This window comes from Nicotiana sylvestris, chromosome 6 (genome assembly GCF_000393655.2).
Source record: "Nicotiana sylvestris chromosome 6, ASM39365v2, whole genome shotgun sequence".
NCBI lineage: Eukaryota > Viridiplantae > Streptophyta > Magnoliopsida > Solanales > Solanaceae > Nicotiana > Nicotiana sylvestris.
This window is the reverse complement of record NC_091062.1, coordinates 13522458-13594546: the sequence shown is the minus strand read 5'-3', so window position 1 is coordinate 13594546 and position 72089 is coordinate 13522458. Positions and strand designations below refer to the sequence as shown.

Sequence of the window (72089 nt, the reverse complement as noted above, 5' to 3'; positions counted from 1 at the left end):
TAATAAATTTTTTTTAAAAAAAATGTCCATTCAAATTGGAGAGTAATTTCAAGTATGAGTCTTTAAATTATCTTAAAATAAAATTACAAAAAATAAAAAACTACCAATTTTAAATTATTTTTTAAAAAATATTTTTTGTTTTTACAAATAAAAAGTTTACCTATTCAGAAATTATTATTGAGAATGATAGAATAAAAAAATAAAAAAATATCTTCTATTAAATTGTAAAAAGAAAGTAACATACAAAATTTTTAATAAAGTAATATGCTAATAAAAGTTTCCATTAATAATGCAATATACTAATATTGGATAATATAATTAAAAAAAAACAGAACTTGAAAATTTATTCGATGCCTATATAAGTCTCACTAATTTAATAGAGATTTTATTCATTAAATTTCAAATAATATTATTGAGAACAATAGAATATCTATATATCTTATATATTATTAAAGGGGATTTTTATATACTTATACACTATTTGAAACTTTATTACCAAAAATATTCATGTTTTGTTGTTTACCCGATCTAAATAAATTTTGTTTACAAAATATATACATTCCACTTTAAAAGGCTCTCAATTCATTATTAGTGTCTTCAATCAAGGGATTTAGTTACACCATTTTCCTTTTTTTCTCCTCTTCTCTTTCCTTATTTTTCTGCAATCATCGGCAATTTCTCGTGCTAGAGACCTCAATTTTGTAACTTTGGTCTCCTACTTCTAATGCTGGTCATCTCTTTCCTTCCGACATGTGTTTGGCATGAATTGTCAACTCTTGGTAGAAATTACATTAATTGTTAAAAGGTCTTAGATCTCTCTGTGGGTCATCACTTGTTTTGAAAATGAATTTTGCGTTCCGAGACCTTAAAAGTCTCTTTCGATATTCTCTCGATTTGCGTGCGCAATTCGAGCGCGTAGCCGGAAAGCTATTATGTGAAAATCTGTGAAAATATTAAAATTTTGATTTAAAATGCATTTAAGTTGACTTCGGTCAATATTTTAGGTAAACAGACCCGGACCCGTGACTTGACGGTCTCGGAGGGTTCGTGAAAAAATATGGGACTTGGGTGTATGCCCAGAATCGAATTCCGTGGTCTCAAGCCCGAGAAATGAATTTTTAAAGAAAATTATTTTCTGAAAAATTCTATTAGTTTTGGAAATGAAATACATTTAGAATTTGATGGTATCGGGCCCATATTCTGGTTTCGGCTCGGTACAAGTCTTATATGTGAAATAAGATGAGTATGTGAAATTTGGTAAGAAACAGAAGTCGTTTGAGGTGATTCGGACCCGTAGTTGTGAAAATTTCCTACTTTAAAAGTTTTGAGATTTTTCATAGATTTCTATGCTAAATTCGTTGTTTAAGAGGTTATTTTGGTGATTTGATCGCACGGATAAGTTCATATGATGTTTTTGAGTTAGTACATATGTTTGGTTTGGAGCCCCGAGGGCTCAGGTGAGTTTCGGATGGGTTTCGAAAAGTTTTGAACTCATAAAAGTTGCAGGTTTTCGGCTGTTCAGTGCCCAGGGATTTTGTTCTTCGCGTTCGCGTGGTCCCACTCGCGAACGCGTAAGGCAAATCTCCTAGGTGCCACATTTCTTCTTCGCGAACGCGAAGCCTGAGACGCAAACGCGAGGCTGAGGGGAGAATACCCTTCGCGAACGCGTCTAAGCACTCGCGAACGCGTAAGGTTAAAGGCCTGAGGGAGGGGTTCACATTTTGTTCTACGGGAACGTGGCCACTGGCCTGTGAACGCGAAGGCTCGAGGGGTCAAAGCTCTGCGAACGTGAGCCCAATATCGCGAACGCGAAAGTTCACTTAGGCCTAATTCACCGCGAACGCGACAGGCCTATTGCGAACGCGATGAAGGCCTGCCCAGTGGTTTTAAAACAGAAGCCAAATCGGGATTTAATCAAAATTTCATAACTTCGTCTTCCAAACTCTAAATTGGGCGATTTGTGAAAGGGGATTTCACCACCAATTCATAGGTATGTAATATTAGACTCATTTTCTTCAATTTTCATTAACACCCATTAGGTTTCTAGGCTTAACTCATGTTCTTAAGGGTAGAAAATTAGGGATTTAGGTAGAGTTAGGGCTTTTTGTATAATTGTAATTTAGACCTCGTTTTGGGGTAGAATTTTGGAACTAATTATATATTCGGACTCGTGGGTGAATGGGTGATCGGGTTTTGGTCCGAACCTCGAGTTTTGACCAAGCGGGTCCGGGGTCAATTTTTGAATTTGGGGAAGAATGATGGGAAAGCTATAATGAAGCATTAGAATTGGATTGTTTAGCATTTATTGATGTTATTAAGTCGATTATGTCTAGATACAATTGATTTGGAGCCAAATTCAAAAGGAAAAGCGGTATTTGAGGCTTGAGTTGACCGTAGAAGTTCGAGGTAAGTGTTTGGTCTAACCTTAGCTTAAGGGATTAGGAGTTGTGTCCTATTTGCTACTTGTTTCTTGTTGAGTACAACGTAAAGGCATGGTGACGAATATCTATACGTTGGTGTCGAGCATGATTATGAGTCTTAAATTGCAATTTATTGTGTTCTTAAATAATACTACGAATGCTTAAGTAGATGATTCTCTGTATTGAGCAAGGATTATGAATATTCTTGTGGAAATTACTTAAGACTGAGTATTGGTGTTAGCTGAGGTAGTTAGATGTTGGAGCAAGTTTGGTTATAGTTGTTTCTCCCTTGCCGGGACGTAGTTACTTATACTGTCGATTCCCTTGCCGGGATAGTGTAGTTCTGTATTGATCCCTTGCTAGGCCTCTTGTTATGATTGTTGTTGACTGTATATGTGGATCGGGTTCCACGCCGAAATAATAATACATTTGGATCGGATTGCACGCCGCAACAATATTATATGTGGATTGGATTGTACGCCGCAACAATGATATAATTAGATCGGGTTGCACGCCGCAACAGTGATAAATGATATGGATCGGGTTGCACGTTGCAACAGTGTTATTATGTGTTGGGATCGGGTTGCGAGCCGCAACAATTGATGATATAAAGTGTTTATAGATTGGTTACAAGTCCCTCATTGTTTTGTTGTAAATTCTAAGTTGTCCTTATGTTTTTTTCTTGATTTACTTTTGATATTGATATACCCCCGCAGCATGTACCCCCTCCCATCTTTACTTGTTTATTCCTGTTTTATTTTCCGTTGTATATTATATAACTACACAGGTTTATTTAGTAGTCCTGTCCTAGCCTCGTCACTAATTTGCCGAGGTTAGGCTAGGCTTTTACCAGCACATGAGGTCGGTTGTGTTGATGCTACGCTCTGCACTATGTGCAGATTCCGGAGCAGCTCTTGGACCATAGCATTTGAGTGGCTGCGTTCAATCCAGCTAGAGATCCCGAGGTAGTCCTGCAGGCGTCCGCATGCCCGACGTTCTCTTCTATCTTATTATGTGTTCTGTTTTCACTTGTTTCTGAGACAGATTGTATTTTTTTTTCAAACACTTGTATGTAGTACTCGTAGACAGTCCGTGATATTGTGACACCAGATTCCGGGTAGAGGCGTATGTTGGAATTGTAGTATTGGCTTTGGTTATTTTATTAATTTAAGTCTTCCGCTTGTTCTATTAATCGTTAACATTCAATATTGATTGCCTGTTAGTTCAAATTGTTAAAAGGGGCTAAAATGAAAGAGTTAGTGATTCTTTATTTCGCGGCTTGCCTAGCTTCCACGAGTAGGCGCTATCACGACTCCCGAGGGTGGGAAATCCAGGTCGTGACAAATTGGTATCAGAGCTCTAGGTTACATAGGTCTCATAATTCATGGACAAACTTAGTAGAGTTTGAGGGATCAGTACAGAGACGTCTGTATTTATCCCCAGAGGCTACAGAGTTAGGAAAAACTTCACATTTACTCTTTCTTGTTGTGCGGTTTGATTTCTCAATGCTAATTGAATTTCTACTTTGTTCTTTCACAGATGGTGAGAACACGCGCTTCCTCATCCACCGATCAGCAGCCCGATCCCCCAGCAGTAGCTCCCACGATGGGCAGAGGGAGAGGGCGAGGCCGTGCTAGAGGCCGAGGTAGGGGCAGAGCTTAGCCTAGAGTAGCAGCACTAGTGGCGGAGCCTCAGGTTGACTTTGATGATGAGGTTCCGTCCCAAACAGTTCTGGTAGGCCTAGCTCAGGTCCTAGAGGGGTTTATTGCTACCCCAGTACTCCAGGACGCTCTGGTCCATCTAGTGGGCCTTATAGAGAGTGTCACCCGGGCAGGCTTGCTTCCTGTAGCATCAGTCGTCTCTCAGGCTGGAGGAGGAATCCAGACTCCTACTGCTCGCACTCCGGAGCAGATGGCTCCCTACTTTCAGACTCCAGCAGCTCAGCCAATTGGAGCAATTCAGCCGGGTGTGGTAGCTCAGAGCGGTGATGGAGCAGCTATGTCTGCCAATGCTTTGTGAAGATTGGACGGGTTCACCAAGCTCTTCACTACTACCTTCAGCGGTGCATCTTCTGAGGATCCCCAGGATTATCTAGACAGCTATCATTAGGTTCTAAAGAACATGGGGATAGTAGAAATCAATGGGGTCGATTATGCTACTTTTCTCTTGTCGGGATCCGCCAAGACTTGGTGGAGAGACTATTGTTTGGCTAGACCAGCCGGATCGCCAGCTTTGACTTAGGAGCAGTTTACTCAGCTATTTCTGGAGAAGTTTCTCCCCATCACTCAGAAAGAGGCCTATCAGAGGCAGTTTGAGCATCTCCAGTAGGGTTCTATGACTGTTACCCAGTATAAGACCAGATTCATCGACTTAGCTTGTCATGCTCTTATCATACTTTCCACCGAGAGAGAGAGAGAGAGGGTGAGGAGGTTCATTGATGGACTTATTCAGCCGATTCGTCTTCAGATGGCTAGGGAGATAGGAAGTGATATTTCTTTCCAGGAGGCGGCCAATGTGGCCAGGAGAGTGGAGATAGTTTTATCGTAGGGAGGTGGTCATTGGTCGGATAAGAGGCCTCATCATTGAGGCCGATTTAGTAGTGTCTCATCTGGAGGCAGGGATTCGTATGGTAGAGGCCATCCTCCTAGGCCCTTTTAGTCAGCACTTTAGGTCTCTTACGGTGCTTCAGGTGGCCGTGGTTCTTATATGCAGTCTTCTGATCAGCAGCCCTACAGTGTACTGCCAGCTCCTATCAGTGCACCGCCGCTCCAGAGTTTTCGGGGTGGTCATTCAAGTCACCAGGGTCAATCTCAGTTTCCTCAGCTGCAACACTCATGTGGATGTTTTGAGTGTGGTGAGTATGGTCATATTAGGAGGGCTTGTCCGAGATTGGTAGGTACTCATCGCAGCAGCAGGGTTCCCGTGCTATGGTCCAGGCACCAGGTGTTCCACAGCCCGTCCAGCAAGCTAGAGGTAGGGGTAGAGGTGCTAGAGGTGGAGGTAGAGGTGCTAAAGGTGGAGCTCAGACCGCTAGAGGTGGAAGCCAGCCAACTGTAGGCCGTCCCAGAGATGTAGTCCAGGGTGGTAGGGCCCAACCCCGATGTTATGCTCTTCCAGCCAGGCCTGAGGTTGAGGCTTCCGATGCAGTTATCACAGGTACTGTTCTGGTTTGTGGCCGAGATACTTCGATTTTATTTGATCCAGGGTCTATACTCCTATGCGCCATCTTAGTTTGCACAGTATCTGGTCATGCCTAGTGATTCCTTGAGTACCCCTATATATGTGTCTACACCGGTGGGTGATTCTATTGTGGTAGATCGAGTCTATCGTTCTTGTATAGTCGTGATTGGGGGTCTTGAGACTCGTGTAGATTTGTTGCTTCTGGACATGGTTGATTTCGATGTCATATTAGGGATGGACTGGTTATCACCTTACCACACTATCTTGGACTATCATGCCAAGACTGTGACCTTAATCTTGCTGGGTTTACCTCGTTTAGAGTGGAGAAGGACTCCTAGTCATTCTATCTGTAGTATTATCTCTTATGTGAAGGCTCGGCGTATGGTCGAGAAGGGGTGTTTGGCCTATTTGACATATGTTCGTGATTCTAGTGCCAAGGTTCCTTCTATTGATTTTGTGCTTGTTGTTCGTGAGTTCCCTAAGGTATTTCCTTCAAACCTGCGGGGTATGCCACCCAATAGGGATATTGATTTCTGCATTGATTTGGCTCCGGGCACTCAGCCCATTTATATTCTGTCGTATCGTATGACCATGCCCGAGTTGAAAGAGTTGAAGGAGCAGTTGCAAGACTGGCTTGAGAAGGGTTTCATTAGACCTAGTGTTTCGCCTTAGGGTGCGCCGGTGTTGTTTGTTAATAAGAAGGATGGATCGATGAGAATGTGTATTGATTACCGGTAGTTAAACAAGGTTACAATCAAGAATAAGTATCCATTGCAGAGGATTGCTGATTTGTTTTATCAGCTTTAGGGTGCCAAGGTATTTTCGAAGATTGACTTGAGATCTGGCTACCATCAGTTGAGGATTAGGGCATCTGATGTCCCTAAGACAGCTTTCTGCACTCGGTACTAGCATTATGAGTTCTTGGTAATGTCATTCGGGTTGACAAATGCCCTAGTAGCTTTTATGGATTTAATGAACCGAGTGTTCAGGCCTCACTTGGATTCATTCGTGATAGTTTTCATTGATGATATTTTGATATATTCCCGCAACCGGGAGGAGCACGAGCAACATCTTAGAGTGGTTCTTCAAACTTTAAGGGATAGTCAGTTGTATGCTAAGTTTTCGAAGTGTGAGTTCTGGTTGAGTTCAGTTGCATTCCTGGGTCATGTTGTGTCAGCAAGGAGTATTCAGGTTGATCCGAAGAAGATTGAGGCTGTTAAGAACTAGCCTAGACCAGCATCTGCTATATAGATCCGTAGTTTCTTGGGATTGGTAGGCTACTATCATCGGTTTGTGGAGGGGTTTTCATCTATCGCAACCCCGGTGACCAGGTTGACCTAGAAGGGTGCCCAGTTCAGATGGTCGGATGAGTGTGAGGCGAGCTTTTAGAAGCTCAAGATAGCCTTGACTACGGCACCGATGTTGGTTTTGCCCACAAGTTCAGGTTCATATAAAGTTTATTATGATGCATCTTGTGTCGGGCTTGGTGCGGTGTTGATGTAGGATGGCAAGATCATTGCTTATGCTTTGCGGTAGTTGAAGATTCATGAGAAGAATTATCCAGTTCATGATTTGAAGTTAGCAGTCATTGTTCACGCGTTAAAGATTTGGAGGTATTATCTGTATGGCGTGGCATGTGAGGTGTTCACAGATCACAAGAGTCTGTAGTACTTGTTCAAGCAAAAGGAGTTGAATTTGAGGCAGAGAAGGTGGTTGGAGTTGTTAAAGGACTATGATATCACCATCTTATATCATCCAGAAAAAGCCAATGTGGTGGCCAATGCTTTGAGTAGGAAGTCAGCCAGTATGGGCAGTCTTGCTTATATTCCGATCGGTGAGAGACCGCTTGCTTTGGATGTTCAGGCTTTGGCCAATCAGTTCGTGAGGTTGGATGTTTCTGAGCCCAATCGTGGGTTAGCTTGCACGGTCGCTCGTTCTTCTTTATTGGAGCGTATCTGTGATCGACAGTATGATGATCCCCATTTGTATGTCCTTAGAGACAAGGTGCAGCACAGAGGTGCCAAGCAGGTTACCTTAGGTGATGATGGAGTTTTGAGATTGCAAGGTCGAGTTTGTGTGCCTAATGTGGATGGACTCCGAGAGTTGATTTTAGAGGAGGCCTATAGCTCCCGGTACTCTATTCATCCGGGTGTCACGAAGATGTATCAGGATTTGCGGCAGCATTATTGGTGGCGGAGAATGAAGAAGGATATCGTTGCATATGTGTCTCGGTATTTGAATTGTCAGCAGGTTAAGTATGAGCATCAGAGGCCTGGTGGTTTGTTCCAGAAGATTGAGATTCCTGAGTGGAAGTGGGAGCGGATCACTATGGACTTCGTTGTTGGACTCCCACAGACTTAGAGGAAGTTCGATGCAGTGTGGGTTATTGTTGATAGGCTGACCAAGTCAGCGCATTTCATTCATGTGGCAGTCTCCTATTCTTCCGAGAGGTTAGTTGAGATCTATATCCGGGAGATTGTTCGTCTTCATGGTGTGCCCGAGTCTATCATTTCGGATCGAGGTACGCAATTTACCTCACATTTCTGGAGAGCGGTTCAACAAGAGTTGGGCACACGGGTTGAGTTAAGCACAACATTTCTTCCTCAGACAGACGGGCAGTCCGAGCGGACTATTCAGATTTTGGAGGATATGCTTCGAGCTTGTGTCATTGACTTTGGAGGCTCGTGGGATTAGTTTTTGCCTTTAGCAGAGTTTTCCTACAACAACAGCTACCAGTCGAGTATTCAGATGGCTCCTTATGAGGCTTTATATGGTAGGCGGTGTCGGTCTCCGGTTGGATGGTTTGAGCCAGGGGAGGCTCAGTTGTTGGGTACGGATCTGGTTCAGGATACCTTGGACAAGGTTAGGATTATTCAGGATAGGCTTAGTACAGCTCAGTCCAGGCAAAAGAGCTATGCCGACCGCAAGGTTCGAGATTTGACTTTCATGGTCGGTGAGCGGGTATTGCTTCGAGTGTCGCCTATGAAGGGCGTGATGAGATTTGGGAAGAAGGGCAATCTTAGCCCGGTTCATTGGCCCGTTTGAAATTCTTGATCGAGTGGGAGAGGTAGCTTATAGACTTGCATTGCCGCCGAGCTTATCAGTTGTGCATCCAGTATTTTATATGTCCATGCTTCAAAAGTATCACGGCAATCCATCCCACATGTTAGATTTTAGCACTTTCCAGTTGGACAAGGACTTGTCTTATGAGGAAGAGCCGGTAGCTATTCGAGACCGACAGGTTTGTCAGTTGATATCGAAGAGTTTTCCTTCTGTTCGTGTTCAGTGGAGAGGTCAGCCTGCTGAGGCATCGACCTGAGAGTTCGAGTCCGATATGCGGAGCCGTTATCCCTATCTTTTCCCCGACTCAGGTACTTTCTTCTTATGTCCGTTCGAGGACGAACGGTTGTTTTAGAGGTGGAAAATGTGATGACCCAAAAGGTTATCACTTGTTTTTAAAATGAATTCTACGTTTCGCGGCCTTAAAACCTCTTTCGACATCACCTTGATTTGCATGCACAGTTTGGGTGCATAGCCGAAAAGTTATTATGTGAAAATCTGTGAAAATGTTAAAATTTTGACTAAAAATGCATTTAAGTTGACTTCGGTCAACATTTTGGGTAAACGGATCCGGACCCGTGACTTGATGGTCTTGGAAGGTCTGTGAAAAAATATGGGACTTGGGCGTATGCCCGGAATCGAATTCCGAGGTCCCAAGCCCGAGAAATGAATTTTTAAAGAAAATTATTTTCTGGAAATTTCTATGAGTTTTGGAAATGAAATGTATTTAGAATTTGATGCTACTGGGCCCATATTCTGGTTTCGGAGTCCGGTACAAGTCTTATATGTGAAATAAGATGAGTCTCTGAAATTTGGTAAGAAACGGAAGTCGTTTGAGGTGATTCGGACCCGTAGTTGTGAAAATTTCCTACTTTGAAAGTTTTGAGATTTTTCTTAGATTTCTATGCTAAATTTATTGTTTAAGAGGTTATTTTGGAGATTTGATCACACGGATAAGTTCATATGATATTTTTGAGTTGGTACGTATGTTTGGTTTGGAGCCCCGAGGGCTCAGGTGAGTTTCGGATGGGTTTCAAAAGTTTTGAACTCATAAAAAGTTGCAGGTTTTCGGCTGTTGAGTGCCCAGGGATTTTGTTCTTCGCGTTCGCGTGGTCCCACTCGTGAACGCATAAGGCAAATCTCCCAGGTGCCAGATTTCTTCTTCGCGAACGCGAAGCCTAAGACGCAAACGCGAGGCTGAGGGGGGAATACCCTTCGCGAACGCGTAAGGTTAAAGGCCTAGGGGAGGGGTTCACATTTTGTTCTATGCGAACGCGGCCACTAGCCCGTGAATGCAAAGGTTCGAGGGGTCAAAGATCTGCGAACGTAAGTCAATATTGCGAACGCAAAGGTCACTTAGGCCTAATTCATCGCGAACGCGACAGGCCTATCGCGAACGTGATGAAGGCCTGTCTAGTGGTTTTAAAAGAGAAGCCAAATCGGGATTTAATCAAATTTTCATAATTTCTTCTTTCAAACTCCAAATTGGGTGATTTTTGAAAGGGGATTTCACTACCAATTTATAGGTATGTAATATTAGACTCATTTTCTTCAATTTCCATTAACACCCATTAGGTTTCTAGGCTTAAATCATGTTCTTAAGGGTAGAAAATTAGGGATTTGAGTAGAGTTAGAGCTTTTTGTATAATTGTGATTTAGACTTCGTTTTGGGATCGAATTTTGGAACTAATTATATATTTGGGATCGTGGGTTAATGGGTGATCGGGTTTTGATCCAAACCTCGAGTTTTGACCAAGCGGGTCCGGGGTCAATTTTTGACTTTTTGGGAAGAATGATGTGAAAGCTATAATCAAGCATTAAAATTGGATTGTTTAGCGTTTATTGATGTTATTAAGTCGATTATGTCTAGATACAATTGATTTGGAGCCAAATTCAAAAGGAAAAGCGATGTTTGAGGCTTGAGTTGACCGTAGAAGTACGAGGTAAGTGTTTGGTCTAACCTTAGCTTGAGGAATTAGGAGTTGTGTCCTATTTGCTACTTGTTTCTTGTTGAGTACGACGTATAGGCATGGTGACCAGTATCTATACGTTGGTGTCGAGCATGACCATGAGTCTTAAATTGCAATTTATTGTGTTCTTAAATAATACTACGGATGCTTAAGTAGATGATTCTCTATATTGAGCAAGGATTATGAATATTCTTGTGGAAATTACTTAAGACTGAATATTGGTGTTAGCTGAAGTAGTTAGATGTTGGAACAAGTTTGGTTATAGCTATTTCTCCCTTGCCGGGACGTAGTTACTTATACTGTCGATTCCCTTGCCGGGATAGTGTAGTTCATTATTGATCCCTTGCTGGGACTCTTGTTATGATTGTTGTTGACTATATATGTGGATCGGGTTGCGCGCCGCAACAATAATACATTTGGATTGGGTTGCACGCCGCAACAATGATATAATTAGATCGGGTTGCACGCCGCAATAGTGATAAATGATATGGATCGGGTTGCACGTCGCAACAGTGTTGTTATGTGTTGGGATCGGGTTGCGCGCTGCAACAATTGATGATATAAAGTGTTTATAGATTGGTTACAAGTCCTTTATTGTTTTGTTGTAAATTCTAAGTTGTCCTTATGTTTTTTTCTTGATTTACTTTTGATATTGATATACCCCGCAGCATGTACCCCCTCCCATTTGTACTTGTTTATTCCTATTTTATTTTCCGTTGTATATTATATAACTGCACAGGTTTATTTGGTAGTCTGGTCCTAACCTTGTCACTACTTCGCCGAGGTTAGGCTAGGCACTTATTAGCACATGGGGTCGATTGTGTTGAGTTGCTCCGGGTAAAAGTGGAGTCTAATGTATTATTTTGTATATAAATAGTAAATTATATTTTAACTTGTAATCAAGTTAAAACTTCAATATTGAAGTAAATAAGCTTAAAAGATATATAAGTAAAAATAAAATTTTAGTCACATTTAGGGGTGACAAATGGGCGGGTTGAGCTGAATTTGAGTGGGTCAAGATGGATTAGGTCAATAAATGAGTCATCACCCAATCCAACTTGGCTTAAGATGGGTTGGTTAAGATGGGCTAAATAATGGGTCATAGTCTAACCTAGTCAACTTGACCCATGTTTTAAAACCATGTTCATCTTGCATAAACAAAGTCTTTTATCTTTTATACACATATGTATAAAAGGTAAATAAATACTACTCATTTTGAGAATCAAAATATATTTTCTTAAATAACAAATTAGTATTTAAAATTTATAAGTTGAAAAATATCTTTTATGATATTTCTAAACAAGTAAATTTCACCAAAACTCAATTACAAAATTATTCATATTTACATTAAAACTTAAATACCTTGATTCTCATTTTTATACTTAGATACAAAAATTAATGATGGGCAACTAAGTAAATTTCTAGATAAGTTGAATTGAGATCCTTTTATTTTGGGCGAGACTCATAGGTTGTATTTGGGCTACTTCATGGGTCAGAATGAGCTATAAAATGATGAGTTAACTTGGGCTCTCCCAAATAGACCCATGAACTAAAATATTTATAGCCTAACTCATTAATCTCTGAACGAATTGCACGAGTTGGATGAGTTTGGGCTCAAATTGTCACCCCTGGACTCACATTATTCTTCTTCTTTTTTTTGAGCGAAAACAGAAAACTTATATTATAGCTAGATAGGGTTCAAAATGTTACAACCATAGTTAGTGTCACATAGGACACATTTGTTACCGTAGCGTACTAGACTATTACAAGCATCATTACTTAAGTTTTTAACAAAAACTACTTCTTCCACTTGGTTCCTCTTCAAGGTTGATTCCACAAAAAGAGGCGGTTGAACAAAAAGCTTTCTTTTAGTTGGCTGAGCCTCATTTTGTTTTGCCATCTAGTGTGCTATTTCATTCCCCTGCCTGAAGTTGTGCCTGAGGATCACGTCCTTCTTCTGGTGCATTAACGATCTGCATGCAGTTACAATATCGTTAAATATGTAGTTTCCTTCATTAATGTATTGGATTACCTGTATACAGTCTGTTTCTACTTCGAGGGAAAATAGATTCCATTCTTGAGCAGTTGTGAGTCCTTCAAGTAGAGTAAGTAGTTCTGATTCCAGTGCTCCATTTGCATGAATGGCTTTTGTGAAGCCTATTATCCAACTACCATTTGTGTTTCTGAATACTCCTCCCAAGCCACTTGGTTGGTTTTTGTTATAGCTGGCTTCAATGTTAAGCTTGTACCAACCCTTAGGGAGTTTATGTCATCTTACATGTATAGGCCTCTTTTTTAAAGGGTTGTTTGTATTGTCAGTTAGGAGCTTGTATTCAAGGGTTCTTTGTAATATAAGATTTATATTAATGATGTTGGAGGTATTATTTTGGTTATTGTTGTTTCTATTAATCCAGGTATTCCAAAGAATAAAGAGGAAGAGGGTGTTCCAGTCTAGTAAAGCATTATGAATGTTAACGTTTAAATGTCTCACTTGGAGTAGCCAGTGAACATCATTTATTTTGTAACTAAGATGTCATCCCACTTTGTCCCAGAAAAAACTACTTGCCTTACATTTGAAAAAAATATGGAATAGTGATTCCTCTTTCGTTTTACAAATGGGGCACACAGGATCAATGTTTATGGTGATGTGAGCTAGATAGGCTCTACAAGGAAGTCTATTGTGAAGGCATTGCCACATAAAAAAATTTATTTTGTTTGGACAATTTTATTTCCAAATTCAGTCAAAGTCTATGGGGCTAGGTTTTGACGGCTCTATTAAACTATAGCAAGATTTAGTGGTGAAGATGCCTTTATTAGCTATTGACCAGATGGGGATATCCCATTTTGGCCCAGGTTTTCGAATCCTAACCTTAGAAATCTGGTGCTTTACAGTTTCGGGAGGTCTATTGAGAGAGTATTAAAGTTCCAATTTGTACCATCATGAATATCTCTGAGTCTTATGTTTAAGTCATTAATTGCAAGAGGTCCCTCAATTAGGCATCGCAAGTTTTTAGCCTCAGGAATCCAGTTTGTGTTCCAAACATCCATATTGGTTCTTAAATGAGGTGACCAGGTAATTCCTTTATTACACACACTCCATCCCTTTAAAATGCTTTGCCAAATAAAAGAGTGATTTTTGATGGCTTTTCTGTAACCATACGTTGTGGTAATTAGGTTAACCCAAGGAGTCGTAGTATTTGAGAGAAGTCTCCATGCTAGACTTAATAACACGCTATTATTTTTTGTTTTTGCATCTTTTATACCTAGTCCTCCACTTGATTTAGGTTGACAAATAGTAGACCATTTTACTAAGTGAAGTCTTTTCTTTTCAGATGTAGTGCCCCAAATAAAGTCCCTTTGAATTTTGTTAATATTTTTTTAGGATTTTTGTGGGGAGGAGTGTGTATTGCATATAGTGTTTTGGGATTGTATTGAGACAGACATTTGCTAGGGTCATTCTGCCAGCTATGTTTACAAACCTAGTTTTCCAATTAGCCAACCTGGCTATCATTTTATCAAGGATAAAAATGTAGTCCCTAGGCCGTGGGTTTTTGGTTAGGATTGAAAAACCCAGATAGGTGCAAAAATTATTGCTTTTTTTAAGCCAAAGGTAGAGACAATGTCCTTAGTGGTGTTTGGATGGCAATTGTTGGAGAAGATAATTTTTGACTTAGTGGTATTTATATTTTGTCCTGAAAGGTTGTAGAATAATCCTAAACCTATTTTAATTGCCTGGCAGGATGAATTGTTTGCTTTAGCCATCAGAGTTAAGTCATCTGCAAAAAAAAAGGTGGGAGAATAGAGGACTTTTCCTGCCTATTTGAATTGGATTTCAATTTTTGACATCCAATTGATGGTTAATATACCTAGAGAACATTTCCATACAAAGTATAAAAATGTAGGGAGATATGGGATCGCCTTGTCTAATGCCCCTACTGGGTTCAAAGAAATTTGTGATTGACCCATTTACTAGAACCCCTATTGAGCTGGTGGTAATGCAGCTCATTAACAGCTTAGTAAATTTTGGTGGGAATTTGAAATATCTAAGGGTTCGGTATATAAAGGACCATTCTAGGCGATCGAATGCTTTTTCAAGATCAATTTTTAAAATCATCTGGCTTTTTTTAAAATAATTCTTGAATAATGATCGCATTGTCAGACGCTCTTCTATTCTTCATGAAGCTTATTTGAAAAGGACTAATAATATGTTCTAAGAAGGGCTTTAAGTGATTTGCAAGAATTTTCGTAATCGTTTTGTAAATAGTATTGCATAGGCTAATAGGCCTAAATTTTTTGACATTATTAGCATTTTGAAACTTAGGTATGAGGCAGCGATAGGTTTTATTGATGTCAGATGGGATACATTGGGTATCAAAAATTTTGTGACAAAAATTTATCACTGATTGGCCAATGTTATGCCAATATTTTTGAAAAAAGAACGGGTGTAAGTCGTCAGGTCCAGGGGTCTTGAAAGGTTTAAATGAGAAAATAGTCCTCTTTATTTCAATATCCATTAACGGGTTATCAAGAGCACCTAGGTTATAATCATAATGACTAGGGGGTAATTTTTTAATATCAACCCAATTGGTGCTAGTATGTGAGGAAGTAAAAGCATTCATAAAATAATTGCTAACATGGGCTATAATTCTGCTATGTCATTAAGCCAGTTTCCTGCTTCGTCCTTAAAGAAGGTTATTTTGTTAATTCTTTTTCTATTGGAGACTATTATATGAAATTTTTTTTGTATTAGCATCCCCTTCATTTAACCATAATACTCTAGCCCTCAGTTTCCAGTAATCATCCTCCATCCTAAGGATATCATTATAGTCCTTTTTCAGGTTGATCTCTAATTGTTGTAAAAACAAACTATTAGTGTAGTTTACTGAATTTTGGATTCCTTGAAGTCTAGCAAGGTTTTTTTTTTTTTTGGCTTTAAGGTCCCCAAACGTATTTTTCTTCCAGGCTTTAATGTTAGTCACAAAGCTTTCACTAGCCTTGCAATAATCATTGCCTTCACAATGTCTTTTTACTATATTTTGAAAATCTGGGTGCCTACACCAAAAAGTTTCCAATTTAAAGGGTTGTTTATAATCTAAGATATTTTTCCTAGGGATTAATTCTACCAACAAGGGATTATGGTCAGAGTATGTTTTAGGAAGGTGAATAATCGAGCAGTTAGGGAACAAATCAAGCCATTGCTCGTTTGCTAAGACTTTATCAAGTCTTTCCATTATTAAACCTCTATTTATCTTCCTATGATTTGACCAAGTATATTTACAACCCTTATAGCCAATATCAATAAGGTTACAGTTATTAATTTTTGACCAAAGAAAATTACTCCTATTGTTGTTAACCGGTCTACCCCCAAAATTTTCATTCGCTCCCATTATATCATTTAGGTCTCTCCCTACCATCCAAGGTCCTTTGTAGGAATTATAAATGCTTTATAGATTTTCCCACATATTATTTCTTTTATTCTTATCAGTGCTAGTATATATAGAGGAAAAAAATCAGGAGTGACGATTAGGAAGTACCTCTATAGTAGCATGAATTTCCTTATTCCTTCGCACAAAATTCTGGACAGTGACGATGTTATGGTTATACATTACAACCATTCCTCCTGCTTGACCTTCTGATGGAACCTCAATCATTTCTGTGAAACCAAATTCACCTAGCATTTGTGCATGGTTAGCCATCCTAGTTTCCAGTAGAGTTACCATGCAAGGCCTATGGGTATCAACCATCTCTCTGAAGTTTCTTCTAAACTCATCGTTATTCCCACCCCTAATGTTCTATATTATGAATTTAGTTGGATGATTCATGGCTAGGTTCAGTTGTAGGTTTGTTGGTTCCCCATTCTCCCTTGCTCCTTGTTGGAACACAGGGTTCCTCCTCAGTGTTGGGACCAGAATCATGGCTCGATTGCCCACCGTTGGGTCTTGGGAAGGCCTGATATCCATTGAGAACTTGTACAGTGCTAGTGGACAGCTAAGTACATGCCTCTTCTCTTGCATCTCCATGAAGAGAAAAACTTTTACCTCGTTTATGCTTGAGAATTCCAAGATTTGTTCCATTATTGGGAACTAAGGGTCTCCCATTTCCTCCTCTGGATCCTATCTCCTTCTGCCTCCTGCACATTTTCTGGTTGGAGTACAGGAGGTTGTTGTTCTACTGGTGGTTCTTGGTGGATTTGTGGCTGGGGAGGGTTCTCCCAAGGCATAAAGATTGGATTCAAGTGTGTGGGGGTTTCTGGGGGAAGAAAGGCATGTCTAGGTGAGGGTTCTGTGGTTGCATGGGGTTGAAATGTGGGGGCATATTCCATTGATGCATCATTGCATGCAACAGGTGAGGGTTCATTGTTGGTGACAATGGGTTTAGTATGTTGTTTAACCATACCTGGTTCAAGTAGTTGTTCATCGCGAGTCTCATTCCTTCGGATATCATTTGAGCAAGATAATGAATGTTGTGGAGAATGACAATGGCTTCCTGTCCATTTATTTGGACATTGAATGACACTGCATGGCCCAACAGACCCAATTTCATCCACGAGAGTGGTTGGTAATCCTGGTTTTGAGGTGGTTGAATTAGGATTATTTGTGGGTCTACTGCTTGGGGTGGGGCAGATTGTTGATTTTCCATATTCTGGGCTCTGTGATGCCTCAAGATTTGGATTAGGTTGTGCCTTCTTCTCAAGGTAGATGGTATTCGTGGCATTTTCCAGAGAGGGATCGAGGTTTCTTATAGAAGTATTTTTGGGCGTGGTTTTTTGATTTTCAGTAGGAGTGTTGGGAGATGGGATAGTGATTGGCAGATCAATTTGCATGTCTAGTGTGTGGAGTGGCGTATTATATTGTGCAGTATCCTTTTCAGATTTTGCATGGATTAGGTTCTTGGGTTCTGATGCCATTTGTCCATAATGGGTGGAAGGGGTTGACATTTGGATGGCATGCTCGAACTCTTCATTACCACAAGCTATTACAGTCATTATATTAGTAGCTACTGGAGTTATAGAGTCATTAGTGGTATATTGGTCCTTTGATTGGGTAGAATTAACGGTTATAGTGTCCCTCGTTGGTATTAGTAGTACTAATTATATTTTTTGTGTAGTTTTCCTGCATGGCGTTAGGAACTTTAGTGTTCACCATTGCCACGTGTGAATTTGATATATCCATGCTGTCCAAAGAAGCTTCCAACGGATTATTAGTATTTAAAAAAACTTTATTAATGAGATTAGTATTTTTAATATTTATTTTTGTCAAAAACAGTGGTTTCACCCAAAACCATTTGCTCTTCTTCCAAAAGAGTAAAGTTTTTTTGAGTTTTGATGGTGGTATTCTCCATTGCTGGAGTTTTAGAGCTTTTATCAAGGAGAGACTCTTGAGTTTTAACCATATTTATGGACTTGTAATGTAAGACTTTTGTGTCTAAGTACTTACCGGTTGTTGCATTGAAAAGTTTTACCAGGATACCTGGGTTGTTGTCATTTTCCACTGACTTAGGAAGCTTGGTCTTTGTTGTTTTTGGTTCCGGTCTCTTTTTTTTGTTAAAAGAGACTGTCGTCCACCCCTCTTTTTCTTCCTCCCATTGCTTGACTGGTTGTTCCTTGTCTGATTGGGCTTGATCCGTGACTTGCATTTTGTTGTCTATTTTTTCCTTGAGGATGAAGTTACACTGGGATTGGATGTGGCCCAGACGCCCACAGTTCTTGCATAAAAACTTCTCCCCATCATAATGTATATATTGCTTGTGTTGTCCAATATAGATATACGGTTGGACGGGGGTTTCCAGTGGGAGCTCAACACAAAGCCTAGCATAGCGGCCTCTGACAGCGGTGGAGGTGCAAACATCAATTTTTAATAATCTACCTATAGCATTCCCAATTTTCTCGAGGAGCTTCCCATCATAAAACTCAGTTGGCAATTGTGGAAGACGGATCCAAACTGCCAAAACTGTCAACTTTTCTTTATTTGCGACAAAGTTTGGTCTCCATTTAGTAATTGACAAGTAGTGGCCATTTATAAACCATGGACCATGAGTGAAAGCCTTCTCCATATTCTCTCTCTTTGTAAACTTTATGATGTAGTATTTGTCCCCTAGATCAATTAGAGGGAAATTTTTTGTTGGTCGCCACAGTTCTTGGATCTTCTTTTTCAGGTAATGATGTCGAATTCTTTTGCCAAATAGCTTGACTATTAGTGAGAACCTCCAAGGTTCATAAATTCTTTGTTTCTCTTCTTCGGTTAGTGTTATTTCTTTAATGACCCGTATATTGAGCTCGATTAAATGCTCCTGTTCTTCCTTTTCTGGTAAGATTTCTTCCATTGGGTCCTCGGATAAAGTTAGGGAATTTGTAAAGTTCATTGGGTTTGAGGCTAGCAGCATATCCTTAAAGGACGCTTTGTCTTCCACGCCATTAACCATGGCATTATCATGGGTGATGTCTGGTGGTTTTGGTGGTGGGGGAATGAGTTTTTCTTTATTTGAGTATTGAGAGTTCATGAGACTCCGGCAAAAGTTCTCAATTTTTATATGAAATTACTCACATTATACTTCAGCGACCCCTTTCTTCCTCTTGTTTTTCTCTTCCTCAATGAGATAATATATAATCATAGAATATTTTTAAAATTGCTTTAGACAAAAAAAAATTAAAAATATAAAAATGTTTCTTAAATTTCGTGCATGTTATGAATAGTTTGTACATTGGATACTACTTTGGATACTACATTGGATGCTACATTGGATGCCCATGTTGTGAATAACTTAAAGATTAAATTTCCTATTTTATGTCCATCATCTTTACTTTTTATGCCTATAAAAGGCCATGTAATTGCAATGGAAAAATACACCAAAGTGAAAGAAGAAAACACTTCTCCCTTCTTTCTATCTCTTCTTATTTACATTTTACTGCATTACTTTTATTTTATTACACGTTATCAGCACGAAGCTCTAATTTTATTCTTAACTCCCGCTAAGTTGAGCCATATTTTATTAAGGTATGTATCATTATAATCATCTTATTTATGGCAGTACATATCATATGCTCACTGTTTGCAGATTACTTGTGCGCTTGGGCATCTTAAATAGTTTAAGTACATTGCAGTGATTAAATAACTATTTCCTTCCGTGCTCAACTCTTAGAGGACCTCAAAGTCATCAAACTAGCTATGCACTAATGTCATGGACTCCCTGGATCAAAACATATCTTTAAGGCATTTTGAAGAACTGTGAGAAATGAATTGACAAGCAATAATTTTTTAATTACTTTATATTTATTGGAACATATAAATAATGTTAGTCACGTTCAATTCTATTAACACATATATATCAATAATATAAAGTGAAATGAAACAAGTATGTAATTTCTACTTTATGGCAAGAATAAAATGAAATAGTAGATTGTTAACATGATATAGCTCTATTTTCATTTCTTTTACCTTAATCGTTTTGTTTTCATTAATTGTTTATTATTATAATTATTTCTCTAACTTATTCATCTTTTATGATAGTTTTCACTATGTCAAATTTATCAAAACTTGAATTTGTGGCACTTGACATCACCGGAAGGAACTATTTATCATGGGTTCTTGATGCTGAAATTCACCTTGACGCTAAAGGTCTTGGAAATACTATTATACAAGGAAATGAAGCATCAAATCAGGATAAAGCGAAGGCCATGATTTTCCTTCGTCATCATCTACATGAAGGGTTAAAAACTGAATATTTAACCGTAAAAGATCCACTTGAATTATGGATTAATTTGAAGGATCGATATGACCACCTAAAACTTACGGTATTACCGAAAGCTCGGTATGAGTGGATACATTTAAGGTTGCAAGACTTTAAAACCGTAAGTGAGTATAATTCTGCTATCTTTAAAGTAAGTTCTCTATTAAAATTATGTGGAGACACTATCACAGATGAGGACTTATTGGAAAAAATATTTTCTACTTTTCACGCTTCAAATGTGGTGCTACAACAACAATACCGTGAAAAAGGTTTTAAGAAATATTCTGAGTTAATCACATGTCTACTTGTGGCTGAGCAGAATAATACTCTATTAATGAAAAATCATGAAGCTCGTCCCACCGGGTCAGCTCCATTTCTGGAAGTAAATGTTGTAGCAACATATGATAAGTTTGAAAGAAAACAAAATAATTACCGTGGTCGTGGACATGGTCATAAACGTGGACGTGGCAGGGGCGAAACAATTATCGTCATTATGGTGGAAATAAATTGGAGAACAATAAGGGTTCTCAAATTAATCATTCAAAAGGTAAAGCTAGTATGTGTCACCGATGTGGTATGAGAGGTCATTGGGCACGCATTTGTCGTACGCCAGAACATTTTGTCAAACTTTATCAAGCCTCCCTCAAGAAAAAAGAAAATAATGTGGAGGCACACTTGACCTTTCAAAATAATGATGATGAAGCAGGTCCCTCAAATAAATATGATTCTAAGGCACATCTTGCATATAAAGATGATGATTTTGAAGGCCTAACAAATATTACTCATTTAGAAGTTGGAGACTTCTTTGAGGATATTGACTGAAGAACTAATCATCTTACTGGGGAATGAAGCTATAAAAGTTGTTATTTTTATGTTTGCAACTAGTTTATTTTTCTTGAGTGTATTTTCCTAATGCATCATGTGTTGCTAGTTTCTACATTCCTAATGTATTTCTTAATGTTTTTTTCCGCTTGTCTTTCATATTTCTTATGATGTATTATTTGTTTTTTTATGAAGAATATGAAAATTCTCCAGTCTTCAGTTGGACTCAAGATTAATAAAGATGATATATGTCTTCTGGATAGTGCTACAACACACACTATTTTAAAAGATAAGAGATATTTCTCTTATTTGGTAATGAAAGAAGCGAATGTTAATACAATATCCGGTAGTACAAGATTAATTGAAGGTTCTGGAAGAGCCAATTTATTACTACCAGGAGGAACAAATTTGGCTATTGATGAAGCACTATATTGTAGTAAATCTCAAAGAAACTTATTAAGTTTCAAAGATATTCGCCAAAATGGCTATCATATTGAGACTACAAATGATGAAAAGATTGAATATCTTTATATTACTACAATAATGTCCGGTAAGAAATATGTGCTTGAAATGTTACCTGCTCTTTCCTCCGGCTTATACTACACAAGTATTAGCAGGATTGAAACACATGCCATAGTAAACGAGAAGTTTACTAATCAAGATAATTTTATTATTTGGCATGACCGGTTGGACCATCCTGGTTCTAATATGATGCGTAAAATAATTGAGAATTCACATGGACATGTAATGAAGAATCAGAAGATTCTTCAATTTAAGGAATTCTCTTGTGCTGCATGTTCTCAAGGAAAATTAATTATTAGACCATCAACTATTAAAGTTAGGATGAAATCCCCTGCATTTCTGGAACGTATACAGGGTGATATATGTGGGCCCATTCACCTTCCATGTGGACCATTCAAATATTATATGGTTTTGGTAGATGCATCTGCAAGATGATCACATGTGTGCTTACTATCAACTCGCAATATGACATTTGCGAGATTGTTGGCTCAAATAATAAAGCTAAGAGCACAATTTCCAGATTATGCAATTAAGACAATTCGTCTTGATAATGCTGGTGAGTTTACATCCCAAGCTTTTAATGATTATTGTATTTCAACTTGGATAACAATTGAGCATCCGGTTGCTCATGTTCATACACAAAATGGTCTAGCAGAATCATTGATCAAACACCTCCAATTAATTGCTAGACCAATGCTTATGAGAACAAAACTTCCCATTTCAGTATGGGGTCATGCTATTTTGCACGCAGCAACACTTGTGCGGATAAGGACCACAAGTTATCATAAAGTCTCTCTATTGCAATTGGTTTTTGGTCAGGAGCTAAATATTTCCCATCTTAGGATCTTTGGTTGTGCGATATATGTTCCAATTGCTCCACCACAACACACAAAGATGGGTCCTCAAAGAAGGTTGGGGATATATGTTGGATATGAATCTCCTTCTATTATAAAATATCTAGAGCCGATGACTGGAGATTTATTTACGGCAAGATTTTCTGATTGCCATTTTGATGAATCAGTATATCCAACATTAGGGGGAGAAAATAAGCAGCTGAAAAAGAAGATAGATTGGAATGCATTATCACTGTCTCATTTAGATCCTCGAACAAATCAATGTGAACAAGAGGTTCAAAAGATTATTCATTTACAAAATATTGCAAATCAATTGCCAGATGCATTCACTAACCTACCAAGGGTGACTAAGTCACATATTCCAGCTGCTAATGCTCCAATTCGAGTTGATATCCCGACAGAACAATTAATTAAAGCAAATGAGTCTAAGCCATGCTTGAAACGTGGTAGACCAATCGGTTCTAAAGATAAAAATCCTCGAAGAAGAAAAGGAGCAAGTGATCAAAGTGAACATAACACAGAGGTAGTGGCTCAAGAAGAGCCCCAAGACGTAACAAATGATAAGACCTTAGGAGAGGTCCAGGTACCTGAAAATAATGAAAATGAAGAGATATCAATAAGTTATGTCTCAACCGGGAAAAGATGGAACCGAAATAATATTGTTATCAATAATATTTTTGCTTATAATGTTGCTGTTGAAATAATGCAACAAGATGAGGATCTTGAACCAAAATCTGTCAATGAATGTAGACATAGAAATGATTGGCAAAAATGGAAAGACGCTATCGAGGTAGAGTTAACTTCACTTGAAAAACGTGAAGTCTTCAGACCCATAGTTCGAACACCTGAAGGCATAAAGCCAGTAGGGTATAGATGGGTTTTTGTGCGAAAATGAAATGATAAAAATGAAATCGTTAGATATAAAGCGCGACTTGTGGCACAAGGGTTTTCCCAAAGGCCTGGAATTGATTATATGGAGACATATTCTCCTGTAGTGGATGTTATCACCTTCAGGTATCTCATAAATATGGCAGTGCAAGAAAAACTTGATATGCATCTAATGGATGTTGTTACAGCCTATTTGTATGGATCATTAGACAACAAAATTTTTATGAAAGTACCTGAGGGATTTAAAGTGCCAGAAGCATATAAAAGTTTTCGAGAAACTTGTTCAATAAAGCTTCAGAAATCTTTATACGGATTGAAACAATCAGGTCGTATGTGGTACAATCGCCTGAGTGAATACCTGTTGAAAGAAGGGTACAAGAATGATCCAATTTGTCCTTGTGTCTTTATAAAAAGGTCTGGATCTGAATTTGTTATAATCGCTGTGTATGTTGATGATTTAAATATCATTGGAACTCCTGAGGAGCTTCCAAAAACAGTAGACTGTTTGAAGAAAGAATTTGAAATGAAAGATCTTGGAAAGACAAAATTTTGTCTTGGTCTACAAATTGAGTATATGAAAGATGGAATATTTGTCCATCAATCAACATACACCGAAAAGATTTTAAAGCGATTCTATATGGATAAAGCACATCCATTGAGTACCTCGATGGTTGTGAGATCACTTGATATAAAGAAAGATCTATTCCGACCTCATGAAAATGATGAAGAGCTTCTTGGTGCCGAAGTATCATATCTTAGTGCAATTGGGGCATTAATGTATATTGCCAATAATTCCCGACCAGATATAGCTTTCTCAGTAAGCTTATTGGCAAGATTTAGTACTTCACCAACATAAAGACACTGGAATGGTATTAAACATATATTCAGATACCTCCAAGGGACCATTAATATGGGTTTATTTTATTCAAATGAATCCAAGCCATCATTAATTGGTTATGTAGATGCAGGATATTTGTCTGATCCACACAAAGGTCGATCTCAGACAGTCTACTTATTTACAAGTGGAGATACAGCCATATCATGGCGTTCGATAAAACAAACTATTATTGCTACTTCTTTAAATCATGCAGAGATAATAGCCATTCACGAAGCAAGTCGAGAATGCGTTTGGTTAAGATCTATAACTCAACACATTCAGCAAACATGTGGTCTTTCTTCGAAAGAGAATATTCCAACAATATTGTATGAAGACAATGTTGCATGCATAGCTCAATTGAAAGGAGGATATATCAAAGGAGATAGAACAAAACACATTTCACCGAAATTCTTTTTCACTCATGATCTTCAGAAGAATGGTGAAATAGATGTACAACAAGTTCGTTCAAGTGATAATTTGGCTGATCTGTTCACTAAGGCGTTACCAACCTCAATATTTGAAAAGCTGATATATAAGATTGGAATGCGTCGTCTTCGAGACATTAAGTGATTTTTCATCAGGGGGAGTAACTACACGCTGCACTCTTTTCTTTAACCAATGTTTTGTCCCACTGGGTTTTTCTAGTAAGGTTTTTAATGAGGCAACAAGCAATGCATATTATAAATAACTATGTACATCCCAATATTTTTTTGTAAGTTTTTAATGAGGCACATTATCTTACATGGACATCCAAGGGGGAGTGTTATTAATAGTTTGTACATTGGATACTACTTTGGATACTACATTGGATGCTACATTGGATGCCGATGTTGTGAATAACTTAAAGATTAAATTTCCTACTTTATGTCCATCATTTTTACTTTTTATGCCTATAAAAGGTCATGTAATTGCAATGTAAAAATACACCAAAGTGAAATAAGAAATTTTATTATAGTGCAGTATTTTTTTGATCAATTTGAAAAATAGATCAAAGTCAATCATACAAATAAGACCTAAAGAAGGGTAATTTTGTAACTTCGGGTAGACACCCAAAATCGTTGTCTTGGGAACAAAGATTTCTCTTCTTCTCCACTTCGATATCTACCTTCTCCTCTTAAAAACCCTAACCAGTCTGGATCAAGCAATCAGATCGAACTGAAAAACAAAAAAGTAAATCTAGCAATCTAAAAATGAGTAGAGGGAGTGGAGGCGGCTACGATCGTCACATTACGATCTTCTCTCCCGAAGGTCGTCTCTTTCAAGTCGGTAAGCATTTTTCATTTTTTTAAATTCGATTCAAATTTCATAGCCAAAGTACGATTATTTTTCTTCAGTTAAATCGTCATTTTATTGATTATCTGTTATTTTTGAAAAGTTTTTAGTTTTTTTTTTGTGTGAACAGAATATGCGTTTAAGGCTGTGAAGGCGGCCGGAATTACCTCTATTGGCGTCCGTGGAAAGGACTCCGTTTGTGTTGTTACTCAGAAGAAAGTCCCTGTAAGTTTGAAGTTTTAGCTAATTTGAGTTATGAGTATTTTTTGTTCTGTTTAGAGAAGACTTGTATGTTCGTGTAAGGATGCATGAGAAATTTAGAGAACTTTTAGTATTTGAAAGCTAATTTGCAATCGAAGACAAAATTCTTAGTAGGATATAAATTATATACACTGTAATGATTTTTTCTATTCTGTTTAGAGACTTGTATGGTCGTGTAAGGATAAGTGAGAGATTTAGAGAACTTATAATTCTAGAGAACTCCTAATTTGCTATCAAAAACAAGTTCTTTTTAGTAGGATTTAAGTTATTTATACCGACAACATAATATCTTTTGGCGTAAGTTTTCAAAGAAATGATTTTTTTGGTGTATTTTAACTTATTGTAGCAGGTTACTTACTGGTTATTCTGGGTTATCAATCAACTCTATCAAATAGAGTTGCTTGCAATTACTTCTGAGAGATTTAGAGAACCTCTAGTTCTCAAGAGCTCTTAATTTTCGATTAAAGACACAGTTTTTGGTAGGATTTAAGTTATATTCATTGACAATGTAATGATTCTCTTACACCATCAGTGTAATTAACTTATTGTAGCAGGTTACTTACTATTTATTCTAGGTTATCAATCAATGCTATTAAATAGAGTTACATGCAATTACTTTTTATGTGACTTGAATCTGTAAATATTTTACACTGTCAGTGTATAGAACTTGATTTCGTTTAAGTATTCCAATGAACCAGGCTTGTACAAAGCGGAACAGGTGTGGAGGATTCATAAAACTGAGCCCGACTAGTTTGGAATTTAGGCTTAGTTGATCAATGGTATAGTTGAGTAATTGATGGAGTATTAAATTTATTTTCCAATTGATCTTGGATAAATAATATAACGAAGGTTGTCGGAAATTGTGAGAAAAGGAATTCATTGTTTTGAATATATTAATTAGATAGTATTGTAGTTTGTTCTCGTATAACCAATTTATATTTACTCGATGTTTCCGGAAAGTAGACATGTAATTTTGGAAATACGGACCTACTATGGAGTTGAAGTTGTGTGTATTTTGGCTGAGCAGGACAAGCTATTGGATCAGACCAGTGTATCCCACTTGTTCCCGATTACCAAGTATCTTGGACTATTGGCTACTGGCATGACAGGTCTGCTCTCTTTTATTGGGTTCAAGGAGACTATGGAATATAGTGATTTAAAGCTTTGGTTAATAAACTATCAGTTAACAAAGGTTCTTCATAGACCTGTCTACTTTTTCTTCTGAAAGTAAAAGGAAACTTATTGCTATATCTTCCTTTTGTGATAGTGTTTGTTTGTTCACAAAAATGTGAGAACTTGCTCCCTCCCTTAATGTTCCAGTAGGAAGGCCTATCAATCTCCTTTAGCACTGTTGCTTAACCCAAAAGTCAAAAGAAAACACTTTGCTACTAAGGCTATTGGTTTATGAACTAACTAGAGACAGTTATGGTTCAAAGATTGTCCACTTATTGTATTCCAGGTTTATCTAGCTATGGATCATATCATGTTCAATTTGTGACTATGAGAATAGAATCACAGAGCTCCTTCCTGAGCTTATGTTTCCATATTGTGCTTTGACATATTTTCAATTTCAGCTGATGCGAGAACCTTGGTTCAACAAGCTCGAAATGAAGCTGCTGAGTTTCGTTTTAAATATGGATATGAAATGCCAGTGGATGTACTGTCTAAATGGTATTTCCTTTTTCTTCGTTATATTCTTCTCTTGGTACTTAACCAGAGTGCCATTTTTTGGTTATTGGTAGGGTGGAAGTAGCTTTGACACACCATCTATCTTATATGTTTTTCCTCCATTAATTTTTAATTTCTGAAGGTATGGATTCTTTATTTTGATTCATTAGAGGAAGCAAGTTAAGTAGCTTAAATTTTACGAATGCTCTCGATTTGACACTATTTAAAACACATTAGCTAGAATTCATAAATTTATCATGTGCTAAGGAACATGTATTTGCAGGATTGCAGACAAGTCTCAGGTTTACACACAGCATGCCTATATGAGACCCCTTGGAGTAGGTTTGTTGCTGGTCCCTTTTGATCTTTGTGAAGCGTCGATTCCCTCTCTTTTCTTTTTGTTGGTGTTGGTGGTGAGGGAGGAGGGAAACACATTTTCTGCTTTTGCACTTTTACTCATCCCTGTTTTATGCTTTTCTTTTTCGATGCAAAGTTGCTATGATTTTGGGCATTGATGAGGAGAAAGGACCCCAGCTCTTCAAGTGTGACCCTGCTGGTCATTTTTTTGGTCATAAGGTATTACTGAATATGATATTCTTCTCTAAATAAAAGCTGATTAAATTTGTTCCTGTTTATGGGTAGCCTTTTTTTTTCTTCTCTATAAGCAAAAAAAATAAATACCGGTAAGACCTTTTTATATGTAGCCTTTTCGTGACCTCGTTTCCTTTTCATGGTTATTCAGCTGTTCGAGTTTGTCATCATGCTAGTTGAATCTAGGCAGACAAGTGATGATCAGATTTCAAATTCATAAGAACATGATTAATCTATTCTTTATTGGTCTTACAAGTTATTCAGTATTCAGAGAGGGAGGGGGAGAGGAGTGGGTTGGGGGGGGAGGTGACCTTTTACCAGCATTTCCCAACTTATTCAGTATGAAACAAATGCTATATCTGTAGGTTAACATGGTACAAGAAATTTTGTAAGTTGAATGCATGTTTGATAATTGTGCGTTAGGTACTCTGGCATGACAGCTCAGCTTCATATGCTTGAGATGTGCATTCTTTTTTCAGATAATGTTGAGCTTCGATTTGGAGGCTAGGTTATAGGTGAGCGAGGTTGAACCCATGACATGTGAGCACTGAGCAGGTCTTGACAACTCGTTTCCTGATTTAACAGATGGTGGTGCTGTTAAGCACTCAGGAAGAATCCTGGACCCATGTTTAATAACTACTGGGAGAACTGTGACATATATGTTGATGATATGAGTAACACTCATTTGAGATGGAAATGTTGTCTTGTGAATCCTTCACAGCACATGAACATACAGGCACCTTGAACCACTATAATTTGAGAAGATATATATGTAGTTTAGAAGCATGCACATGAAATGATTTTTGAGTGAGTTGAAAAGTAGATGCTACTTTATGGTTTCTTGCTCTTTGTTTCAATGCTTAATTGTAGCTTACACTCACCCTTATATGACCCAAAAATAGGAACAGTGTGTCCTATCCAGTAATAACTAGCAAAAGCTTACTTTAGTTATGCTCCCATAATCTGCTGTGTCTATAGATTATGAGAGGATATTAAGGGCTTTTCAGTCCTGTCTTGAGATTTTTCTGAAGTATTGAAATTCTTCTGGCTCTTTTTCATGATGGTATTCCATATTCCATTTTTCGATCTCGTGCAGGCTACAAGTGCTGGATCTAAAGAACAAGAGGCAATTAATTTTTTGGAGAAGAAAATGAAAAATGACCCTGCTTTCTCCTATGAGGAAACTGTTCAGGTAAAAGGAAAGGGAGTGTTCAGACGTGGTTTAAGGCTTCCATTCTCCTTATATCCCATTTTTAGCAGTTTTCGCTTTCCTTTCTCTTCAAGTCTCTGCTACTGCTGGAATTCCAGTCTCTAGGTTATATTGGTATTGCATTGAATATTTGTGTAAGATTCTATGGGCTCTGAATTGAAGGTTATTTGGTGTAGAGTTGTCATGCATTGAGACCTTGCCTCTGTTTTGATGAGCTTTTACATTCTCACTTGTTATCTTTGGAATAAAAATCAAACATCACCTATTTTTAGCCACGTAACAACAAATGCAAAGATGTTTTCTGGTGATTCATTATTCAGAGTTTGGATCCTCTCTAGATAAATCACAGTTCAAATAAGTCATACAACTAGAATTAGGATTCAACCTTTTCCAATCTGTATCGCTATTGTGCTGGTGTTCCATTCCTCGCTGTATATACTAGCTAAGTTACAGAATTTCTCATTTTGTTGTCTAATTGACTATAGACGCTTCAATAGAAAATAGAACTAGAAAGTATTTTTGTATTATTGCTAAGGTGAATTTAAGGTGTTGATATAACGTCCTAATAAAATTGGGAAGTGGCTCCATCATATACTGGCTAGGTAAATGGATTCTTTTGCATGAAACTTTAAAACTCTTAATTTGGCTATTTCCTTTTATTCATAAAAAGATACTCTTAATTTGGCTAGTGCTTACAGTTGAGCAGATATTGTTTGACATAAGTTGTAGAAGTTCTGTGTTTGATTGAGATTGAGGATAATTTTTTTGTCAAAGTTGTAGTATATCATGTTCTATGCAATTGCTAGAATTGTTTATGTATGAGGTCTGACATTAAAGTTGAAGAAGGATACACTAACGTTATTTTTGTTCTGTAGACTGCAATTTCTGCTCTTCAATCTGTCCTGCAAGAGGATTTCAAGGCCAGTGAAATTGAGGTAATTTGTCTATATTACCCGCCATTTGGTTATTGCAGTTATTATTGCCAGTGTTGATAACCACTTGAGGGGGAGGGTGGGAGTCATTTTCTTTTTCTTGTTTTGGGAATTGATCTATATGCAACTACTCGAGTTGCACCTGGAAGCGTTACTATTGCACGGCCACGAGATATGATAATGACATTAATATTTGCGTATATCCATTATTTCCTGAATGGATATGGTTGTGTAGTTACACTATCTTCTTCATATAACTAACAATTAGAACAAATCATTTCAGAACAGAAGACATGAGACCTTTATCACACAATTGTTTTGACTTTTGTCTTAAGTGTATTGTAGTGCTTCTTAGGATTTAAAACTGCTTATTTTCACTGCTTTCAACAACTACAAACCCAGTGTAATCCCATAAGTGGCGTCTTGGGAGGGTAGTGTACGCAGCCTTACCCCTACCTTGTGAAGGTAGAGAGACTGTTCCTGATAAACCCCCGGCTCAAGCAAAGTGTTGCAGCATTGTTTAAAAGAAATACTGTAGTGAAAAAGCCATGAAAAAGAGGCAGTAGTGTTTCATATCGTAATCTCTTATGGTCCTTTGCAGGTTGGTGTTGTGAAGAAAGAAGATCCCATCTTCAGAGTGTTAACTACCGAGGAAATTGACGAGCACTTAACGGCCATCAGTGAGCGTGACTAATTAGCCACAGGATAGTCTGTTTCAGTTAGAAATGTATGTTCGCTATCTGGACTTGTAAGATCCCATATGATTGTCCTTCTGCATATGCTGATAATGAGTTTCAAATTATTGAATGTAACATTTCTCGGGATCATCCTATTTTCACAAAAATGTTGAATGCAACTGCGCGGGATTATATTTATATTTCATGCTGAATTTCACGTGCTTCAATATCTGTTTATTGGGTATAAGGGGAAAAACGTTGCAGCGGAAATGACCCCATTCCAGCACTTCAAACTCTTTCTTTAACACTCTGGTATTGCTATTGTGGCTAGCTATTTTATACATCCAGTTTCTAATTTCGGTGTACTTCTAAAGAACCAAAGACGTGCAATTTCCAGTGGCAATTTTACCATTGACTACACAGTTGAGGTTGTAATTTGTAACCTTGATATGAGGTTATAGTTAAGGTTTAAGATATAGTATGTTTACCAACCCGCCTACTCATTAGTTGATATTTTTCACAAATTTTATGAATGGAAGCTCTTATTTTCATGTTTCTCATTCTTTACCTTAATCCTGAATCTGCTACTTCTAATCTTGAAAGACTAGAATTCTTTCATAGTACGGTTAATGTTTCTGTCTCTGCCACCAAAGGATATGATTCTTTTATTCCTTCCGTGGTAAATAAAAATATGGTACTGTAATTACTTAAACCATATATTTTGAGTAAACGAGAGGGGTAATTTCAAGTACCTTGGATCGGTTATTCAGGGGATCGGGGAGATTGACGAGGATGTCACACACCGTATAGGGGTGGGGTGGATGAAGTGGAGGTTAGCGTCGGGAGTCTTGTGTGACAAGAAAGTGCCACCGTTACTAAAAGGTAAGTTTTATAGAGCAGTGGTTAGGTCTGCCATGTTATATGGAACTGAATGTTGGCCGGTAAAGAACTCACACACCCAGAAGATGAAAGTAGCAGAGATGAGGATGTTGAGGTGGATGTGCGGGCATACAAGGATGGATAAGATTAGGAATGAAGATATTCGAGAGAAGGTGGGCGTGGCCCCCATGGAGGACAAGATGCGGGAAGTAAGACTCAGATGGTTCGGGCACATTCAGAGGAGGAGCACTGATGCACCGGTGAGGAGGTGTGAGCGACTGACTGTAGTGGGCACGCGAAGAGGTAGAGGGCGACCTAAGAAGTATTGGGGAGAGGTGATCAGACAGGACATGACGCGACTTAGGATTACTGAGGACATGACCCTTGACAGGGAATTATGGAGGTCGAGCATTAAGGTTGTAGGTTAAGAGAAAGTTGTGAATATTTCTACAGCACAATAGAGTGAGACTAGCTAGTTAGGAGTTAGACTAAGAATATAATTGGTCGTCCAAGGCTTTGCCTGCTAGTTTTACTATACCAACCATTTATTTCGTATTTCGTATTCTGTATTTCATATCTCTTATATTGTTGTTATTGTATTATGCATTTTTATGGTACTAATATATCGGCTCCTATGACTTTTTTGAGCTGAGGGTCTCCTGGAAACAGCCTCTCTACCCTTCGGGGTAGGGGTAAGGTCTGCGTACATATTACCCTCCCCAGACCCCACTTGTGGGATTATACTGGGTCGTCGTTGTTGTTGTTGTTGTAGTATATATTTTGATTTTTGCATGCATTCTATCCTTAAGTATTCTTTATTTTTACAAACGTGTCGTGTTGATTATGATATGAAGTTTAGCAGCGGAGAGAATAAAAAGCAGTTGCTTTCCCTTTTGAAACTCAAGTTTTTATAGGATTACTTATATTCCAACTGAAGGAAGAAACAAAACGAAAACGAAAACGGAAGCCTCATAGAGCTTACATGACCAATTTCTTCAAATATATAGATAAACATTCTAACAACAATAACAAACCCAGTATAATCTCACAAGTGAGTTTGGGGAGGTTAGTCTGTACGCAAACCTTACCCCTACCTTATAAAGGTAGAGAGATTGTTAGATAGACCTTCGGCTCAGTAAAAATATAGTTACAATATTGTTGAAAAGAAATACAGTAGTAGATACAATAACAGAAAAAAAAAACCAGTAACATATCGAAACACTCATTGAATATAATTCAAAGTAATTGAAAACATCATGTAGCTTATCTACAGAATTAGAAACACACAAAGTTAAAGCTTGAAATGAGCTAGCATTGCCAATTCTAATTGAAGATGACAACAACAATATTAATATTCTGCAACTTTAGGAAGAGGTGATCATTTTCTTCTTTGCCATTAATTAGATATAGAAAAGGGACTAGCATTTGGTAGATCCATCATATATGTAATCAAGAATAGCGATAACTCCAACAACAAAAGCTTGATCTATTCCTGCCTTAACAGTTACAGTATACACATCATTGCTTGGCATCACTTGCTGCACCTCTTTCCTAGCTCCAACCTGCAATATTCCATTGTTTACTTTACTATTCATAAAAGGATTTAGGAAAAAGGGTCAGAAATATTCCTCTACTTTTAAATATTATCTATATTTAACCTCCGTTATACTTTACGGACATAAGTACCCCTACCGTTAGAAAAGTATCCAAATCTACCCAGCTATTAAAATGCCACAGTTGAAATGATCAAGGAAGGAGGAGCCACATTGTTGGAAAGTTGCAATTTTCATGTTTTTTAAAGTTCAACGTAATTAGAAAGGAAGAAGGGGAGCCTTGAGCAACGGTAAAGTTGTCTCAGTGGGATCTATAGGTTACATGTTCGAACCGTGGAAGCAGCCACTAATGCTTGCATTAGGGTAGGCTGTCTACATCACATCCCTTGGGGTGCGACACTTCCACTTCCCCAGACCCGGTGTGATTTGTGAATGCGGATTACTTTGTGCAACGGACTGTGGCTTTTAACCAAATAGAAAGGAAAAGTATATGAAAAACATGTCACCATTTAACCATGAAATCAATTACCTTTGCAATTACATTGCCAGAGGAGTCAATAATGCTGCAAGCTCTATCAGGGAAATAGCCAGAAATCTGGAAATTCTTATGATCATTGTAATCCTTTTGTTCAATGGAAATCTTGATTGGCATTTTCTTCGAGAAACAAGAGTTTTTGGGCTCTTTCAAGCAAAACACCAACTTTTCAGAACCTTCAAAATCTTTACTATAACCCCTCCATTTCTTTTGCATGCTTAATGCTTCAATTACTCCTCCCTGAAAATTGAAGGTATATAAGTCACGAATAAATTCCTTCACAATTGTTTTATAGATGCCGGAATAATTTCACAAATGCTCATCCAACTTTTAGTTTCATGCACAAAGTCAAAAAACTAATTTTTGTCACGAAAAATAACTCAACGGCTATGCACATATGTGATAGAAATAAAAAGCGACGCACAATGCTAAATTTGGTCCTAGAAACACAAATAAGGCCATATGATTGAAACATGCACAGGGCAACATGATGCATGAAACATCTCGCGTTTATGCAGGATTCAGAGGAGGACCACGCCCCAAGGGTGTATGTAGGTAGCTTGCCCTAAACGAAGCATCAATAGCTGATTTCACGATTCAAACATGCATAATAGTTGAAAATATATATTGCTTCTATTGCCAAATGTTACCTTTTTCCTGATAAGAAGTAAAGCATGTCCATAACTATCTTTGAGAATAAGTTCTTCCTTTTTTCCAAGAATTCCACATCCATCAACTTTGAAAATAACATTTTGGGCACAATTTGTGACAATAAAACCACCACCATTCACAACATGTGGGCGCCTTCGGACAACAAGAACTACCTCAGAAGATGAACAAAATACCTTACTAACTACAGCCATATTTGAGTTTATTGTGGTTGCCATTGTAATTTTGCCAAATTTTATGTCTAAGAAATGAAATTGATAGTGTGTATTTATAGTTTATAATGTCAAAGCAACTGTTCAAAAATCAAAGTTTGGTAGAGTTTTGATTGACTTATTGTATCAACCTCAAGAATCTTCTTGACTGCAACATGCATGGAGTTGTAAAGTTTGTATTAGCTTGTCCCTTACGCCCCTCAATATATATATAATGAGACCCTTGTATATGTTCTTTTGATTAACTTATAAGCACCGCCAGTGTAAATTTAAGTTTACATTATTAGTATATATAGGTTAATCTGTTGTAATTGTAATTTTCCAATTTTTTCAGGATTTAGCGTATATACATAGAAAATGTAAGAGTATTTTCATACTATTAATGTATTAACCGGATGTATGACAAGAGAGGATTGATAGATGATCAATACCCCTACCTATAATTCCAGGGTTATGGATTCGAGTGATCACCAAAGGAGTAATAGTTCCGATAAAGGGATCAAAGGGGAATTAAAAAAAAACTCGGATGTATAGTAAATAGTTTCGGTAATTATGAGAAATTACTTGAGTGAAATGACTTATTTAATAGTATATAGATTATTTTGCACAGTCAGCGTATAGAAGTAAAAATCAATTTTTTAGGTAAAAATTATTTATAAGTGGTTATCCTTGAAGTGATATAATAATGTAAAAAAATTCTTTACATGTGATTGATTTATTTGGATATCTTTTACAAGCAATTGAAAAAGGTATGTTTTTCTTTTACATTTTAACTTTCTCATATTAGTAAGTATTGAATGTCTTTTAAAAGCAATTCAAAAAGGGGTTTATTTTTCTTTCACTTTAACCTTATCATATTAATTTATTATTAAAGGTCTTTTACAAGCAATTCAAAAAGTGGTAATTGAGCTTTTGAAGTTTGGCTGCCTAATCACTGTATAGGGGAATATCTCGTTGAAATCGACCCTAATTTGCATGTTTTCTTTACTTGAGTGCATGAGATTTCTTCAATAGGGTTAGACTTTGTGGGTACGAGAATCTTATTGACTTTGAGTTAGAATTATTTGCTATTATTGTTCTTTTTTTAAAATAAAATAAAATAAAGCATGCAACTTTAATTAGAAGCTTACTCTTACCTTAACAATTAAATTTGTTAATGGAACTCTAAAAATACGTGATCTATTTTTATGCTAATTGTTAAACAGTTGATGCTAGATATGTGAGGGTAAAGATAAAATGCGAGCTAAAATGGAATTATAATCGAACCGGGAGTTTAGCTGTTCGGACCTCGGACTGACTAATGAGGGGCCTCGAGGTTGATGCCTGGACTCGGGCTCGAGCTATCGGGGATAAGCGAAGAGGGCTAACAGTTAGGAATTAAGGAAGGCTCTTTATTGGCCAATCGACAAGCAATAAATGAAGAACAAATATGAAGTCAACAAATAAGAGCAATAATATCGAAGGAATATGTTAGAGAGAAAAGAGAGAGAGAGTTGTTATTTATCTTGTGTAGAATAGTTGGAGCAATATCAGCCCTTTACAAAATGGCAAGGATCTCCTTTATATAGGAGGGGGATCCCCACATAGTACAAAATGCATTAATTATAAAGGTATGGAGATAGGACGGCTAGACGTGACACCCTGATACAGGTTCGGGCCAGGCCGGCTTTGTCAGACTTAGCCGCGTGCCTTGGGAATTCCCCATTTTTACTCTAGCCCCGAGCGATATTCCCTTTAGGTCGGGCCTCGACGAGCTTCGAGGGAGGGAACTCGATCATAATTTCGCATCCTCGAGGCCTCGAGATGTTCTTCTGAAATGAATCAATAGCAAGAAATTGGACCCTCTAATTTCACCGCATACAAATCATTTTTTCCTTTTTGTTATTGTAAATATAACAAGTGTATAATGTATATTATATACTGATTCTACATTGATTATATACAGCATATTGGCCAAATCCACTTATCCAATTAATTTGTCTACTTATTGAGGACTCCTTATGGAGTATTAATTAGCGCTCCCTCTAAAGAAGACTCCATTTTTATGGATTCGAAATCTCTAGTTAAGGAGAGATAGAATATTTTTGCTATTCCACTGCACTGCACCTTTCGATGGTGAAAATTCCAAACTACCAATAATACGCATTAATTCCATAATAGTCGAAAGCATATATATGTTTTGTCTGAATAAATTCTTTTTCCTCCTTTTAAGATTTTTCAGAAATAACATACAAAAAAAAAAAAAGGAGAGTATTAATTACGGGAGGAAATTAACAATCTACATGGAGCTTAGGACTCAAAAGTTTATTATATTAAAAAACAAAAGGTATTAACTGATTGACTACGTTTTTAACTACCACAAAGATTCGGGAAATGACTAGAAATTAATTTCTTAAAAGCTATTTTTTATCTTTTTCTTAAATAATCTATATTTAAAGAATATCTTGGAGATTTCCTTCAAGTTACGTCAAAGTCTGAGAGAAAAATTTTAAAATGTGCGGAATAGCTCTACTTCAAACTGCTCAAGTTAATTTTGGTATATTAAAGTGAAGCATGTAAGAATAACGATAAATAAAGGGTGATTTTTTGACTAAATTTTACATTTTTCAATAAATTAATTTTGAAAGCATCCACTAACAACAAGCGTCGCTTTGGCCGAGTGGTTAAGGCGTGTGCCTGCTAAGTACATGGGGTTTCCCCGCGAGAGTTCGAATCTCTCAGGCGACGATTGAATGTTTTTGTCGGTGTACAGTTAGGGATCGTTTGGAACACCGGAATAACTTCTTATACCTTATAGAGGGTGAAGTAATTATTATTGGTATAACTTATACCTTATTCTTAGAAATTATGGAATTGACATTTTTAATACAACGTACCAAATAGTAAATAAACAATAATCCCTTAATATAACTTATACGGTTGGAACGACCCTTAATCTAGTCTCTTTTGCTTTTCGTCGGTGTACAGTTAATAATTGACAAATGGTTCCTCTTCAATAAACAAGTATGAAGGTTTGAAACAGAAAAATAAACAAAAAGGAGCTGGTTATGTGTGAGTACATTCTGAAGGAAAAGGTAGAGTAATTCTTTTGTGAGAATTAAGAGGTGTTATAAATGTGATAGACCTCTTCAGCCGTTTCATACATTGTTGGTTGTTTTGTAATTGAAATAAATATAATGAGATGTTCAAATCTTATTACCGGGTTGGATTACGGGAAGGAAATAGAGAAGGTAAGGGACCGCTTTCCTTGTTCAAGCCGGTATTGTTTGAGTAAGTAGTAAGCAAATGAGAAGTGGTGAATTGGTCCGGAGGAATAAAGCTTATTTCAAGTACTAATAAAAGCATTCATTACAAACTCTTGTGCTATAAATGTGATAGACCTCTTCAGTCGTTTCATACTTTGTTGGTTATTTTGTAACTGAAATAAATATAATAAGATGTAATAAATAGGATAGTAAATGATCAATTTTCAACTATTAAACAAATTAGAAGAAAGAATGAAGGGAAAGAAAGCAAAAGGAAAAGGAGAAAAAGAGATAAGTAGGTTCCTTGGCCAAAGAGATGTGCCAAATAATCTTGTTTATAATTAGTTTATAGAAAAGAGAAAAAAAATTTCAGCAAGATGAATAAAAAAATCAGTTACATATATTGATAAAATCCCAATATAAATATTTTAGTAGAATTAGAGCTTTGATAAACTATATTTTGTTTGTCAAATATTCTTTAAAATTAGAAAAAAATTAAAAAAAGTATTTCATATATTCTGTGCATGGGGAATATTATTAGAGAAAAAAATAAACAAGTTTTTAAATGAATTGATTGTCTCTCTATCCTTTATTTTTTTATTATTTATTTTCTATTCTTTTTCTCCTTCTGCTACTTCCTTTATTAATTACTTTGTTTTCTTTTTCTCTCTCTTTCTCCTTAGGCCCTTTCTCCTACGGTTACTCCAAAACAAATCAAAAACTTTGCTCTCTTATTGATGCTTATAAATTTTTATATTTTCTCTTCATTTCCCTCATAATATGCAATAAGTTTTCCTTTATGTCAACATTTTGGTTACTCATCATTTAAATAGAGAAAAATAACTCTCCAAATGTGATGATGGGTCATCTAGAGTTTAAAATCTTAATTCTGTATTTTGAAATCTCAAGTAGCTTCTTTTAGCCTTCCTCAATTTACGTGCACAGTTCGCGCTTTTTTCCGAAAAGCTTTTATGTGAAAAATTAATAAAATGAGAATTTGTGCCTTAAAAATCTATGTGAGTTGACTTCAGTCGATGTTTTAAGTAAATGGATCCGGATCCGTATTTTGGCGGTCCTAGTGGGTCCGTATCGGGAATTGGGACTTGAGTGCCCAGAATTGAATTCGGAGGCCTCTAGCTCGAGTTATCGCATTTTTTCGAAAATTTGAAGTTTAAAGGTTGAAAGAATTTAAAGATTTGACCAAAGTTTGACTTTATTTGCGAAGAAGACTTCGCTTTGCGAACAGGGGCTAGGGGGGTTGGTTTTCGCATTTCCGAGATTTGGGGACGCATTTTGCGATCTCCTCAGGTTCGCATTTGCGAGCATATTGTTCGCATTTGCGAGGAATTTTTCATATTTTTCGGGTTCGCAATTACAACATCTGCGTCTGGTCAAAATCTGAGTTAGACGGGATTTTTCTCATTCTTTCAAATTTTCAACCCTAAAAAACTTAGAGGCGATTTTTTCAAGAAGTCTTTTTCCCCAATTCATTGGTAAGTGACTCTAACCTACTTTCTTTCAATTACCCATTATATTTCATAAGATTTCAACCTTAAATCTAGGATTTTCATAGTAGAAATATTGAATTTGGGTAGAATTAGAAATTTTTGTAAAATTGGAATTTAGACCTCAATTAATTGAGGTCGGATTTTGAAATAAATTACATAACCGGGCTCGGAGGTGAATGAGTAATCGGATTTTGGTCCAAATTTCGGATTTGGACTAAGCGGGCCCGGGAGTTGACTTTTTCAACAATGACCTAAATTGAACCTCTTTCATTCATGGGTGGTTCCTAAGGCTTATTTTGAATCGTTTGGTTGATAATTTTCTAGATTTGGTTGGTTCGAAGGCTTGTTCGAAAAGCAAAGTCGTGGTTGAGCTTTGAGTCGATTTTGGAGCGAGGTAAGTATCGTGGTTAACCTTAACTTGAGGAACTGGGACTTATTGCCTATTTGCTACATGTTTAAATGTTGGGTACAACGTATATGTGAGGTGACGAGTACTTATGCGTTGTTGTTGGGTTAAAAGTTAAAACATGCGGGTGTAACTTGTTTCTTATAATTTATTTCCTTCTTTGATTATGGTATCCATGCTTAGACTAGTTTATTACTTAATTGATCGTTCTTTCCGCATTTATGAATTATTTGTGATAATTGAGTATTATTGGAAGTTGAGGTTCGGTATTGTGGAACCGTTGTTGACGTAAAGTTTATTCTTGCTTATTCTTTCTCCCAAATATTATATATTCATTGCTACATAGTAAGGGAGAGTGTAAAAGTACGAAAGATGATGTCGTGCCGATTATTGTTTCATTTATTGATTTATACATACTGAGGAAGAGAGTTAAAGGATGAAGGGTGATGCTGTGTCGTATTTATCGTTTCATGATGAAATTGAGACTAAAAGCATGAAGGGTGATGTCGTGCCATATTTATCAATTTATGGAGGGATTGATATTAAAGCACGAAGGGTGATGTCGTGCCATTATTATTGTTTCATGGTGAGTTTGAGAGTAAAAGCATGATGGGTGATGCCGTGCAACCGTTATTCATTATGTTTATCCGTTTTTATTGGTTGAAGGTTTATCGATTGTTTCATGTTGTTATTTCCTGTTGTAGTTACCATATCATGTACCCCCTTTCGCATGTCCCCTCCCAATAGTACATGTTTAATCTTTATTTGTTGTTATGTTGTACATATATTTCCATTTGTGCAAGTTTAAATTACGTGGGTGTCCTGTCATAGCCTCGTCACTACCTCGTAGAGATTAGGCTCGACACTTACGGAGTACATTGGGTCGGTTATACTCATACTACACTCTGCACTTCTTGTGCAAATTTTGGTACTATCCCCAGCTATCCGTGAGGTGCATCAGCTCGGATTAGCTTATTTTGAGACTCGAGGTAGATCTGCTGGCGTCTGCAGACCTTGAACTCCCCTTCCTCTATCCTTATATACTATTCATTTCATTCGAGACAATTATATTTATTTCAAACTCTATTTGTAGAATCCTCTAGAAGCTCGTGTACTCATAACTCTAGATCCGAGTTGTACTAGATATATGGGTTATTATGCTACTTTGTACTTTATTTTGGTTTCATTTCTGTTAATTGGTTAAATTGTTCGAAGTGTTTAAAATTGGCAAAAGAAATTTCTCTAATGTTAGCTTGTCTAGTGAGCGAAATATTACGCGCCATCACGGTCTCGAAGGTGGGAATTTCAGGTCGTGACAAGTTGGTATCAGAGCACTAGATTGCCTAGGTCTCACGAGTCACGAGCAGGCTTAGTAGAGTCTAGAGGATCGGTACAGAGCTGTCTGTACTTATCTTCCAGCGGCTACGGATTTTAGGAAGAATTTCACTTCTATTCTTCTCTGTCGTACGATTTTATTCTATCATTGATAATTGAACTCTTATACTCTTGTTCTCTGGAAGATAGCGAGAACATGTATTGCGTCTTCAACTAGACAGCAACCGGATCCCCCAGTGGAATCTCCTACTAGGGGCACAGGACGAGGACGAGGTCGCACCAGAGGCCGAGGCAGAGGTAGGGGCATAGCTCAACCTTGAGCTCGAGCAGCAACACCAGCAGTGGAGCCTCCAGTGGATTTTGATGAGGAGGTTCCAGCTCAGATTGTAACTGTTGGACCAGCTTAATCCTGGAGGGGTTCATCGCCACCCAATGCTTCAGGACACTCTAGTCCGTTTGGTGGGCCTTATGGAGAGTGTGGCCCATGCCGGTGCATTTCCTATGGCACCAGCCGCCTCTCAGGTTGGGGGAGGAGCACAGACTTCCTCCACTCATGCTCCGGAGCATATTGCTCCCCCATTTCATACTCCAACAACCCCGCCAACTGGGTTAGTTCAGTCGGTTATTGTGGTACAGGCCGTTGATAGGCCTGCCATGTCTTCTGAGGGATTATTGAGATTGGACAAGTTTACAAAGCTCTTCTTAGTTCACTTTAGTGGTGCACCTTCTGAGGACCCATTGGATTATCTTGATCGCTGCCATGAGATGCTATGGAACATGGGTATAGTTGAGACCAATGAGGTTGATTTTGCAGTGTTTCAGATGATGGGTTTCGCCAAGAGGTGGTGGAAGGATTATGTGTTGACCAGACCAGCTGGGTCGCCTGCTCTTACTTGGGACAATTTGAGCGTCTCAGTAGGGTAGTATGCCTGTTACTCAGTATGAGACCCTTTTTGTGGATCTAGCCCGTCATGCTCTTCTTTTGATTCCTACTGAGAGAGAGAGAGGTTTATTGATGGACTCACTCACCCTATTAGGATACAAATGGACAAGGAGACCGGGAGTGATATTTCCTTTCAGAGTTGCTAGGCAGATCGAGATGATTCTTGCACAGGAGAGAGGGCAGGGGCCTAATAAGAGGCCTCGTCATTTTAGTGGGTTCAGTGGTGCATCATTTGGAGGCAGGGGTACTTTTGATAGAGGCCATCCTCTCAGGCTATTTCACTCAGTGCTCCAGGTATCTCATAGTGCCTCAGATGGTCGTGGTTCTCATATGTCTTATCCCGGCCAGCTAGCCTATAGTGCACCACCAGCCTCTATTAGTGCACCTCCACTCCAAAGTTTACAGGGTGGTTACTCAGGTAGACAAGGCCAATTTCAGAGTTAGCAGTCACAATAGTCGAGGTCTTGTTATACTTGTGGTGATCTAAGGCATATTACTAGATTTTACCCTCGGGCATCGGGCAGCTTACAGCAGCAGGGTTCTCGTGCCATGGTCCCGGCACCGGTTGCTTCACCGCTCGCTCAACCAGCTGGAAGTAGGGGTCAGACAACTAGAGGTGGAGATTAGTCCATTAGAGGTAGAGATCAGTCCATTAGAGGTGGAGGCCAGCCAGCTAGGGCCCGTTTCATAGACGTAGTTCAAAGTGGTGGGGGCCCGCCTCGATTTTATGCTTTTCTAGCGAGGCCTGAGGTTGAGTCATTTGACGCAGTCATCACAGGTATTGTTCCAGTTTGCCATAGATATGCTTCAGTTCTATTTGATCCGGGCTCTACTTATTCCTATGTGCCATCCTATTTTGCTTCATATCTGGTTATGCCTCGTGATTCTTTGAGTGCTCCTATGTATGTGTCCATACCTGTGGGAGATTCTATTGTTGTAGATCGTGTTTATCGTTCGTGTGTGGTTATTGGGAGTCTCGAGACTAGCATATCTCATACTTCTTGATATGGTAGAATTTGATGTCATCTTGGGTATGGATTGGTTATCACCTTATCATGCTATATTGAATTTTCATGCCAAGACAATGACCTTAGCCTTGCCGGGGTTGCCTCGATTAAAGTGTAGGGGGACTCCTAGCCATTCTACCAGCAGGGTTATCTCTTATGTGAAGGCTCTACGTATGGTCGAGAAGGGGTGTCTAGCTTATTTGGCTTATATCCGCGATTCTAGTGTGGAGGTTCCTTCCATAGATCGGGTACCAGTTGTTCGTGAGTTTCCAGAGGTATTTCCTATAGATCTGCCGGGAATACCACCCGACAGAGATATTGACTTCTGTATTGATTTGTCTCCGGGCACTCACCCTATTTCTATTCCGCCATACAGTATGGCCTCGCCAGAATTGAAAGAATTGAAGGAGCAGTTGCAAGATTTACTTGATAAGGGCTTCATTAGACCCAGTGTCTCGCCCTGGGGTATGCCTGTGTTGTTCGTGAAGAAGAAGGATGGATGGATGAGGATATGCATAGATTATCGACAATTGAACAAAGTCACCATCAATAACAAGTTTCCATTGCTAAGGATTGCTGATTTATTTGATCAGCTTCAGGGTGCCAAGGTGTCTTCGAAGATTGATTTGAGGTCTGGCTACCATCAGTTGAAGATTAGGGCATTAGATGTCTCTAAGACAGCTTTTCGGACTCGGTATGGGAATTATGAGTTTTTAGTGATGTCATTTAGGCTGACAAATGCCCCAGCAACATTTATGGATTTGATTAACCAGGTGTTCCAGCCCTATTTAGATTCTTTTGTGATTATGTTTATTGATGATATCTTGATCTACTCCCGCAGTCGAAAAGAGCACAAGTAGCATCTTCGGATTATACTTCAGGCTCTAAGAGACAACCAATTATATGCCAAGTTTTCAAAGTGCAAGTTTTGGTTGGACTTGGTTGCATACAGGTGAATCCTAAGAAGATTTAGGCAGTTCAGAACTGGCCTAGACCCATTGTAGCTACGGAGATCCGGAGTTTCCTGAGTTGGCGGGTTATTACCGTCGGTTCATGGAGGGGTTTACATCTATAGTATCCCCTTTGAATAGATTGACCCAGAAGGGTGCCCCATTCAGATGGTCAAATGAGTGTGAGTCGAGCTTTCAGAAGCTCAAGATTGCCTTGACTACGGTGCCAGTGTTGGTGTTGCCCACGGGTTTAGGATCTTACACAGTGTATTGTGATGTATCTCGTATTCGTCTTCGTGCAGTATTGATGCAAGATGGAAGGGTGATTGCATCTGTATCCCGGCAGTTGAAGGCTCATGAGAAGAATTACCATGTTCATGACTTAGAATTGGCAGCCATTGTTCATGCACTAAAGATTTAAAGGCATTATCTTTATGGCGTGTCGTGCGAGGTATTCACAGATCATCAGAGCTTGCAGTATTTGTTAAGACAAAAGGATCTCAATTTGAGGCAGAGGAGGTGGTTGGAGCTGTTGAAAGACTATGATATCACCTTTTTATATCATCCCAGGAAGGCCAATGTGGTGGCTGATACCTTGAGTAGAAAGGAAGTGAGTATGGGCAACCTTGCGTACATTCCATTTGGTGAGAGACCGCGTGCATCAGATGTTCAGGCTTTGGCCAATCAGTTCATGAAGATAGATGTTTCAGAGCCCAATCGTGTTCTAGCTTGCAAAGTCGCTCGGTCTTCCTTGTTTGAGCGCATCAGAGAGCGGCAGTATGATGACCCTCATTTGCTTGTCCTTAGGGACACAGTGCGGCATGGTGGTGCCAGGCAGGTTACTATTGGAGATGATGGAGTTTTGAGGATGTAAAGTTGTATTTGTATGCCTAATATAGATGGACTTCATGAGCTAATTCTTGAGGAGGCCCACAGTTCTCGGTATTCTATTCATCTGGGTGTTGTTAAGATGTATCAGTACTTGCGGCAACATTATTGGTGGAGAAGGATGAAGAAGGACATAGTTGTATATGTATCTCAGTGTCTAAATTGTCAGCAGGTAAAACGTAAGTTGGGCATACAGGTTGAGTTGAGCATGGCATTTCATCCCCAGACGGACGGGCAGTCCGAGCACACTATTCAGATATTGAAGGATATGCTTCGTGCTTGTGTTATAGATTTTGGGGGTTCTTGGGATCAGTTCTTGCCACTTGCAGAGTTTGCCTACAACAATAGCTACTAGTCGAGCATTCAGATGGCTCCCTATGAGGCATTATATGGGAGGAAATGCCGATCGCAGTTGGATGGTTCGAGTCGGGGGAGGCTCAGTTATTGGGTACAGATTTGGTACATGATGCATTGGATAAGGTAAAAATTATTCAAGATCGACTTCGCACAGCTCAGCCTAGGCAAAAAAGTTATACCGATCGTAAGGTTTGTGATGTTGCATTCATTGTCGGAGAGAGGGTATTGCTCTGGGTTTCATCCATGAAGGGTGTGATGAGGTTCAAAAAGAAGGGAAAGTTGAGCCCTAGGTATATCAGGCCCTTTGAGATTCTTCAGAGAGTGAGTGAAGTGGCCTACAAGCTCGCATTGCCACCTAGTTTATCAACAGTCCATCCGGTGTTCCATGTGTCTATGCTCCGGAAGTATCACGGTGATCCGTCTCATGTGCTAGATTTCAACTCAGTCCAATTAGATAAGGATTTGACTTACAAGGAGGAGCCAGTGGCTATTCTAGTCCAAGAAGTCTGATAGTCGAGTGTAGTGGAGATGTCAGCCGGTTGAGGCAGCCACTTGGGAGTCTGAGTTGGACATGCAGCGTAGATATCCACACCTTTTTACCAGTCTAGGTACTTTTCTATGTTCGTTCAAGAACGAACGCTTATTTTAAAGGTGGAGAATATGATGAACAGATAGGTCATCTAGAGTCTAAAATCTTAATTTTGTGTTTTGAAACCTCAAGTAGCTTCTTATAGCCTTTCTCTATTTGCGTGCGCAGTCCACACCTTTTTCTGGAAAGCTTTTATGTGAAAACTTGATTAAAATGAGAGTTCGTTCTATTTGAGTTGACTTCGATTAATGTTTTGAGAAAACATATCCGGATCCATATTTTTATGGTCCCGACGGGTCTGTATCGGGATTTGGGACTTGGGCGTATGCTCGGAATCGAATTCGGATGTCCCTAGCTCGAGTTATCACATTTTGTCGAAAATTTGAAGTTTAAAGGTTTAAAGAATTTAAATAATTGACCAAAGTTTGACTTTAATGCTACCGGGTCCAGATTTTGGTTTCAGAGCATGGTATAGGTCCATAACTATATTTATGACTTGTAAATTTGGTGCAAAACGGAGTTGGTTTGACGTGATTCGGACGTCCGGTTGTTAAATAGAATTTTTTAAGTTCATTGAATTTTTTTATTTGATTTGGTATCCGATTCGTAGTTCTAGGTACTATTTTGGTATTTTGATCGCGCGAGCGAGTTCGTATAATATTTTTGGACTTGTATAGCCCCGAGGGTTCGGGTGAGTTTCAGATAGGCTACGAAGTGAATTTGGACTTAGAATCATAGCTGGTGCAAGTGTGTGTTCTGGTGTTGTCTACAGATCTCGCATTTGAGAGGTTTGCGAGCCTCACATTTGCAAAGAAGACTTCACATTTGCGAGCATGGGCTGAGGGATTGGTTTTCGTATTTGAGAGATCTGGGGTTGTCGCACCCCTTTTTTCCCTCGCGTGGAGAGAGGTCTGGGTTTCGACATTCCATGGGCTGTGAAAACTCATTTCCTTTTGGGAATTGGGTATTTGAAGAGTTGTCACCTAATGAGTTATGGGGCGTTAGGGCACCTAAAGTGATTAACTCTTGGATTTGTTTGTATTACCAGAGATTTAGGGTGAGGGCTCGAAATAACCTTGAGGGGAAGGTGTTAGGCACCCCTCTTGGTCCATAACTATGGGTCCCGATCGAACTTATATTCACAAATTAGTCCATATAAATAAACAATTCAATCAAATAGGTTGCAAGTAAAGCACGTTGGATAACTCAAGTAATGAGATAAAGATTTTGAACAAGTTGTAAAACAAAGGTTTTAAATAGAAAAAGGAATTTTCGTAAAGGAGGAGTCCTAGGTTGGTTAGCCTACAGGATCACCCCACACAATGCTTGGTAAATACTCCTCGATGAGGGGATACACATGACATTAGCGCGTAGTCATCATATCCCATATCTACCCTTCCCATCCCCTTAGTGGTCATGCAAATCGAGTATTGGTCAGTGATCTCTATTGCGTGTTGTTACCCATCCCTTCTTAATGGTCCTGGAGGGATTTAGGACCTCTACCTATAGATGTTTCTAGACAGACCCCTAAGGGTTTAAAGGTGAAACTTCTACGGCGACAGGCAAAACAATTTGGACTTTTAACACATAAGATAAATGGGAGTAATTAGAGGCTCAAAGTTTCCTCCTCAAACAAAGCACAGAAGGAACGCGTCTCAAAAGAAGTAGTTTGGGAACGTTGTAGCATGCCCAGTATAACAATTCTGATGAAAAGCCATACCACTGAAGAAACCATTGGAAGATCTAAAGAAGAAAGCCGTGTCCCCAGCAAATCAAGCAAAGTGATGAGAACTGACATTCAGAAAAGGTGAAGGACCAGCATCATCTCCAAGTTCACAAAATAAAGGCGTCGGAGGAAAGCATTAGCCGACAAGAAAGCAAGGCAACAAGAACAAGTTGAAGATGGATGAAATTTCAGGATCCTCAGTTTAACTTAGCTTCTTGTTTTCCTTTTAGAGCAATGTAATAGGGAGATCGGTTGAGCAGTAGCATCCTACAGCAGCATACAACAGCGCACAACAACAGCAAGCAATACAGTCACATGGTAGTCCCAGCTACCAAAATTTCCCGAACTACATTGACCTGATTCCTGTTCAGCCCAGGATATGTAGGAAACCTCTGAAGCAAAGGTTCGGTCAAATCTTTTTCAAAAAATGCTTCACACGGAGTATTCGGACGGGCAAAAATCGCTCGCTTTATCTTTGCGCGAAAACCCTTCGTGTCTTCGGGCAAAGAGGGGCAGCTGTAAGCACGTGATTTTTGCTTTACGAGCAATCGCTCCAAAAGAAAATAAAAATAGTGACAAATGATTTCGCTGTACAATTTTTCGAGTTTTCCGTGACATGTGTTGTTAGTCATTTATGGGTCTGTCCATTTTACATCTAGTCATTACCAAACAAAAATACAAAATGCCTGTCGTTAAAAGAAAATTCAAAAAATATATGTATGTGTGCATCGTTCATTCTAAGCTGTGATCTAACCATTTTTTATTTATTTTTTTTATTTTTATTTTTTTTATTGTCCATTTATGTGTGTTTATCGTTGTGGGTGTCACTCAATATGTGTGTAGGTTTATTTTAATTTTTACATTATTTTAGGAATTTTTGTTTAAATTGGAAAAAAAAAGGGAGAAAAGGAAAATCCGATTTGGGCCCCGAAACAAGGCCCAAAACCAAAGTACTGATCCAGTCCAAACCCAGCCTGCCCAAGCACGGACTCAAACGACGTCGTATCGGCGTCCCCATTTGAAGCCGTTGATCTGATTCAAAGGAACGGTCCAGATCAGGCTGTCCAACTCACCTCAACGACGCCGTTTCAGGCAAGTTGATCTGAGCCGTCCAACCTCATTGATCCAACGGTCCCTGGCTCCCTCATGACCCGACCTATTTAGCCGGTTTAACCCAACCCCTCACCTAAACCAAAACGACCCCGTTCCCATACCAAACGACCCCGTCCTGTTACCCACCAATAGATCTAAGCCGTTCAGATCACTTGATCTAACGGCTCCAATCTCTCTTCCCCTTCCATATATAAACTTGACCCTTTACCCCGCACCCCCTATCCGAACCCCCCCTTCGAACCCCCCTTCAGTCATCTCCTTCCCCGAACCCTGAAACCCCCAAACCCTAACGCCGCCCTAGTTTCCCTTCCACCAAAACCCGGCGGCATGAACGCCGGTGGCCACCTCCCGAACACCCTAAGACCCCCTCACTCTCCTGAACATGGATCTGTTACTCCCTAGCCTCGAATCACTTTCGTTCGTCTCGAATCTTCATTTGAAGATTTGAGTCGAACCCGGATCTATGCCAAACCACCCCATCTTCATACCAGACACCCCCCTGACCTTCCTCGTGACCAAACCAAGCTTGGTTTGGTCCGAATCTACCCACAACTCCCAAAAATCCAGATCTGAAAATCCAGACTTTAGAACACATGCACATGGGGAATCCGGATATCCTTAACGGGGGTTTGAGGTCTAATAGACCTTAATCAAGGTGTTCTCATGTGAGAACACCCTGATTAAAGTTTGTTCGGCCTCAAAGGGTCAATGTCGAGTCAGATTTGGTTCAGTTTTGTCTGGACATTTTTGGTAAGCTTTCTTTTCCTTTTTGTTTTATTCAACTGCTAGTTAAGTATGTTAGCATGTTCTGTTGTGTTTGTTCGGTGTTTTCTGATACTTTTCTTAATTTCTTCCGTCTTTGTAAAGACCTTTTATTTGGTCAATTGTTTTCTGTGTATGATTTGAATGTGTTCTGTGATAAACATGATCGTCGATTAGTTTAATCGGCAGATAAGTTAACTCATATAGGCCCCAGTAATTGAACAAAAATTGTCTGATGCCCTTTAGGTCCCTAAACGTATTGTTTATGTGAGCGATTGATTATTACCTGTTATAATTAGTATAGTCGACTCGATAAATATCGTCGATTAGCTTTCTATAACTAATAAATCGAATGAGCTAATAATGTCGCATGACTAATTGAGCTTTGCCACTGACTGTATGCCCCAGCATTGTTTGAAATGGTTTGTTTGCACTGTAAAACTGACTGAAAAAGGTTCAGCCCAGGCAGTCTTGAGTTCGAACTTTCATCAGTTCAAAAAATGCCCTGATGCTGCAATAGGCAGGGGCAGTAATAATCAAGGTTGACAGGGGTATTCTGGGGTGTTAAAAAGAACAGAAGTAATTAGTTTAAGTGAGCTGACAAATGGGGTACTAAATTAGGATTAAACTAATGCCAATGGGGGAACAAGACACAAGGGTATGGGGCTTAAATTGAATACTAAAATAAGCCCATAATCCTTGATTAAAGAATAAACCAGGCGTGGGGAACAAGAGGGGCTGGCATCAAGAGATGCTCAAGCATGGGTTTAACAGGGTAGGGGCAGGCTGCAAGTTGCAGCATGGGGGCAGCTTAGCTGCACTTGGTCACTTTGGCTTATAAATAGGCCATTTGAGAACTGAAAAAGGGCTGGACTTTTAGTCTTCAGAAAAAGAGAAAAACAAAGTGAAAATTTTCAGTCTTAAAGCTAGAGTTTAATCTGAAGAGAGGTCTAGTGAGTCAAAAGAAAGCCGAAAAACATAAGTTAGTTTCCAAATAGATTGTAACCAAACACCATCTGAAAGTTGAACAAGAATTCATATTGGTCAAGCTGTCTTGGCCAAGTTCTGTCGTCTGCAGTGACTGAGCTGTTTGTTGGTTGCTGAACTGATTGGTATTTGCTGCATTGAACTTCTTTTACTTCTGGTGTTCATTACTCTTCGTCTGGAATTATTGGTTTGGCACTCGACTATTTGCTGGCTTCATTTATTCTGGGAATCATTGTTGGTTGTTCGTGGACTGTGGAAAATAATCTTGGTTGTTGGTTTGTTGCTGTGCTGTTGCTGTGTATCTGTTGATGCTGTGATTACTGCATACTACTCAACTGATCACTCTCCTTCTTCCTTTCCTTTCCTTACCAGGTACACAATTGATACCACCAATGTAACTGAGAGTTTGAGCATGAATGCAAAAGAGAGGACCTGCAGATTGTTTTTATGTATACATGAACTGTTACATTAAATGTCATAAAATAGTTACATTTTCGTTTGTATAATAGAAGTAGCCTACATGCTCAGTATATCAATGTAGGTTAATGAATGATAGTCATGTATGTATGCTGTTAGGTGAAAAACATTCCCAGGGTAATAGATTGTATTTTAGACTTAGTCTGATGGTGTAGTACATTCTATAATGTAGGCCAAAATAGGTAAACTACCCACATGAGTTAAAGTTCTTTCCTCTTTTGCTAGTTTGTCACATATAAATTGATAAAGAACAAAGAATCAGTTCTAGGCCTCAACCTCAGGAAGACCGAGCCCAAATCGAAAAATCAGTTAGGCCTGTATCGAAAAAACAGGGCCCAAGTCTGGCCATCTCGCATGAGCTAGGTTTGGGCCCATAATTTGCGGCTAGTTGTCCATAAGTGCAGTCACGTTTTATGATTCTGTAAAAGCACTTTAAATCCGGTTTTATAATCAACTAAGGCTATTTACTGCTTTCAATTGATAGAGACAAACACGACAAGAAACGTAGTTGCTATAGGATATCCTTTAAAAATAACAACGAGATGAGCCTCGATAAAAATAAACAAAACGCAGATGCGGGGCCCTTGTTAAATGTATATTAGTAAAGCATTTAGCTTCCAGGACGGGTTGTTTAGCAAATCTCACAACCTTCCTAAAATAACAATACGCTAGAATTTTTAGGACGCGCCTTAATAAATCTTACCTTCGTAAACTCGGGTGCACATTGATGTGACCCAAATCCAAATCCCAACGGAATCGAAATGTGTTTCTAATCACGGGTACATTGATTGTGACGTGGTTCGAGATGCGTGTCCATGACGTTGCAAATTCATTTTAAAAAAAAATAGAATGAGATGAGCCTCGCCAAATAAAAATACAAATTGCGGGGCCCTCAGTAGATATTTGTTTTAAAAATTATTTAGACTTCGGGATGGACCGTTTAGTAAAATTCCACGGTCCTACCCAAAATAAATACGCTAGTCGCTTTAGGCGCGCCTTTAATAATTTAATTTCCTTAAACTCGGGTGCACATTGATGTGACCCAAATCCAAATCTCAACGGAGTCAAAGTGTGTCGACGACCACGGGTACATTGATTGTAACGCAGTTCGAGATACATTTTCACAACGTTGCAATTCTTGATAAAAACAGTAAATGATAAAAGCGGTTAAAAGTTAAATTTTGCATATAAGTTCACACTTGTATAAAATCAGATCATCAAGCCGAATATAACAGTTGAGCGACCGTGCTAGAACCACGGAACTCGGGAATGCCTAACACCTTCTCCCGGGTTAACAGAATTCCTTATCCGGATTTCTGGTACGCAGACTGTAATATAGGGTCATTATTTTCCTCGATTCGGGATTAAAATCGGTGACTTGGGACACCCTAAATCTCCCAAGTGGCGACTCTGAAATAATTAAACCAATCCCGCTTCGATTGTCCTTTAATTGGAAAAACTCCCCTGCGCCCCGCGGGCGCGGAAAAAGGAGGTGTGACAAGCATGATTTCTACCCGTATTACCCCATAAATATGTAGCTACCCATCCATTTCACTAATTACCTCAATATTTGTTTACAAGATATTATAGACCATATGAATGAATTACATAAGTAAATAAGAAAATAATAAGCTATTCTATAGGGAGCCTTCAATTTGGCCCAAGTTTCCAAAGCCTCCAATAGTCTCAAATGCCTCAATTCCATAGACAAAATCAAAGTCTAGGTGCATCAAAGTTCCCTAAGGATCTCAAGGATCCCGGGCAGTGCTTAAACCTAGACTTGGTAACCAAAATTGAATAAGTGCAGCGTGGAAGGACCAGCCTCAGTATGCCAGAGTTCACAGGGTTCTCAAGAGGATCCCAAGGCAGTACACATACTGGAGGGGGCATAACTTATCAACTTAGGAGTAGAGTGAAAGTGCTTGACACAAGTTGGAAGGTTTTAGTGGGAAAACTGGATTAAAAGGAAGTTTGTTTTGAAATAATTTAGTAAAACAACAGAAATAGTTTGAAAGAGAGTGGAGTAGTCAACAATAGTCCAAACACAACACTCTTAAGACAGGTTCTTACAAAGCAGGGGTCACAAAATCAAAACAAGTTTAGTAGTCACAAATAGGGGCCAAGGGATTGGGATACATAGAACACTTGATTGTAAACACATAATAAAGCAAAGGTCTAGAAATTGGTACAGACATGCACAGAAATAGCTGACCAGACATAGTCATAGAACCAGGCATAAAGAACAAACTTACATATAAGGGTGATAGGGGTTTGAGGATTCATGGAGCATATGATGGTAAGCGCATAACATGTAGAGATAATTGGTATAGACATGCTCAGAAACAATACAGGGGTAATACACTGATCCTAAAGGAGGGAAGTACATAACATGCTAATAATGTAAACGTATCAACTACAAGTTTCACAGCAAAACCATAAATAGAAGCAAACTAGAAACATGATGAACTGAAGCAATAAAAGTATCATATTGTTGTTGGAACTTTGAATTGAAACTAGAACATACCAGCAAAAAAGACAGTAAGTAGAGTGAAAGAGCAGGAGAACACAATAGTTAGCCTTGGCTTGTAGCCGGCTAACCTAGAGTAGTAGCAAATAGCACAAAAGAGAGAGAGCAGAAAGTTTTAAGTGTAAGAGAGAAAGAGAGCTTTTGAACCAAGAGTGTTCGTGTCTTTGTGCTAATAAGAGAGTGTGTATATACAGTTTGAAAGCAGGTAGAAAATAAGGTAAAAATCAAAGTTCATCAGTAATTATGGGGACTCAGAATCAATCAGTCATGACATCAAGGTAAGTACTCCCCTTAAGTTAAGGGAATTAACTCAAACAACAAGAACAAGTGATAAATAAGGAAAGAAATCAGTATATGACTAATAAAGAAAAATTCAAATTCAGTAAGCATAGGGTAGACAATTAAGGCTAAGTTCAGAAAACTCCATTAAGGAAATAGCTCAATAAGAATAAAGTACCATAGCAAACAAGGTAAGTGAATCAGTTAATTTGAATAGACGAGATAGAAATTTAGGGTTTAAAGGAAGATCTTTCAATCAAACCGTTAAATAAGGAATCCAGAATCAATCAAGAAGAAGTCGTGATTCAGTACTCGACATATAAATAAAGTAAGAGCAACCAGACATAGAAACATGCATGTTAAACAATATCGATAGAAAGAGGCAAGTCTTGAATAATCAAGGTGAACATAATCACATAAAGGTGGTATACGTTAGGCTAAGAACTCAGTAAGAGCATATTCGAGGCAATGTAACCACAAAAACTTAGACAAGGATCGAGTAGTCATTCTAACACACAGAACCAAACAAAGAAAATCTGGAAAAATTAGGGCTTTTAACATAGGCGAGTTGAAAAAGCAGTAAAATCATAGAATCAAGCGAAATATGCAAGAGAAGAGGTTTAAACATAAAGAATCAGTTTAAACAAGGTTTTAGAAGAAGTTCTGAAAACCCTAATTTTAGAAGAAGGTGAAAACAACTTGAAATCGATGATTCATGTAAAAGAGATTCAAGAACAGTGTAAAACATCAGAGGAACAAACTCAAATGGTTTAAAAATCATACAGATCTAGGAGATGTAAGCAAAAATTAGGGTTTCAGAAGGAACCCAAGTAGAGATGAAAGAACCTATTTAGAAACCTAAAGATCGTAACAAATACAGCGTGGTTTGCTCGGAATCACACCGGAGTAGCCAAGAACAGCCAAATAGCAAAACCTAGATTCAAGTCGGCGTGGCCCAGGGCCCTTGAAGGCCTCAAAGAAGGTGAGCATGGCAATAGATGAGCCATTGGAGGCTTAGGAGTTGAAGGGAGATCACCGGAGAAGACCGGAGAAGAAGGTCGGCGGTTAAGAGGAGCTAGGGTTAGGTTGAGTGGTTGAGATATGAGAGAATATAGAGCCGGCGAAATTTGGAAATGAGATAGGGTTAGGGGGTCGTTGGAATTAAAAAAGGAAGGGATTAATACGGGTCGTTGATCTGGGAGATCAACGACCAGGATTTAATTGGTGCCGGGTCGGGTAGGCGGGTTCAGGGTTTGGGTTAGGTAGTTTAATATGAAATTGGGCTGGGGTTGGGTTCAATTTAGGCTACAAATAAAATGTAAATCTGGCTATATTTTAAATAGCCTATTTTCCCCTATGTAATTTATAATATATAACAGCTAATTTCTGGAAAATATTTTGTATTCTAAAATAATTTAAAATATATATTTAACATTTTAAAAATATAGAAGGTCGATTTTATGCATACAAAGGTAATTATACATTAAATGGGCTAATATTGCATTATATGCAATTTAGTTTAAAAAATATCCAATATAATTATAAAAATGCATAAAAAATATTTTAACCATATTTTGGAATAAATATAAAAATTAAATGACTAAATTACCACAACAATAATTTGGAGGATAATTATTGGGGATTTTATGAATAAGGGAAGGAAATAACTCAGTTTAAATCCTTAAAATTATGGAAAAAATTATAAAACCCTTGTGCATACTTATATATGCATATATATATATATATATATATATATATATATATATATATATATATATATATATATATATATGCTATTTTGAAGGCATTTATGCATATAAAACATATAGGAAAAAATTGGGTATCAACAGGGGTCACATTTGCGATCTCTTCAGGTTCGCATTTGAGAACATATTGTTCGCATTTGCGAAACCAGCAGAAATGTGAAGACTTCGCATTTGCGAGAGATTTTTCGCATTTGTGGGGTTCAATTGTGAACTCTAGGTAGCAATTGCGATATATGCGCCTGGTCAAAAGCTAAGTTAGACAGGATTTTTCTCATTCTTTCAAATTTTCCCTAAAAACTTTAGAGGCGATTTTTTCAAGAACTATTCTTCCTCAATTCATTGGTAAGTGACTCTAACCTACTTTCTTTCAATTACCCATTATATTTCATAAGATTTAAACCTTAAATCTAGGATTTTTATTGACTATTTCATGTTGTCATTTCCTGTTGTAGTTACAGTATCTTGTACCCCCTTTCGCAATTTCCCTCCCAATAGTACATGTTTAATCATTATTTGTTGTTATGTTGTACATATATTTCTGTTTGTGCATGTTCAAATTATGTGTTGTCCTGTCATAGCCTCATCACTACCTCGTCGAGGTTAGGCTCGACACTTACAGAGTATATTGGGTCGGTTGTAATCATATTACACTCTGCACTTTTTGTGCAAATTTTGGTACTGGTCCAGCTGTCCATGAGGTGCATCAGCTCAAATTAGCTTATTTGGAGACTCGAGGTAGATCTGCTGGCGTCTGCAGACCTTGAAGTCCCCTTCATCTATCCTTATAAACTGTTCATTTCATTCGAGATAGTTGTATTTATTTCAAACTCTATTTGCAAAATCCTTTAGAAGCTCTTGTACTCATGACTCCAGATCCGGGTTGTACTAGATATTTGGGTTATTATGCTGCTTCGTACTTTATTTTGGTTTCATTTCTGTTAATTGCTTAAATTGCTCGAAGTGTTTAAAATTGGCAAAAGAAATTTCTCTAACGTTGGCTTGCCTAGCGAGCGAAAGATAGGCGTCATCACGGTCTCGAAGGTGGAAATTCCGGGTCGTGACACCGGAAGAGAGAGAAGTTTCAAAGTAAAGAATAATCGAAAAAAGGAGAAGAAAAAATCTTTTCTTGCATAGTAGTTTATCAAATAAAAAAATTCAGGCAAAAACATTTAAGATAAAAAGATTTATTTTACATTATTAGTTCCAAAATAAGGGCGAACAATATTTCATGGTAGTTCTTACAATAGTAACATATTTACGTTGTTTTCCTGGGACCAATCCTATTTGACAACCTTGAAACAAAGTTTTCATATTTTTGTTTATATTTGATGGTAAATTCTTAAGAAATTATAATGGTCGTAAGGTCTTTGTGGGATAGAAAGACCTACCAGTGAAAGTTTAGAAAAAGAAAAAAGAATATGAAAACTAATAGAAACCAAAAAAATAGAGTCAGAAAACTCAACTAAAGAGATACAACCAATTAATTTGCAGAAAAGAGGAGAGAATTATTAACTTCTATACTACAACTCTTTGTTATTCTCATCTACTACAAATTTTTTATAGTACCCATAACTTTACATTCCCTTCTCTATTGCAGTTTTTACAATATATAGACAATAGAAAGGGAGGGGGGAAAACCAAATAATGAGATAAAAAAGCAAAGGAAAATAAAAAGATAAGTGTTTGGTTTTCAAGAAGTGTCAAACTTATGAATTTGACTCCCGCGATAGCATAATGCCAAGTTTTAGTGATTGGTATAATTTTTTTTTGCAATTTCACTCATTTGAATAGAGGTAGGTTAAGTAAGGGAGAACGTTATAGCTGCAAAAATGGAATGATAACTTTATCACTTATGGCCAATTACATGTTCGTTAGAGCAATGTTTTTATGTACTAAACAACTACTTTTTTGAGGTACAACAAACTTATTTTTCAACCAACATAATACTGTATTAAAATCCTAAAAAAAAAAAATACTGCAGAACTATAATTAGCATCCTTTAAACTAATTTAGCTGATAACATGTAATGTACCAAGAAAGAAGAAAAATATTAGTATTATTTAAAAAAAAAAAAAAAGTGAAAAGGCAAAAACGAAGAAAAAATAAATCTTCATGGCATGTTAGTTGAGAGTGATAGTCTTGTTCACATTTCATGGATTATGGGAAATTTGTGAGGGTTACACAAAATTGTTGGATTATGGGTCATGGTTCGCTCCATGTGGGCTAACCCGATCCGGTTAGGAGAGATAAGGGAGAGAGGTTAAGGGAAGTTACCACTAGACCACAAACTCCACTAAACTGAACGTGCAAAAAAGGGGTGAGTGGTGGGTTATCTTTCTTAACCGCTATTACTCTCCCTATTTACGTTGACAAGAGACAATATAGAACAAAGCACCGTAAGAATTTTCTCTGACTCAAGAATTTTCTGTGACTCTCTTCTTCTCCCAGCGAAAAAACACACACAAGTAAGGGCATTTAAATAGTGGAAGATAACTTTGTTTCCTAGTGATTCAAAGTTCGATTTGGGGCAATTGTTTCGGTAGTGAGTTCAACATTTCTTCCGATGTGTTGACAAATACGCTAATATTGTTCTCGCCCCGCGATTATTAATCTAACAATGACATCAGAGCTTGCGTTGTTTGCTCCTAATTATTGCCAACGACAAGTTCCCTTTGCAGTTTTTTTTGTTTATACTGTTTCACGCTAAATTATGATAACAGTTTTTTTTATAAATTACTGTCTCCTAAAATTTAAAGTAAGGCTTCACAATCAAAGTGATTGCAGTGACTTCCATATTAGTATAGTTTATTTTAATGGATTTCTTTTAAAGTCATGATTGATTCCTAGAAATCTGCATCATGTCTATTTTAATATTAATTTTGTGTTGGGACAAAAGAAATCTTGCTACTTACTTGATTGCTAAAGCAAGTGAGACTTTAACTTTAAATATATGGAATTGTGATCTGATCTTTGCAATTTATTGTTCCAAAGTTTTTTTTTTGAAAAGTATGGCGAGAACGGCTGTAAATAAGAGTGGTCAGTGTCGCCTTGTTGGAGGGGTAGGAACATCACTTAGCCTTGGGAATTTGCAGTTTTTAATTGGACATCAAATACTGCAATAGTACTCCTTTATTTGTTGCTTAGTGCTCAACTAATTCAGATGGAGTGTCACTAATGACAATTGTGTTGGATTATTCAATCATCTTGTGGTCCAGAAGTTGTCACCAAAATAACAAATGCTGACCTGAAAAAGATCAGTCACATACCTTTCATTAAAAGAATGCTGAAGTTTCTTCAATTCCTTCTCCTTTACGTAGATAGTATCTATTTTGATTTTAAAACAGTTTCTGTTTTCCATCAACTTTGCCAATCAAGTTGGAATAGTCCAAGGGTGATTAATTGTTTACCAACTTGTCAATGATTAAATGCATTTATAAGCAGATGAATAGGACTTCTCTATAGAACAAAATATTTGACATATAGCCTCGGCTCTTGCACATTTTTTTTGGAAAATTAGTTTACCATTAATCCCTTACATTGATATACTTCTGCGAGTTATAGTGACATATGTTATCACATTGAATGGTTTTAACCATTCTAAGTGATTTCTTGGTCCTATTTCAGATATGGCTGAAGAGGGACAAGTTCGAATTACTCCAAGTGGGAGTTCTCGAAGTCAAGGAAGGGGACAACGTAGAAGGGTACGTCGTCGCAGGACTTATTTCTATAATGATTCAGACTCGGAGCCTGAAGTCATCAGGAATGTCCCAAGGGTGAGGCAAAATGCATTAAGGGATCGAAGGGTTGAACGAAGGGAAAGAGAAAAGAAATTTAAGGAGTTTAAGGAATTTAAAATGGGCCCTGATACTTCCATTCCTGAACATGTACACCTCTTTAAGATAAAAAGAGCTGAATTGGCTAATTACATAGAAATTACTGATTGGGAAGCATTAGTTATTTTAGCGGACTCTCTTCAAGAGCCTTAAGCTAAAATTTTAACTAAAATTTATCATGATGCTTGGCCTAGTGCACCTTTTAGCGTATATGAGCAAGAGTTAGTGTTCGATTAGTACATGGATGTCCTAGCAAACATGTAAATTGTTATTATGTGTTTTATTTTAATAAAATTTATATTATGTTATTTGTCTCACTAGTTACATACATTGTTTATTATATCTTTTTGTAATGGATTGAGACTTGAAATAAAGTACACACTAAGAAGTAATTTTAATATTAATTAAAAAATATTTAGATATAGATGATGAATGAAAACGTAGTGACCGTTCGATTCTATACTAAATGTAGAGTTAATATTATAATTAATTTACTTGAGTGTGTAATCACATGCATAAATTAACTAAAGTATATATTGATGAGTTAAACTTGTAATATTGTCTCTAATAACAGACATGGCATCAAAAAGTATCATTGCTAACTTGAACAAGGGTGACAAACTGAATGGTAAAAATTACGATATCTGGAGTCGTAAGATGTGGTATGTACTCGAAGAGCAAGATGCTCTTGAAAGTATTAACCATGTTATGAGTCACCCAGAGGAGGGTAACACTGTCTAACACAGGAGGGATCTGGAAACTTATAATGTTTGGAAAAAGAAAGATTCCACTACACGTGGAATTATTATAAGTTCAGTTGTTGATGATCTCATCCACGAATGTGAGCAATATCCTACTGCTCAAGCCATGTGGGCACATTTAAGAGAAGCATATGGGGGTACGACTGTGACTCGCCTTCGACAGCTGACAATCAAGTTTGACACGTACAAAAAGCGTCATGATCATGGTGTCAAGCAACATCTAAGGGTGATGTCAAATGTGATTGCTCAACTCAAAAGTGCTGGCCATATTCTCTCTGATGAGCAGCAGGTTCAGGCAGTGATTCGGTCTCTTCCCAATAATTGGGAACATTTGAAGGTTAACTTAACCCACAATGATAGCATCAAAACTTTTGCTGATGTTGCTCGTCATATGGAGCTTGAAGACGAGCGGCTTGGTGCTGCTAAAGTGGTACCTAATGCCTTTGTGACAGAATCAAGTGGTACAAAGAGATCAAGCTTCAAGCGCAAGAGAAACTGGAAAAATGACGAAAAGGGTAAGGAGACCGGAGAAGGATCCTCCAAGAAAAGAAACAAGCCAAATTTCAAGAAAGGAAAACGGTTCTACAAGAAGAAAGACAAGAGTAAGATGAAGTGTTACAATTGCCAAGTCCTAGGGAATTTTTTCCGTGAGTGCACTGAGCTGAAAAAGGTAGCATTTCAAAGCGCATCTCTTAGTGATATATATGTTTCTAGCACTGTTTTACTAATGAATCTTATCCTGTGTGGATTGTAGACTCAGGGGCCACCGACTATGTGAGCCGCGATAGAGAAGCGTTTATAGAGTTTCGTCGAGTTTCACCTGGATCAAAGCATGTATATATGGGGAAAAATGCAAAGCTTGAAGTCAAAGGGATAGGCACTTGCAGAATGGACATGCGTGGTGGCCGATCTTTGATATTGCATGATGTCCTATATGTTCCAGAGATTCGATGAAACTTAGTATCTGTGTTTGTTCTTCTAGATTTAGATTTTAATTTGAACTTTAGTCGCAGTGGTCTTAGAATTACTCAAGACAATGTTTTTATGGTTTTGGACATCGTTATGATGGTTTTATTGTGTTAGATTGTAATCCTTTTCCGTATAACTATTATGTTGATCATTGTGTTATGGCATGTTATTCTAGTAACAATGATGTTGATGTTATTACATGGCATGCAAGATTAGGTCACATAGGGCAGGATCGAATGAGTAGATTGGCTAAGGAAGGACATCTAGGTCCTTTCTCTAAAATTGAAATGCCAACTTGTGAAAATTGTCTTGCCGGAAAGATTACACGTAAACCATTTGGAAATGCTAAGAGAGCTGATTTTCCATTGCAGTTAATCCATTTTGATATTTGTGGTCCAACGAATGCGAGGGCTAGGTCTGGTGCTTTATATTTCATTACGTTCATTGATGATTCCACACACTTTGGTTATATCTATCTGATCTCTCATAAATCTGAAGCACTTGAATGCTTTAAGAAATATGTGAATAAAGTTGAGAATCAATTAGATAAAAGGATTAAGACCTTAAGAATCGATAGAGGGCGTGAATATCTTTCAAAAGAATTTGAAGGATTGTGCAATGAAAAGGAAATCACCAGACAGTTAATTATTCTATACACACCTCAACAAAATGGTGTAGCAGAAAAAAAGGAATAGAACACTATGGGACATGATAAGGTTCATAATGGCACATGCAAATTTACCTATCTCCTTTTAGGGAGATGCGTTATTGACTGCAACTTACATATTGTGACGACCCGACCGGTCGTCTTAATAATTTATGCCCCGATCCCCTCTAACTACTTTTCCCGAGTTTATTTCTACAATTTTGATTTGTGGGGATGTTCGATTTTGAGTTTCGGAGAGTTTTGGGATACTTAGTCCCTAAATGAGAGCTTAAGTGTTGGAAAGTTGGACGTAGTCAGAACAGTATGAAGACGGCCTCGTAATGGAAATCCGATAGTTCCGTTAGCTCATTTGGGTGATTTTGGGGTTAAGAGCGTGTTCGGATTGTATTTCGGAGGTCCGTAGCTAATTTAGGCTTGAAATGCCGAAAGTTGAATTTTTGAAGTTTCCGGTCCGATGGTGAGATTTTGATCCGAGAGTCGGAATGGAAATCCGGAAGTTAGAGTAGCTCCTTAGTATTGAATGTGACACGTGTGCAAAATTTCAGGTTATTCAGACGAGGTTTGATAGACTTTTTTATCAAAAGCGTATTTTAGAGTTTTTGGAATTCTTAGGCTTGAATCCGATGAAAAATAGGTGTTTTGATGTTGTTTTGAGCATTCCGAAGGTTGTAACAAGTTTGAATGATGTTTTAGGGTTGGTTGGCAGGTTTGGTTGAGGTCCCGGGGTCCTCGGGTGTGTTTCGGATGCTCAACGGATCATTTTAAGTTGTAAAAAGGTTGCAGATTTTGTTCAGCTGTTGCAGAGGAATTTTACTCTTCGCGTTCGTGAAGAGTCAGTTGAGGAAGGTGAAAATTAAGCCTTCGCGTTTGCGAGGAAGGCACCGCATTCGCGAAGGGCTAAGTGTTTGTACATCGCGTTCGCATAGAAGAAAATGAGCGGCTGAGTTTCAGTAGATTTAATGCATCGCATTCGCGATAGGTAGAACGCGATCGTGAAGGCCTGTCTGTGCAAAGCATCGCATTTACAAGGTATTGATCATGATAACGTAAGAGGAAAAATGGTCAAAGTCATTTTGTGCTTCGCGAGGGTTTGACCGCATTCGCGGGGAAGGAATTACGTGGGCAGATATAAGATTTCAAAATCGAGGGTTTAGCCATTTTTATCAAAACGTAAGCTTGGGAGCTCGGATTTGAGCGAGATTTTGATGGATTTTCAGAAATATCGATTGGGTAACGATTCTAGACTCCTTGTTGCTTGTAACCCGTTAATCTAAACATGAATTCACCCTTTAATTTCGAAATTTGTATGAAAATTGGTGAAAAGTTCTTAGACCAAGAAATTGAGTTTTGATTGGGGATTTGACATTGGATTTGGATAATTTTGGTATGGTTAGACTCGTGAGAGTGTGATGATTCTGAAACTATAAATTTTACCCGATTCCGAGATGTGGGCCTAAGGGGCGTTTTGGTTATTTTACCTAATTTCGCGTATTAGCTTAGAATTTCTTTGTAGAATCAGTTACTTGAAGTGTCATTTACATTATGAAATTGAATTGAATAGATTTGGGCCATTTGGAGTCGAGTACTCGTGGCAAAAGCGTGGTTTCGGATTGATTTTGAGCCGGTTCGAGGTAAGTGACTTGTCTAACCTTGTGTGGGGGACCTTCCCCCTAGGATATGATATATTTGATAATTGAAATGTCTTGTACGTGAGGTGACGAGCGTATACTTGAGCTAATTGTTGAAAAATCCGATTTTTCCTTAAGTATTTCAATTGAATTCTTTTTTCCTTTTTTATTCTACTTGCGAATTTAGCATGTTGCTAGTTTAGAAAAGCATGTTTAGTTGACTTAATTACCTATTTGCTTAAACTGCCTTAATTGTATTACGTGAAGCATGTTAGGCTAGAATTAACTGTTTACCTGGTACGAAATTTAGCTTAATTGGGTATTCTTGTGTTGCTGATGTGTGTTTTTACTTTGGGACTACGGGACGGCATCCCGGGAGATTCCCTATACGTATTTATTATCTGAACTAAGGTGCGGGATACCAAGAGATCCCTGGCATGTATATTGAGGATACCAAGAGATCCTCGGGATACCAAGAGATCCCTAGCATATATTGAGGATACCAAAAGATCCTCGGGATACCAAGAGATCCCCGACTATCATCCTTGTTATGAGTGGTACTTCCTGTTGTTTGCCTTTATTTCTATTTCCGTTATTGTACTCCTTGTTATCCTGTGTAGATTCTTACTGTAGATTCTCAATTGTACTGCTTATCTTATCCTGTCATCTTATTATTTATTTAACCTCAGTAAGGCCCTGGCCTTCTTCGTCACTACCCGACCGAGGTTAGGCTTGGCACTTACTGAGTACTGTTGTGGTGTACTCAAGCCCCTTATGCGCATGTTTTTCATGTGAAAATCCAGGTACCGCTACTCAAGCCTACCATCCTTGAGGGAGGCGACTGTTTTAGAGACTTCGAGGTACATCTGCCGCGTCCGCAGACCAAGGAGTCCCTTTCTATTCCTGCTTTTAGTATTTAGCCCTTCTGTATTTTTCTGTTCTTATTAGACATTCCGGAGTTAGAGCTATGTGGTATTTTTCTTAGCTTGTAATTCGTGGGTTTTCGGGTCTTGGATTTACGTATTGGTATTGAGAGTTAAACATGGTGTATGCCGAGCGGCACATTTAAACACTATTATTACTTTATTCCTGTTTAAAATTGTTTTACTTCTGCAAATTTTGGTTTTTCTTCAGCAATTTAGGCTTACCTAGTCGTAGAGACTAGGTTCCATCACGATGGTTCACGGAGGGTGCATCGGGGTCGTGACAAGTTGGTATTAGAGCTCTAGGTTCATAGGAGTCAGTGATCACAAGCCAGTTTATTAGAGTCTCATTGATCGGTACGGAGACGTCTGTACTTATCTACGAGAGGCTATGTAATTGTTAGGAAAATTCACTTCATTTGATTCCCTTGTCGTGAGATATTTTTGACATCACAATTCTAAACTTCTGTCTTCTATTCTCTCACAGATGGTGAGGACACGTGCTACTCGAGATGATCAGGCAGTCGCGCTCCTTACTACATCCATCAGAGGCCGGGGCTGGGGTAGAGGCCGAGGACGTGCACGTGGTGCAGCCAAAACACCTGCGCGAGCTTCCGCCGAGGTACCACCAGCAGTTTCAGCCGGAGTCTAGGCACCTGACACGCCTACTGCTACTAATACTCCAGCTCTCCAGGAGACTTTGGCACAGTTCATGAGCATGTACACCACTCTGGCTCAGGCAGGGTTGCTTCCCCTTGCTGCAGCCATATCTCAGGCCGGGGGAGGAGCATAGACTCCCGCCGCCCGCACTCTTGAGCAGTGAGTTCATGTTGAGCAGGTCCCTACGATTATTCCTGTACTGCCTGTAGTGCTAGTTCAGCCCGAGGACAGGGCAGCGGCTTCCGAGGAGGAGGAGCTGAGCCTTGAGAGGTTCAAGAAGTACAAGCCTCCTATATTCAACAGTCTAGCATCGGAGGATGCTCTGGGATTTCTAGATGAGAGTTACCGCATTCTCTGTACCATGGGTATATCAGGATCGAGCGGGATTTCCTTCACTACTTTCCAGCTTCAAGGAGTCGCCTATGAGTGGTGGCGCACCTATTAGTTAGACAGTCGGGATGAGGCTACTTCACTGACTTGGACTCAGTTTTCAAATCTGTTCCTGAGAAAGTATGTTCCTTAGAGCCTCAAGGACGCATAGCGCACAGAGTTTGAGCATTCGCGCCAGGGTGCTATGATTGTTTTAGAGTATGTTGTCCGTTACACCAGCTTGTCTAGGCATGCACCAGCCTTGGTTTCTACTGTTTGTGAGAGGGTTCGCCGGTTTATTGAGGGCCTTATTCCTAACATCAGGTCTAGCATGGCTCGTGAGTTTGAGATGGATATTTCTTATCAGCAGGTGGTGAGCATTTCTATGAGGATTGAGGGTATGCATGCTAGGGAGAGAGAGGAGAGGGAGGCCAAGAGGTCTCGAGAGTTAGGCCATTTCTCTGGTGCCCGTGCCCCAGCAGCAGGTCGTCATGGTAGGAGTTATATGAGTCGCCCTATTCATTCAGCTCTTCCAGCAGCCAGTGGTGTTCCAGCTCCTCCTAGACCTCGGGAGCCTTATTATACACCACAGGTATCTATCGCGCCTCCTGCGCGGGGTGCTTTCAGAGGTCAGTCCACATGGTGAGGGATTGCCCTAGAATTGGGAGGAGTGCACCTCCACAGACTTCTCAGCCACAGCGTGCCCCACAGAGTTCGCAGGCTATGATTACAGCTCCAGTTGCTACCCCACTTATTCAGCTAGCTAGAGGTGGAGGTCGGCGAGGTAGAGGTCGCCTTAGAGGGGGAGGCCTGGCCAGATACTATTCCCTTCCTAATCGTACCGAGGTTGTTGCCTCCGATTATATCATCACAGGTATTATACTAGTTTGTCACAGAGATGCATCGGTTCTATTCGACCCAGGCTACACTTATCCTTATGTGTCTTCTTATTTTGCTCCGCATTTGGGTGTATCCCCGGATTCTTTGAGTTCCCCTGTTTATGTTTCTACTCCTATAGGATATTCTCTTATTTTGGACCGCGTTTATCGGTCGTGCTTGGTTGCTCTTAGTAGTTTTGAGACCAGATCCGATTTATTGTTGCTCAGCATGGTAGATTTTGATATTATCTTGGGCATGGGCTGGTTGTATCCCCATTATGCTATTCTTGATTGTCACGCCAAAACTGTGACGCTGGCTATGCCAGGTGTACCACGTGTTGAGTGGATGGTACTTCAGATCACACTCCTAGTAGAGTCATTTCTTTTCTTAAAGCTCAGCGTATGGTTGAGAAGGGGTATGACGCATATTTAGCTTATGTGAAAGATGTCAGTATTGATACCCCTTTAGTTGATTCAGTTCCAGTAGTACGGGATTTTCCCGATGTGTTTCCAGCTGATCTTTCAGGCATGCCGCCTGATAGAAATATTGATTTTGGCATTGATCTGTTGCCGGACACTCAGCCTATTTCTATTCCTCCGTATCATATGGCTCATCCTGAGTTGAAGGAGTTGAAGGATCAGTTACAGAAATTGCTTGATAAGGATTTTATTCGGCCTAGTGTATCACCTTGGGGTGCTCCTGTCTTGTTTGTGAAGAAAAATGATGGTTTTATGCGTATGTGTATTAATTATCGCTAGTTGAACAAGGTTACGATGAAGAACCGTTATCCTTAGCCTCGCATTGATGATCTATTTGACCAGCTTCAAGGCGCACGGGTGTTTTCTAAGATTGATTTGCGCTTAGGTTACCATCAGTTGAAGATTCGGGAGCTAGATATCCCGAAGACTGCTTTTAGGACTCGGTATGGGCATTACGAGTTTCTTGTTATGTCATTTGGGCTAACCAATGCCCCAGCAGCCTTTATGCATTTGATGCACAGTGTGTTCCGGCCGTATCTTGACTTGTTCGTCATTGTCTTTATTGATGATATTCTGGTGTATTCCCAAAGTCGGGAAGATCATGAGCAACACCTGAGGACTGTGCTTCAGACTCTGAGAGAGAAGAAGTTATATGCTAAGTTCTCGAAATGTCAGTTTTGGTTGGATTCAGTGGCATTCTTAGTCCATGTGGTATCAAGTGAGGGTATTCAGGTGGATCCGAAGAAGATAAAGGCCGTGTAGAGTTGGCCCAGACCATCCTCAGCTACCGAGATCCACAGTTTTCTTGGTTTGGCGGGCTACTACCGTCGTTTTGTGGAGGGGTGTTCATCGATTGCAGCTCCTATGACCAGGTTGACCCAGAAGGGTGCTCCATTCCAGTGGACGGAGGAGTGTGAGGCGAGCTTCCAAAAGCTCAAGACAGCTTTGACCACATCCCCAATTTTGATACTGCCTACAGGTTTGGGGTCTTATACGGTCTATAGTGATGCCTCGAGGGTTGGCCTCTGAGCGGTGTTGATGTAGGATGGTAGGGTGATTGCCTACGCGTCCAGATAGTTGAATATATATGAGAAGAACTACCATGTTCACGACCTTGAGTTAGTTACCATTGTTCACACCTTGAAAATTTGGCGCCATTATTTATATGGGGTTCCTTGTGAGATTTATACTGACCATCGGAGCTTGTAGCACTTGTTCAAGCAAAAGGATCTAAATTTGCACCAGAGGAGGTGGTTAGAGTTGCTGAAGGACTATGACATCACTATTTTGTATCACCCAGGCAAGGCCAATGTAGTTGTCGATGCTTTGAGTCACCGGGCGGAGAGTTTGGGGAGTTTGGATTATTTACTAGCATCGGAGAGGCCTATGGCGATGGATATTCAGGCCTTAGCCATCCAGTTTGTGAGATTGGATCTTTCAGATCCCAGTCGGGTTCTAGCTTGCGTGGTTTCTCGGTCTTCCTTATTTGATCGTATCAGCGAGCGACAGTATGATGACCCTCATTTGCTTGTCCTCAAGGACAAGGTTCAGTACGGTGATGCCAGAGATGTGACTATTGGTGATGATAGGGTATTGAGGATGCAGGGTCGGATTTGTGTACCCAATGTTGATGGGCTTCGGGAGTTGATTCTAGAGGAGGCCCATAACTCGCGGTATTCCATTCATTCGGGTGTCGCGAAGATGTATCAGGATTTGAGGCAGCACTATTGGTGGAGGCGGATGAAGAAAGATATAGTTGGATTTGTAGCTCGGTGCCTCAACTGTCAGCAGGTGAAGTATGAGCACCAAAGACCGGGTGGGTTGCTTCAGCAGATAGAGATTCCGGAGTGGAAGTGGGAGCGGATCACCATGGACTTTGTAGTTAGGCTCCCACGGACTTTGAGAAAGTTCGATGCTATTTGGGTGATTGTGGATCGGCTGACTAAGTCCGCTCACTTTATTCCAGTGTGTACTACTTATTCCTCAGAGCGGTTGGCGGAGATTTATATCCGGGAGATTGTTCGTCTGCATGGTATTCCAGTGTCCATCATTTCAGATAGAGGTACTCAGTTCACATCACGGTTCTGGAGTGTCGTTCAACATTAGTTGGGTACACGGGTGGAGTTGAGTACAGTAATTTCACCCTCAAACGGACGGACAGTCCGAGCGCACTATTCAGATTCTTTAGGACATGCTTCATGCGTGTGTGATCGAGTTTGGAGGGTCTTGGGATTAGTTCTTACCATTGGCGGAGTTTGCTTACAACAACAACTATTAGTCCAACATTCAAATGGCACCGTATGAGGCTTTATATGGTAGACAGTGTAGATCCCCGGTGGGTTGGTTTGAGCCGGGTGAGGCTAGATTGTTGGTCACAGACTTGATTCAGGATGCTTTGGAGAAGGTTAAGGTAATTCAGGATAGACTCCGTACAGCCCAGTCCAGACAAAAGATTTACGCTGACCTGAAGGTTCGCTATGTTTCTTATATGGTTCGAGAGCGAATTCTGCTTCGGGTTTCGCCTATGAAGGGAATTATGAGATTTGGGAAGAAGGGAAAGTTGAGTGCGAGGTTTATTGGGCCTTTTGAGATATTGAGGCGTGTTGAGGAGGTTGCTTATGAGCTTGCCTTACATACCAGCTTGGCAGGAGTTCATCCGGTATTTCATGTCTCGATGCTCCGGAGGTATCACGGCGATCCATCGCACGTGTTGGATTTCAATTCGGTCCAGTTGGACAAGGATCTATCTTATGTTGAGGAGCCAGTGGCAATATTGGACAGGCAAGTTAGAAAGTTGAGGTCAAAGAACATTGCATCGGTAAAGATTCAGTGGCGAGGTCAGCCGATCGAGGAGGCAACCTGGGAGACCGAGCAGGATATGTGTAGTCGCTACCCTCATCTTTTCACTACTTCAGGTAGGTCTTGTAAGCACGTGATTTTTGCTTTACGAGCAATCGCTCCAAAAGAAAATAAAAATAGTGACAAATGATTTCGCGGTACAATTCTTCGAGTTTTCCGTGACATGTGTTGTTAGTCATTTATGGGTCTGTCCGTTTTGCATCTAGGCATTATCAAACAAAAATACAAAAATGCCTGTCGTTAAAAGAAAATTCAAAAAATGTGTATGTGTGCATCGTTCATTCTCAGCTGTGAGCTAACAATTTTTATTTTTATTTTTATTTGTTCATTTTTGTGTTTATCGTTGTGGGTATCACTCAATATGTGTGTAGGTTTATTTTAATTTTTACATTGTTTTAGGAATTTTTGTTTAATTTGAAGAAAAAAAAAGAAGCAAAAGAGTGAAGGAAAATCGGTTTGGGCCCAAAGAAATAAAACAATGCAGGCCCAAACAGACACTCGAGTCCAGTCCAAAACCGGCTGCCTAAGCAGCAATTCAAACGACTCCGTATGAGGGCGTTCGATCTGAGCCATCCGTCCAGGCCAATCCAACGGCTCAGGGCCTCTATCAGTAACCCGTTTCAAAACCCGACCCAAATAACCAGCCTGACCCAACCCCTCATTTAAACCAAACGACCTCGTTTCACTACCAAACGACCCCGTCTCATTTCTCAGGATCAGATCTAAGCCGTTGAGATCATCTGATCTAACGGCTCAGATCCAATCAGCCTCCCCGTATATAAGCCTCCTATCGTACCCTGCACCCCCTATACCAACCCCACCCTTCATCGTCCCCAAACCCAAATCTGAAACCCCCCGAACCCTAGCAGCCGCCCCAGTATCCCTCGCCATTAAAGCCGGCGGCATGAACGCCGATGACCGCCTCCTGAACACCCTAGGACCACCTCACTGTCCTGAACACGAATCCACTAACCACGAGCCTCGAATCACTTTCGTTCGTCTCGAATCTTCATTTGAAGATTTGAGTCGAACCCGGATCTATGCCAAACCATCCCATCTTCATACCAGACACTCCCCTGACCTTCCTCGTGACCAAACCAAACTTGGTTTGGTCCGAATCTACCCACAACTCCCTAAAAATCAGATCTGGAAATCCAGACTTTAGAACACATGCACCTGGGGAATCCGGCCGGTTTGGACATGGGTTTGAGGTCTAATAGACCTTAATCAAGGTGTTCTCATGTGAGAACACCCTGATTAAAGTTTGTTCGGCCTCAAAAGTTCGAAGTTGAATCAGATTTGGGTCTGTTTGATTTAAACATTTTCGGTACGTTTTCCTTTCTTTTGTGTTAGTTTTAATTAAGTGGTCAGCATGTTTCGTTGGGTTTGTTTGTTATTTTTGTTATTTTTCATTCGGATTTCTTTCATCTCTTTAAAGACCTTTTTCTTTGGTCGGTTGATTTTCTATGTGTGTATTCTGAATGTACTCTGTGATAAACATGATCGTCGATTAGTTTAATCGTCAGATAAGTTAACTCATATAGGCCCCAGTAATTGAACAAAAATTGTCTGATGCCCTTTAGGTCCCTAAACATATTGTTTATGTGAGCGATTGATTATTACCTGTTATAATTAGTATAGTCGACTCGATAAATATCGTCGATTAGCTTTCTATAACTAATAAATCGAATGAGCTAATAATGTCGCATGACTAATTGAGCTTTGTCACTGACTGTATGCCCCAGCATTGTTTGAAATGGTTTGTTTGCACTATAAAACTGACTGAAAAGGTTCAGCCCAGGCAGTCTTGAGTTCGAACTTTCATCAGTTCAAAAAATGCCCTGATGCTGCAATAGGCAGGGGCAGTAATAATCAAGGTTGACAGGGGTATTCTGGGGTGTTAAAAAGAACAGAAGTAATTAGTTTAAGTGAGCTGACAAATGGGGTACTAAATTAGGATTAAACTAATGCCAATGGGGAGCAAGACACAAGGATATGAGGCTTAAATTGAATAAAAAGGGGATGCCCATAACTCCTGATTAAACAAGACCAGGCGTGGGGAACAAAAGGGGCTGGCACCAAAGATGCTTAGGCATGGGTTTAAAGGGTATGGGTATTCTGCCAATTGGCAGGGCAGGCAGCTCAGCTGCACTAGTGCATTTGGCCTATAAAGAGGCCATTGGAGAACTTAAAGAGGGCTGGACTTTTGAGTCTTCAAAAAGAAAAAACTTTAGTCTGAAGAGAGGTCTAGTGAGTCCCAAATCACAATAGCGTAAACACAAGGTAGTTTCCAATAGACATTGTAACCAAACACTGCCTGAAAGTTGTACAAGAGTGCATATTGGTCAAAGCTGTCTTGGCCAAGTTCTGTTGCTTGCATTGGCTGAGTTGTTTGTTGGTTGTTGAACTGTTAGTTTTA

General features: G+C 38.9%; 4 protein-coding genes and 1 non-coding gene across 5 annotated transcripts; 2 read left to right on the top strand and 3 right to left on the bottom strand.

Annotated features, from left to right (window-relative positions):
• Positions 1 to 16703: 16703 nt before the first annotated feature.
• LOC138870279 (uncharacterized) lies at positions 16704 to 17615 on the bottom strand. The gene has a single exon (XM_070148075.1). The coding sequence runs from the start codon at positions 17613 to 17615 to the stop codon at positions 16704 to 16706; it is 912 nt and encodes a 303-aa protein (XP_070004176.1).
• Positions 17616 to 17869: 254 nt separating this feature from the next.
• On the bottom strand, positions 17870 to 19051 carry LOC138870278 (uncharacterized). Its single transcript, XM_070148074.1, has one exon. The coding sequence runs from the start codon at positions 19049 to 19051 to the stop codon at positions 17870 to 17872; it is 1182 nt and encodes a 393-aa protein (XP_070004175.1).
• A 6299-nt stretch (positions 19052 to 25350) lies between these two features.
• On the top strand, positions 25351 to 31157 carry LOC104244249 (proteasome subunit alpha type-6). Its single transcript, XM_009799637.2, has 9 exons — positions 25351 to 25585; positions 25722 to 25816; positions 26880 to 26961; positions 27427 to 27523; positions 27804 to 27862; positions 28014 to 28096; positions 29208 to 29303; positions 30197 to 30256; positions 30855 to 31157. Exons 1-9 carry the CDS (start codon positions 25510 to 25512, stop codon positions 30945 to 30947), a joined length of 741 nt encoding a protein of 246 aa, XP_009797939.1. The 5' UTR covers positions 25351 to 25509; the 3' UTR covers positions 30948 to 31157.
• Positions 31158 to 33020: 1863 nt separating this feature from the next.
• On the bottom strand, positions 33021 to 34861 carry LOC104244248 (protein LURP-one-related 6). Its single transcript, XM_009799636.2, has 3 exons — positions 34548 to 34861; positions 33892 to 34137; positions 33021 to 33371 (listed from the first exon to the last, which is right to left on the bottom strand). The coding sequence occupies exons 1-3, from the start codon at positions 34782 to 34784 to the stop codon at positions 33228 to 33230; spliced, it is 627 nt and encodes a 208-aa protein (XP_009797938.1). The 5' UTR covers positions 34785 to 34861; the 3' UTR covers positions 33021 to 33227.
• A 2562-nt stretch (positions 34862 to 37423) lies between these two features.
• On the top strand, positions 37424 to 37505 carry TRNAS-GCU (transfer RNA serine (anticodon GCU)). Its single transcript has one exon. It is a non-coding gene; the product is annotated as a tRNA-Ser (tRNA).
• Positions 37506 to 72089: the final 34584 nt, after the last annotated feature.

Coding starts and splice junctions, on each gene's coding strand:
- LOC138870279 (XM_070148075.1), bottom strand. CDS start 17,615: ATGACTGTAATAGCTTGTGGTAATGAAGAGTTCGAGCATGCCATCCAA.
- LOC138870278 (XM_070148074.1), bottom strand. CDS start 19,051: ATGGTTAATGGCGTGGAAGACAAAGCGTCCTTTAAGGATATGCTGCTA.
- LOC104244249 (XM_009799637.2), top strand. CDS start 25,510: ATGAGTAGAGGGAGTGGAGGCGGCTACGATCGTCACATTACGATCTTC. Junction 25,817..26,879: donor TTACTCAGAAGAAAGTCCCT/GTAAGTTTGAAG, acceptor TTGGCTGAGCAG/GACAAGCTATTGGATCAGAC. Junction 29,304..30,196: donor CCTATGAGGAAACTGTTCAG/GTAAAAGGAAAG, acceptor TTTGTTCTGTAG/ACTGCAATTTCTGCTCTTCA.
- LOC104244248 (XM_009799636.2), bottom strand. CDS start 34,784: ATGGCAACCACAATAAACTCAAATATGGCTGTAGTTAGTAAGGTATTT. Junction 34,138..34,547: donor TACTTCTTATCAGGAAAAAG/GTAACATTTGGC, acceptor TTCAATTTTCAG/GGAGGAGTAATTGAAGCATT. Junction 33,372..33,891: donor CTGGCAATGTAATTGCAAAG/GTAATTGATTTC, acceptor GGAATATTGCAG/GTTGGAGCTAGGAAAGAGGT.